This window comes from Lemur catta, chromosome 17, assembly GCF_020740605.2.
Source record: "Lemur catta isolate mLemCat1 chromosome 17, mLemCat1.pri, whole genome shotgun sequence".
Taxonomy (NCBI): Eukaryota; Metazoa; Chordata; class Mammalia; order Primates; family Lemuridae; genus Lemur; species Lemur catta.
In genome coordinates this window covers 45,859,104-45,920,051 of record NC_059144.1, presented here as the reverse complement: position 1 = coordinate 45,920,051, position 60,948 = coordinate 45,859,104, and the positions used below count along the sequence as shown (strand labels likewise).

The window sequence follows — 60,948 nt, the reverse complement described above, 5'->3', positions numbered from 1 at the left end:
TGTGGGTGTAGATGGAGAGGTGGAGGGTCACCCCAGACACGCAGATTGGGAAAAAATGAGGTGGATCCAGCAAAGCAGGGTAAGACAGGACAGCTAGTGAGGTGGGAGATAAACCTGGAAGCTAAGTGAAGAAAGAGCTATAAGAGGTGGTGATCAACCTTGTCAAATTCTGATGAGAATGCAAGTAAGATGAGGGTGGAATTGAGCTTTGAATTTGGCACAGCAGGCGTCTGAGTCTGCTAAAGTGGTGGGGAGAGAAAAGCCCAGTGGGTATGGGCTCAAGGGGCAGGGGAGCAGTAGGGATGACGAGTGTAGACAGTTCTTGGTTTTGCTGTTGGAAGGGGAGGTGAGAGCTGGGGTCATGGCTGTGGCAATTACATAGAGGACTTTTTAAGGTAGCAGTTATGTATTCCAGCAGGCTGCACACGGATGGGAGTGACCCATTAGAGAAGAGGGGATGGAGCAGCAAGATGAGTCCATTGAGGAGTTAAGTCTGAGTGTTTGGAGGGTGGAGGGGTCAGCCTGTAGGAACAGCCCCACACCTGTTGTCCTGTATCAATCAGATGGGAAAGCGCTCCACCCCCATCACCTTCATTTGGACAAAAAGTGTGAAATCCTGTGTTGGTGGAGGCCTTTTCATCAGGGAGCTGTAACTCTGCCTGTCATAGCAACATCATTTTGAAACAGGTGGTTTTGTTTAAATTAAAGGTTCTTTTTCCTTTTCAGGCGTTATGGACAGAGCTAAAGAAAACTGCATTTCGGGGCCTGTTAAGGTAAACTGAATAATCTGTAACCTTACATTTATAAAACTCTCATGGAGATTGGAATTCTTCCCACTTTAATTTGGATTGTATCTTTAGATCCCCTACTACACTTCTGTTGATGAATTAGTCACTTTTCTTGGCATTCAGTAACATTTTGCTGATTCTGCACTGTAACTTTTTTTTGTTCTGCCTTGTCCTATAGTTAGCTATTTAAATATCTATATTCCTCCACTGTATGCAGGATGATAGTAATAGTGTACCCAATAGGAGCCCCAAACTTGTCAGTACTTTCTTGTTTCAGAAATTAACTTTTTTGGCATAGCTTTTTTGGTAATAATTCAGGGAGTGATAAATCCAAAGGGATGAATATCAAGTGGCATTTCAGTGAATGTTTCTGGAGAACCTACTTAGAGGCAGGTTCTGTGTCAGATGCAGGGATTACAATGGTGAAAACACCTGGTCCCTGACTTAGAAGAACTTAGAGCCCTTTGGGGAGATGTGTGAGCCAATACCATGCCTTACAATACAGGTTGAGTATCCATTCTCAGAAATGCTTGGGTCCAGGAGTGTTTTTGGATTTTGGAATATTTGCATTATACTTGTTGAGCGTCCCAAATCTGAAAAGCAGAAAGCCAAAATCCTTCGGTGAGCATTTCAAGGGGCATGTCATAGCTCAAAAAGTTTCAGATTCTGGATTTTTTGATTTGGGATACTCATGTTTAGGACCTGAGTAGTCCTGAGGAGGAGTGTTTAATTCAGATGAGGATAGATTGAAATCCAGGAATGGTTCCCTGGCTCTCAGCACTTAATATTCGTGGAGCACTGGGCCAATGTTCTAATGTAAAGTTAATAGAAGTAACTCCCAGGTTTTTTTTTTTCCTTGTAGGAAATGAGCATAAGAATATATATATTAACTTGGTCTGGGTTTGTTTTTAGAAGTCTCCCTCTTCAAATAAGTGGATACTTTTTTTATTGCCTAGAAGTTTAACATGACCACTTAGAAAAGGATACCTTGAGTCACTATTTGATTCTCAGTTCCTATGATAAAGTTCCTTTAAAAAAATTTTCTACATTTAAAATGGCTTTATGTATTTGTTTCTGCCTTACTCTACTGTGTTGTGGATGCTGTGCTAATTTAATTACAGAAGTAATTGGCTCTGTATTTGGAAGTGTTCCATCCTCTTTTTGTAAGGCACTTACACCAATGAGCTGGTGATGGTCCTCCAGGCTTCAGTTTCCAACACTTGCCCCTCATGATGGGTTGCAGAAGCTGAAGGAATTCTCACTCCCCACCCCATTTTAGTTTGATTCGCTCAGGCTCTTAGAGTTAATAGCTAAGCTTGTAATACATGACTTACAGGCATGTAAATAATACATCTTAGTAATAACTTTAAAAGCCTACATTTGTTTCTTCTCTGTCAAAGTTTTTTTGCTTAAGTCCATTTTGTAAGTACTTGGAAAATGAAACATTGTTTAATAATAGTAAAGTCATAAGCTTATTGTAGAAAATCTAGCATATACCAAAATTTAGACTGCTTTCCAAAACTTCTTCACTTGAAGATAACTACTGTTGAATATTTTGATGTATTTCTTTTAGTCTTTTTTCTAAACATATGTATTATCAAAGAAATTTCAAAGTAATTGGGATTTTGGCATAAAGTTTTGCATCGTAGCTGTTAGGAGTAGGGGGTGGAGGGTAAAACAGAAGAACAACTGGGGTGAGGAGTTGGGGGTGGAGGTATCATTCAGGTATTCCTTTCAGCTATGTACTAGCTATAGCCTCTGGAAATGCTGATTAAAATAGCTTTTCCCCTACCATCTAGTTCATTATTTTGTTATACTAGAAAATAAACTGTAATTCTTAAGATACTCATTTTCTTTTGTGAAGACGATAAAGTTTATTTTCTCTTCCAACCTAGGCCACAATTCCACTTGGTGGTGGTCCAAAACGTGTTCCAGTGACTCAGCAATTTCCCTGTCAGAATCTGTTATCTGCAAGTAGTGGCCAGGCCCAGCGTGTCCTGTGTCCCTCAAATTCCTCCCAGCGCTTTCCTTCACAAGCACAAAAGCTTGTCTCCGGTCACAAACCGGTTCAAAATCAGACGCAGAAGCAATTGCAGGCAAACAGCGTTCCTCATCCTGTCTCCAGGCCACTGAATGACACCCAAAAGAACAAGCAGCCCCAGCCGTCAGCACCTGGTAAACTAGCTTTTTTGAGACTCACTAGATAGTTGTTTTGTGTAGTTGTTGCTAAAAATGCAGACTTGCATTTGTTGTTTGGAGCCCTGGCTTTTATACTATTGAGGATGGGGAGGAAATAGGTTGAAGTAACAATGTCTACCATGGGCCAGGCCTGTGCTAAAAACACAAACCTGATCGTCACCCTCTTGGAAGAGTTGGGCAACCAGGGAGGACACAGTATTGATCCCATGTCCTTCTAATTGCTTATTAGAGGGTCTGGGTGTAGGGTCCTTGTAGCAGGTACATTTGAAGAACAAAACTTAAGAAGTTTTGGCGCGTGGGGGAAATCCTGAGAAGTGGTTGGACTGAGGCAGGCTGAGGGGAGGTCACCGTGGACACAGCTGGCCATGTTAAGGAATGGGGCTTCATTTCTGCAGCATTGGGAAACTGCTGAAGGTTTTTTGAGCAGAGGAGACTGCTTTGCATTTTTTGAAAGCTTACTTTGTATGCATTGATTGAATTGGCGAGTAGCAACGCGGAGTACCAGATGAGCAGGACGTTGAGGTCAGAGATGACAATGACCTGACCTGGGTGGAGCAGGGAGGGTGTTAAGTGCTCATACACAGCAGGCTCTGAGATATAAGGGCTTCCTTCATCCACGTTGTCTCATTCAGTCCTCTCCTCATAACCACTTTATGAAGGTTAATAACTCAGTTATTAACTCAGTTATTAAGAAAGCCAAAACTTGGAAGCAGTCAGTTTATCCAAAGATAGAGAGCTAGGATGGAGAGATGCATACAAATTTGAGAGCTCATTTAAGATGTAAACTCAGTAGAACTGGACAATAGATTATCCTGTGAGTAAAGAGGAGTTAGGGATGGTGGTTATATTGATATTAACTGAGATAGTGAACAGCGAGGGAAGAAAACCAGCTTGGACTTGCATTCAAATATCTGAGTTTGGAGTGCCGGAAATGGACGAACAAAATGTCGTGTATGTTCTTGTGGCTAATAGTTACCTTGGTCCCCTGTTGCACAACCCGTTTATTGTCCATTTTTCTGAATTGGTGTCTTCTATTCCTATGTTTCTCCTTGTCAACTAATATAGTAGAAGGAGGGTGGCTGGCTTATGTTTTCTTACATGTTGATAATTTGTATGTAGCACGTGGATGGGAAGATTGGTAATTCTGCCATTAAAGCCCCTCATTTGGAAACTGAGGCTTCAGGAGAATATGCAGTTTTCAAATTATTGGAGGAGGGCCTAATGATACACAGGTCTGCTGATCTTTACTCTAGAAATTCTGTAAAGAGGTCACATGATGGGAATCAGGTTAGGGTATAGTAGTCCTTTTTCTATAAAGAAAGCTAAAAAAGCCCAGATTTATCATTCTTGATCTACCATTAATATTTTGGTGACCATTCATCTGTATTCACGGCTTTTCAACTTATTCTATAGTAATTCTAAAAATAGGTTTTTAACTTATTCCATATAGGAAATAATTCTGAGGAGGAACTGGCATCAAAACAGAAAAATGAAGAATCAAAAAAGTAAGCTTTTTTGTTTACAAAGTTCTATGCTATTCTACTAGAATACTTCATTTCATTGCAAATTTAGTTATGAGAACTCTAAAAAAAAAAATAGGACTTTATTTTCATTTAGTAGATATAAATGTTTCCAGATTTCTAATTTTTTTAAAAAGGGATTTTTTATAATGATGAATTTTACTAGAGACTTAATTTTTAAAAATTTCTTTTCAAATTTAGAAAAAGTTTATATGAGTCTGTTACAGAAATGTGTAGATGTTCTTCTGTACCCTCAGAAGCAAGCGCTACATACGGTTTATGCTTCTATACTTTTCATTGTTGCACAGAGGTGCAAGTTTTTTAAAAATAATATGTTACAGACTGTATACCTATGACTGAGTATTTTGATAATATTAACATAATTACAGTATTCTTTATTATAGAGGTTGGCTGCAGTATCTTTCCAGACTAAGCCTGCTCTCTCAGTCTCTGAATCGTCTGGACTCTAGAATGTAGGAGGAGGAGCCAGGAATGAACCCACAGACTTTTTTGCTGTTAGCTGTCTAACAGAGGCTTTCTAAGAATCTAAATTGAGTCCACTTGCTCAAGGCTTCTTGGGTGTGGCTCTGGGCCATGGTCCTCAAATTTGGCTCAGAATAAACCTCTTTAAATTATAAAAAGTGTGTGTGTGTGTGTGTGTGTGTGTGTGTGTGTGTGTGTGTGTGTGTGTAAACCCAATGGTTTTCATGCCCCAAATGGCCTGTGGGGTCCATCCTGCTTCCATCAGTAACAGTGCCTCTGTCCACCACCACTGGAGTGGTTCTCTACCCGGAGAGTGTTAGCATCTCTGGGGCTGGAGGGGGCAGCTGTGGTTAGTGTGAAAGAGGCCCCCCAGATGGTCCTGAAGCACTCCTTCCTCTCCAAGTACAGATCCATTTTTATGGTCTTAAGTGTTGGTCATAGGTCTGTAATCCTGAGCATAGGACAGGCTTGAGATATTTCTCACTGGGTGCTTCACCTCCAAAATCCAAGACTGTTCCTGTCACTGACTCGCACACTTAATGGCAGCTGGGCAAGTCAGGGCTTAATGTTTGTGTAAACTCATCAATGGCGGTTATTGGCTTAGTTCTTGCTGAGCATACATATCGAGTACAATTTTGAATATAAAATTATTTATAGAATGTCTAGTACTCATTGATAAATTGTTAGAAAAGATGTGTTTTATCACATTTTAAAAATCTTCAAATTCCTTCCTAGAAGGCAATGGGCTTTGGAAGATTTTGAAATTGGTCGCCCACTGGGTAAAGGAAAGTTTGGTAATGTTTATTTGGCAAGAGAAAAACAGAGCAAGTTTATCCTGGCTCTTAAAGTGTTGTTTAAAGCTCAGCTGGAAAAAGCAGGAGTGGAGCATCAGCTCAGAAGAGAAGTGGAAATACAGTCCCACCTTCGGTGAGTTTTTGGATTAATGTTCAAGAGAACAGTGCCCGGCAGCCCCACCCCTGCCCCTCCCGTGACATCTGCCTCCCACCTTCGGTCCGGTCCATTCATTCTCCCTAATGGCTCACTGCCCCTCGAAAGAATTGTCTACATTCCCCATCTCCCTCCGGCCCTGTGAAAAAGGGTATATAAGCTTCTGTACCTCACTGTTATTAGGTAATAATTCTGTGCTTCCCCCATGCTATGCGTGTAAAAATTTATATGCCTTTTTAAAAAAGTGTACAGCTTAAAGTTCATAAGAATTAAGAGTATAAACTTTTTAGAGGACTAGCTTCATAGGGCCATGAAGAATGATTAAACTTGTCATTTTTCAAAAATTTATCTAGACTTAAGTGCTATGATTCTAAAAAATGACTTGAGGATTTAATGTTAATGGAATAATTTACATGGGCAGATCTTTTTGAGTAATTAAGGGGAATGACACCCGTTTTCTGAGGTAAGCAGGGATTGCAAACGGTGGCCTGCAGGTTGACTTGGGCTGGTGGGTTTTTGTTTTTCCTTTTTTTTTTTTTTTTTTGCCTTTCAGTGTTTTTTAAATTTGAGTCAGATGCTAATACTTAAAAGCTGGCTGCATCAGGCCTGTGTTTCTGTTACACCTGGCAACACGGGCTGGGGCTGGGTGGGGCAGGCAGGTCGGACGGGCTGCGCTCCTTGCAGCTGCACCGCCCCCTCTGCTTGGCACCTGTCGCGCCATCACTGAGCACTTTTATCTGTCTCAGTGTCTGGGTGTCAGACTCCTGTGGGGAAAGCCATATCCTTTTTTTAATGTGCAGAGAATTAATATTCAGCTGAATTTTCCCCCAAAGAATAAAGATGCCTAAAAGAAGGAAATAGTCTTAACTAAACCTCAGGTCTATTAATACTTTGAAATGCATGCAAAATATGTGGATAAATGTAGGTTTCTTGGAGTGGGTCAGTAGTTTCAGATTCTCAAGTGGGGCTTAGGAGGGTGGTTTCATGTGAAACACCACTGGTTTTATATGAGGGGTTTGATATCTAGTACATATTCTTTTATCAGCTCCAAAACCAGGTGTTGAAGTGTTCCCCTTTGTTGCAGGCATCCTAACATTCTCAGACTGTACGGTTATTTCCATGATGCCACCAGAGTTTACCTAATTCTAGAATATGCACCACTTGGAACAGTCTATAGAGAACTTCAGAAACTTTCAAAGTTTGATGAACAGAGAACTGCCACTGTAAGTTTTCATTTATTGTCTGGACTAATTCCATCTCCTGTATACCTGTCCTGCATAGCAATGTGCCTTTCATTATATTAGAGTGGGTTTTGTCTTAGTGGAAGGATAGCTTAGGGTAAAATATTTGAAATGGAAAAACCAAAATAGCTTAGGTGTACCATATGTACCGGTAAAGTTGAGTACCAGGTAGAATATATTGTGGTTGATGTTTTGACTGGTTTGTTTCCATTGCTGTTTTTCAATGGAAACATATATAAGATAGTTGCCTTTTTTTAGTAAGTGTTTTATTTTAGAATAGTTTTTGTTAAGGAGGTGGGATCTTGCTATGTTGCTCAGGCTGGACTCGAACTCCTGGGCTTAAGGGATCCTCTCACCTTAGCCTCCCAAGTAGCTGGGACTACATGTGTGTGCCACTGTGCCTGGCTAGAATAGTTAGAATTACAGAAATTGTGAAGGCAGTACAGAGAGTTCCCATGTAACCTACACCTAATTTCCTGTTAATTCTATTAACATCTTCCATTAGTATGGCATATTTGTCATGACTAATGAGCCAGTGTTGATGTATAACTCCTAAATGAAGTCCACACTTTATTCAGATTTCCTTAGTTTTTCTCATGATTGGATTTATGGGTTTTTGAGAGGAAGATTAGAGGTAAAGTGCATTCTCAGGGAGGTAATCTCTTAACATGACTTTTCACTGTGGGTGTTAAGCTTGGTCCCTTGACTTGAGGTAGCGTTAGGTCTCTCCACGCAGAGGTGCTGTTTTCTTCCCCTTTCCATACTGTATTCTTTCCAGGGAAGCTACCAACCATAGCCCACTTCTGAGGGACAGAGTGGGTGGAGTACCTATATAAATTATCTGGATGCTGTACCAGAGCTTTGTCTGGACCCCTTCATTCAATCACTTATTTAAGAATGTGGACTCATGAGTACTTATTTTATACTTTGAATTATAATCCACTACTACTTTATCGTTACAACTTTGGCCACTGGGAGTTCTCTCTTCTATGTGATTCCTGTGTAAACCTTCACTGTGCTTTGGTTTTGTTTTCTTTCCTTTTAGATTCTTTAGTCACAGTCTGCATTCCATCCTGGGATCCTGTGGATGGGATCTTCTAAATTTGCATATGCTGCGATTCACTTTCTGTGGTGTAAAGGTCTATGGACTTTGACAAATGCGTAATGTCATGTGTCCTCCCTTACACTATCCTACAGAATAGTTAGACTGCTCTAAAAAAAAAAAAAAAAACCACTGTGTCTCAACTACTCAACCCTTCTCACCCCTGATCTCTGGCAACCACTGATCTGTTTACTATCTTCATTGTTTTGCCTTTTTCAGAATGTCACGTAATTGGAATCATAATATGTAGCCTTTTTAGATTAGCTTCTTTTACTTAACAATGTGCATTTAAGATTCATCTGTATCTTTTGGGGAGCTTGGCAGTTTATTTCTCTTTTGCACTGACTCATATTCCATTGTATGGATGTACCTCAGTTTTTATCCATTCATCTATTGAAAGGCATCTTGGTTGATTCTGGTTTTGGTGATTATAAATAAAGCTGTTGTAAACATTTGCATGCAGGTTTTTGTAGAGACATAAATTTTCAGATCAGTTGGGTAAATACCTAAGAGTGCTATTGCTGGCTTGTGTAGTAAGAGCATGGTCAGCTTTGTAAGAAACTGGCAAACTGTCTTCCAAAGTGGATGTGCCACGTTTCACTCCAATGAAGTGAGTGAGAGGTCATATTGCTCCTCATCCTTGCCAGCTTTTGATGCCAGTGTTTTGGTTTTTAGTCATTGTAATACGTGTGTCACAGTATCTCATTGTTTGATTTGCAACTTCCTAGTGACTTAATGTCGAGCATCTTTTCACGTGCTTATTTGCCATCTGTCTATCTTTGAAGTGCCTGATGAGATCTTTTTGTCCTCTTTTATTGGGATTTTTGTTGTTGTTGTTTTTGAGATAGGGTCTCACTGTGTTGCCCAGGCAGTGGCACTTGCAGTGGCGTGATCATAACTCACTGCAACCTCAAACTCCTGGGCTACAGCAGTCCTCCTTCCTGAATCTCTTGAGTAGCTACAGGGGTGCAGCACCACAGCCGGGTAACTTTTTTTTTTTTTTTTTTTTGGTAGAGATGGGGGTCTTGCTATGTTGCCAGTCTGGTCTCAAACTCCTGGCCTCAAGTGATCCTCCTACCTTGGCCTCCCAAAGTGCTAGGATTACAGGAGTGCCCAGCCATGGGCAGTTTTTAATCTTATGAAGTCCAACATGTCACTTTTTTCTTTCATGATCGTGGTTTTTTATGCTTCTCCTTTTTTATCTGCATAAAATTACCTGTTTTAAGAAGTTAGTCTTAATTGGGGCTATTTATTGTTGAATCAGCAGGCTGACGGGCCTGTTGAATTGTGGTTACTTTGACCTGTTTCCTGGTGGAGATCTCTGGGTAGTGTGCACTCTAGTTTTCTTTTTTTGGCATTGATTTAAATGGCATTTAAATTCAAGTGATTTTACTTTTAGCATCTAAAATCACACTATTGGTGAATGACCCTCTGGTGTCTGCAATGATGGCATACTACTTTAAACTTCATCGTAAATGTTTGCCCTTCTGATAAGCAGAAATAGATCTTTTGTTTGCTTTTTAAATATTAGCTGAACAAATCAGTTTACTTAATTGGCAATTAATATTTCTTTATCTATTGGACCAGCTTTCTCTTACAGATTACGAAGGAAATCTGCACTCAGTGATAGTGACGCCTAAGGTGCTAATACTTTACCCTTGGCTTTTTTTTCCTTGTAATTTTGCTTATGGTGGGGAATAGTTTTGTTTCATTTTTAGTCAGTTAATCTTTTTCTTCAGTTTCTGATGTTGATGTTATACCTCATACCAAGATTATGAAATTTTTTATACATTGGCCTACTTTTTTCTTTCCTCATGCTTAAGGCTTCAATCCAGATGGAATTTATTTTGGTGTGAGCAGATAGAAAATGAAAGATCGGTTCTTTCTAGATTGCGTAGTTAAAATGCATATACATGTACCTACTTTTCAGATGAATTCAAACAAAACTAATTGTAGAGAAATGTCAGGGACCTTGACATGCCACAGTCTAACATGTGATTGTGGAAAGAAATGGGTGCCAGAGAGCTCTGATGAAACTAATAGCTCGTCCAGAGAGGATTTGAGAGGGAAAATCCATTGCCCTCTGGAATTCTAATGTGTACAAATCAAGCATCAGCAACTCAGTGTATGTAGTAGAAGAGCAGCTTTCTTTGTTTTCACCTTCAGTTTATTGTGGTCTAAATTTTGATCTCTGGCTTGGGTGAAAAGAATGCAAAATATCCTTTCTGACAATGACATTTGGTTTCTACCTGTTTAGTAAACCTTTGTAGCGTAAAATAATGTTCAATCTTGTCTAGCAATGACTTTGGAAAGCAAACTCTTCTCAAACTTTAGCCAGAGCTAAATATGTTCTTTCAATATACTAACAAACAATTCTTATGTATATGTTAAAACAAATTCTGGACTTGCTTGCTAAATCTTAAGTTGAGATTGGGACTGGAAAATCTTTTCTTGGAAGAGATGGTAGCTGGGTGCAGTGGCTCTATACCTGTAATCCCAGCACTTTGGGAGGTGGAGGCGGGAGGATCAATTTGAGCCCAGGAGTTCAAGGGTACAGTGAGCTATGATTGTGCCACTGTACCCAAGCCTGGAAGACAAAGTGAGACCCTGTCTCTTTAAAAAAAAAAAAAAAAAGTAAGGAAACAAAAACAACAAAAAAACTTTCTTCTGTACTTTTATACTCACTAATGAATTCATATATTCCCAGATTTAACATGCTATTTAATATGCCAGTGTAACTACTTTTACTTTCTATTTATTTTATTGTTCAGGATAACTTTTCCTCCTGATATTCCTGAAGTAAATTTTTAGTTTCAAACAAATCCTTTTGTTGCAGAATGATCTTAGTTTTTAAAATGGGAATTGATTACACTTAGTTTTTTTTTTTTTTTTAAGACAGTCTTGCTCTGTCTCTCTGGGTACAGTGCAGTGGCATTATCATAGCTCACTGCTACTTCAAATTCTTGGGCTCAAGGGGATCCTCCTGCCTCAGCCTCCCAAGTAGCTGGGACTATAGGAGTGCGCCACAACGCCTGGCTAATTTTTCTACGTTTACTAGAGCTGGAGTTTTGCTCTTGCTCAGGCTGGTCTCAAACTCCTGAGCTCAAGCAATCCTCCCACCTCAGCTAGTATTATAGGCGTGAGCCACCAGGCCCAGCCAGCACTTGAAGCTCTTTTCTTCTTAAAAAAAAAAAGTAGGCCGGTCGCGGTGGCTCACGCCTGTAATCCTAGCACTCTGGGAGGCCGAGGCGGGTGGATCGTTTGAGCTCAGGAGTTCGAGACCAGCCTGAGCAAGAGCGAGACCCCCGTCTCTACTAAAAATAGAAAGAAATTATCTGGACAACTAAAATATATATAGAAAAAATTAGCCGGGCATGGTGGCGCATGCCTGTAGTCCCAGCTACTCGGGAGGCTGAGGCAGGAGGATCACTTGAGCCCAGGAGTCTGAGGTTGCTGTGAGCTAGGCTGACACCACGGCACTCACTCTAGCCCGGGCAACAAAGCGAGACTCTGTGTCAAAAAAAAAAAAAAGTAGCGTTTACACATGTGAATCCTTAATTTGTACCAGTTCTTCAGCATTGTCTTAATTCTGTACGATAGTATTTTTCCTTTCAGTCACATCAGCTGTATTAGCAAAGAGAGGACTAAGCACGGAGTAACTTGTACTTCACACTAACCACTATAAATTGGTTCAATTGATTTTTGTAGACGCATCCATCACTTCTATAATGTTTGCCTTAAAACCAGCAAAACATGTTAATCTATGTTGGGTTTCCTTGTAGAAGAGATATCTAATATTAATGTGTATTTTGTAAAGTCTAACACATAGGCTTTCAATACTTCTTTTAATAGTATATCACAGAATTGGCAAATGCCCTGTCTTACTGCCATTCAAAGAGAGTTATTCATAGAGACATTAAGCCAGAGAACCTGCTGCTTGGATCAGCTGGAGAGCTTAAGATCGCAGATTTTGGCTGGTCAGTACATGCTCCATCCTCCAGGTATGTAACTTTAGAGGTCATGGTTGGTGTAGCAAAAGCCCTGGGGGGGCTAATCACGAGCTAAACAGAAAACATTTAAGTCTAGATTTTGCGTTAAGTGGGGCAGGTGACTGACCCAGAAATACTTTGGAGTAATCTGTGCCTGATACTAAACCAGTGTCTTCAAGAAAATTTTATTCTGCGACCATTTTGGCCTATTTATGGAGTTCTAGGCCTGGAGTTCAAGATGCTTAATGTTCTTAGAGGCTTATGAAAGGGACAAATCAACAGATCAGCACTTCCCCTCTGTCACATACTTGTCCTATGTATAGAGGGGGAGGGACTGCTAACTTAATGATGGAGTGGAGACTCCCTGCTTCCCAGACAAGGAGACAAGGAGAAGTTCCAGAGGGCAGCAAGAGAGGGCTACATGGACAAAGATTTAGGGCTCCGAGTGTAGCATGTACTTTGGGAAACTTAAGAAAAACAAATTGGTTTGGATGGAGCTCTGAGGGTGTTGGTTGGAGATTCTCTTTCTTCTTTTTTTGTCAGCAGCAGGGATAGTTCTAGTCCCCTCTTAAAGCTGAAGCCAGGACATCAGTCTCATAAAGCAATTTAAATCTCAGGTGAACTTTCCAAACAAGAGCTTAAAGTATTCCCTGCTGTTTTAAATTTAATTTGGGTTTAAGTAAGCTCTGAAGCTTCATGTGAGGTGGGGCATTTTAAAGCATACATCTACCAATTAGGATTTGTCCGCTTTGGGGAAGGACTCAAAATTATAGCCAGATGACTCTTAAAAATAAAGCCAGTAAGAAAAAAATTGTATAGACTAAAACAGATGACATGTGGGGGGAAAAACCCTTTGCTTTTGTTACAGACCACTTCTAGTTGTTTCCAGCAATGTGTTGAATCTTTTTTTTTAAATTGGCTGTCACTAGTGGGAGCTGTTGTCACCTGATAAGACAAACAGTAAAGAATTGTGGGTTTCTTGGAATTGCAGGGTTAAACTAGACCTAACCTGTCGAAGTGGTGTCATGACAAAGTAGAAAAGATGGCCTACTGCTTTCTGAAAAGATTATTTAGATAATTTTTGATGGTTACTTCACCCTGCATCCCAAATGTTAGTAACTGTAAATAGTTTCCTGGTTATTATGTTTGAGAACCCCTAATTCAGTCCCTCTGCTCATCTCCGTGGTGAAGAGGGGTTAGATGTCTGGAGAGGCAGCTCCTTAATCCCAGGCTGATTCACGTGGTGAATGTCTGTGCTCGCTGGGTGCCAGGCCTGGCTGAGCGGCACTAGCGCCGTGTCAGGGTAAGCATCGGTGTCGAAGAGCACCTGATACAAAGCAACGAAAACCTATACGGGCTGTTCTGGCTTGGTGTCTGCCATCCCCAGCTTTTTTCTAATCTTTGTTATAAAAACCTAAATGGATAGAAACACAGTGAGTTGGTAGCTGATAGCCTACCTGTCTTTCCAACACCTACATTCAACAATTTTTCTGATTTTGCCATATTGGCTGCATATACTTTTTTGGTGAACAGTAAAAATAAGCTGCAAACATCATGTTGTTTCAACCTTAAGCACTATGTGTAATATACATCTTCTAAAAATAAGGATATTCTCCTATATAATCACAATCATTATCACTCCTAAGAAAATGGACAGCATTAATATCTAACATTTAGTCCATATTCAAATTTCCCCCGTTGTCCATGGAATTACGTAGCTGGCTTTTAAAATCAGAACCTAGCCAAGGTCCACGCGTCGTATTTGATTGTATTTCTTTGGTCTTAATCTAGACCAGTTCCCCCACATTTTAAAATGAAGTTTTTGATTGTGTTGTCACTTAACTTGGACCTTAATCCCCTGTATTTGCTGGAAACTGGAATTCAGGTCTCAGGGCCTGAAGAGATTCAGGTTAAGTATTTTTGCCAAGAATATTATTTCATAGGTTACCTTCAGAATTTCAGTGTATCTTGTGTACCAGTGATCTTTCACAGTGGGACAGTATTCTAGTTTCTTATCAATGCTACCTGGTTCCCAAGCTTCTTAGCATATCTGTATTATAGAAAAACAAATGTAGAACTCCAAATTATATTTATGGCAAACTGTGCATGGCAGCTTTTATAAGTAGTGATACATTCAACTTCTTATATTTTAGATTATTCACGGAGGTTCTAGAATTGGACAGATTTGGGGTTAAGCTTGGTTGCTAGGCCATGTGATCTTAAACACCTCCCTCAGTCTTCTTCCTATGGGGACTTACGGTAGTACCTACCTCATAGCACAGGATCTGGCCTAGGGGAAGCATTTAATCAATGTTAGTGTAGTTGTTAGTGTTTTTAGTAGCTGTTGTAATAATGAAACCACAGTATGTCAACCTGAGCCTCCCATTTTTAGGAGAACCACTCTCTGTGGCACCCTGGACTATCTGCCTCCCGAGATGATCGAAGGTCGGATGCATGATGAGAAGGTGGATCTCTGGAGCCTTGGAGTTCTTTGCTATGAATTTTTAGTTGGGAAGCCTCCTTTTGAGACAAACACATACCAAGAGACCTACAGAAGAATATCACGGGTAAGACATAACTGGAAAAGACCCAGCACTTCCGTTAGCTAAGATTTGAATGTTTATGCTATTTGATCTTTCTAACCCACCTTTTGTGGCATTTTATCATTTGTTGTACTCCAGGTTGAATTCACATTTCCTGACTTTGTAACAGAGGGAGCTAGGGACCTCATTTCCAGACTGTTGAAGCATAATCCAAGGCAGAGGCCAGCTCTCAGAGAAGTACTTGAACACCCCTGGATTACAGCAAATTCATCAAAACCAACAAATTGCCAAAACAAAGAATCAACTAGCAAATAGTCTTAGGAATCATGCAGGGGGAGAAATCCTTGAGCCAGGGCTGCTGTGTAGTCTGTCAGGAACATGCTACTGAAATTCATTTTTACTATTGACTGCCTCCTTCAATCTAGAGTGCTACAGGAAACGTTATTTGTCTTACTGAGCAGGCAGTGGCTCTGCCTCCCTATTCAGAAAGCTCCACGTCAATAAACATGACACTCTGAAGTGAAAGTAGCCATGAGAATCCTGCTGCTTTACTGGTTCATAATGTGGAGGCAAGGTTCGACTGCAGCCACCCCACAGCCTGTGCCAGGCATGGTGTCCCTGCAGGAGCAAGTCGAGTCTGGTTGGTGGGGTAAGTGACCACTTTGCCCCGACTTGATCAGTTATGGAGCTGTGCAATAACCTTCCAAGTACCTGAGTGAGTGTGTAATTTATTGGGTGGCCAAGCCTAAGTAAAGCTGTTGGAATTAATGTGATTCTTCTCCCATGGCATTCCCTTGGGAATGGTCTCAGTGTCAGTCCAGCACCCCTGTAGGCCTGGTTGGGTTTCAAGTTCTCCTTAACCATTTATATACCATGAGACTTTATAAAATAGGAACACGTGCTCTACCTCCACTTTGGGACTTGGCTTGGGATACAGAAGAAACCATGTGTCTCAGAGTCATTAAGGCTTGTTTTTTTAATTATATTGGAGTTTATGGCATGTGTGTAAACTTTAAATATGCAAATAAATAAATATATATGTCTACTTGGAGTACACAGATAATTCCTTCTACCAGCTATTCACTGTTGCCCTGAAAGTTAACAGGGGCCGTGAGGGGGCAGGTCTGGCCCTCTCGGGTCCCTTGTGTTGGGTATACTCCTAGTAGGTAAAGTTACATGTGTTTATAGCTGCCAAAGATACGGTGAGCCTGACAGTGATGAAGGGAAGGTGGAAGGGTTGAACTTAGAACTAGTAGAGAAATATGCTTTTGTGCAAGAAACTAGGTATCAGATACGTCAATAAAGTGGCCAGTATAAACTTCCATGTCTAAGTGACAAAGTATAGAAACTTAAACATGACAGTAAAACTGATGTGGTCAATTAGGCCCTTTGGGACAAACGAGCTTTTGATTCCACAGTCTTGTGCTGAATAAACTTTTTACCTTTCCAAAGTAATAATTTCATGTCCTATCCACCCAACCTATACGTAATACAATGTGACTAACTTCTCTAGTGATACTATCTAGACTTGGGACATTTCCCCAGACAGAAACCCACTCGAGCAAAGAAAAAGCTCATTGTAGTAGCACATTAACACACTGGTCACACATAGTACTGCTTCAAAATCGGCAACGATCATGGCTTACCGGAAATAGAATAAAAAGTTCATAAACTTCAAAGAGTTTCATAGAATTTAAGTTGCTCACTTTGTCAGATAAAAAAAATTAGAGGAACGGCTTGCATTTTAAAAATCAGTTTTATTTCCCTAGTTACATAAAAACAATGTAAACAAGCAATCTGTACATCCTGCTGGTGAATTCACACAATGCTTTAGTTCCCTGATCTTTTGACCTCCTCATCCCCTCCAGTTCTTTTCTGTTTTGACCACTGGCCACAGAAATGGAGTGGGCTTGGGGCTTAGAGAGCAGAATGGCTGTTTGGTATATTAGTTTTATTGCTTGCCCTTTTAGCCCACTCCTGTTACTCTTAGCACAAAGTTTTAAGCCCTTGAATCTGCAGGAGGCACTCTGAGCATTTTTGCATAGGCATCACTGGGGGTCTGAGTGGGAGACTGGTACAGAAGGTGGCTGGGGAGCTGAAGCCAACGAATCACTTTAAACAAAAGATGAGATAAAAATGCTCTGTCCAGTCCACACGAGGAATTTCCTAATGCTGGTATGGGGCATCTCAGCTATGGGGAAGTTCTTGGAATTAGGTCCTAGAAAGACAGTTTCAGCTTTAAACCAGTAAAATCTTTTGGCAATGGGCTAACTGCTTTAAAAATAAAAATACGATTCTATGTTAAAGACCTTGCAAGTGGAGAGCCTGTCCCACAAAGATTCTTTGAGATGACTGACGTGGGTAACTGGGCTAACTAGGGAACTGTCAATGGCCAAATGTCACTAAAGCCAGAATGGTCAGTTAGTAGTCACTTTAGTTTTCCAAGTATCACAAATGTAACTTTAAACCAAGGAACTGGGAGCCAGATGGATTTACAGATAAATGCAACTCAACCACCCAGCTGGGCAGACTGGTTGGCTCGGTTCCCAGAGTGCCGAGCGAGGCCTGCATCAGAGCAGGGCTGAGGGAAGTCCTACATCGTGCTGGGCCGACCGGGTGGGACACATAACAAGTGCTACTAATTTTCCTTTTCATGTACATAACTTTAACTTAAAATATAAGCAGAGACGATGTAAACATCATGACAGTTCTGGAATGTCTGACGTTTGAGATACAGAGAGTTAAGCAAAGATTGTCTAAGAGAAGCAAGGATCGTCTTAGCTTTCTATGTATGGTAAATTCCTCTGTGAATATGGGCTTCAGCAGCCAAGTGATGCCACTGCTCCTGGGTGCAAGGTTTCCACATTTTACCTAAACAGAGGAAAATGTCCCTGACCTACTTTAATGAAATTTCAAAAAACCACCTGAGATAGGCCCCATCATGTCCAGACTGGAAAGTGTTTTGGGATCAATGAAACATACCAGAAATACTTGTTTTTCTTTCCCTGAAACAAGTGTAATGAATGTCAAAGCAATGATGCTAATTCTGATTGTGATTACACATTAAGTTTTGCTTCATTAATTGTTGCACTGGCAGCTGTTTTGCAGAATATTGCATATTAAACGGTGAGCAGCTGACAATGGAGGAAGGGGAATTTAAAAGGCCAGCTAAATTAATCATTTTTGAGAATTTGAGCAAAGATTAACCCCCTGGAGCTTTTGCAGACAGATCCTCTCCAAAGTTCTTCCAGAGGGAACATCCTGTAGTCTGTTTTGAGATGTTAACTCATTTGTGATGTCTTGCTGACATTTTAGATTATGTATACAAGCCCTGTGATGAATAGCATTAACAAAATTTATGTAGCAGAAAAATTTATAATTATTGAAATGCCTGATTTTTGCTCGTAAAGGTAAAAATTTATCTATGAAAACACAGCAGTTAGCTCTCTGCTTCCCCTCACTCTCCTGAAGAAACCTTACAACCCTAAAGCCAAAACAGGTAAAAATTGTGTAATTTAAAACAAACTGGTTTCAGGGCCTACAACTGAAGAGTTCATCAAGGTTTTGCAACTGGAGGTTTAAAAAATCCCACTTTTCGAAAATATCTGACAATCAAGGGCACAGAGACTAAGGTAATGCTGATTCTCACGGGTGCAAACAGCTTGTGGATCGCATAGGCCACCACGAAGGTGCTTGTGCCTGCTGCTACTTTTGATGGTACCAGCGACTCTTTAAATCCAAGTTTAAGCAGGACTGCAGACATGTCCACACCGCTAGGGGGGAAAGACACAAAGAAAATAATTATTATAGTAATGAATTAAATGAAGCAATTGATTTGGCCGTAAGGTTTACAGTATTTTAAAAAAAATGTAATAGATGTAGCCGAATGAATAAAAAAGTCTTATAAAACAAGTTCTTAATCCCATCAAAACAAATGCTGTCAAAAATCTCACCTTGAAACAACCATGTAAAATATGCTCAAGGAGATTAATGAGATCCCGATGTGCACTGACACGGCAACAGCACCATATTCTTGAAAGACCTTTTTCAGCTGCTGTGTCTTGCTTTGCTTTTTCTCCTCTGTGCTGCTGACGCTGCTGCCCATGGTCTCAGTGCCTCTGCTGGGGTCCTGTGCACAAACCAGAGAAGGGAGAGACACCCAAGGGCAGAAGCAGGGTGTCAGTGGGCTCACTCTCTTTCCTATCTGAAGAGAGATCAGTGACCTCTTTCTTACTCAGGGAGCTGAGTTTAACGCCAGTTTAGTCACTACGTGTAACGAAAGGCTTGGAACTAGGTATGGCCGGCACAGTGACGGCCCCGAAGATGTCCTGATCCCCAGAACCTGTGGATATGTTACTTTACGTGGCAAAAGGACTTTGCAGATGTGATTAAGGATCCTCAGATGGGGAGAGTCTCTTGGATCATCTGGGTGGGACCACTGTAATCACAAAGTTCCTCGGCGGTGAAAAGAGGGAGGCAGGAGAGTGAGCATCAGAGACGGAGATGGCATCACAGAAGCAGAGTCTGAGATTTGAAGATGCTGTGCTACTGGCTACGGAGGAGTGGCTGAGCCAAGGAATGCAGGTGGCAGGAAGTGGATCCTCCCCAGGAGCCAGCCTCCAGACAGAACCAGCCCCACTGACACCTGGGCTTTATTTAGTGCATTAAGACACGTTTTGGACTTGTCACTCCAGAACTGTAAGATAATGTGTATTGTTTTAAGCCACCTGTTTGTGGGCATCTGTCATGGCAGTACTAGTAACAAACTCTAGGGCTCACATACTTGGGGACAACAATGACACTTTATGGACCACTTTCTGAGCCAGGCTGTCCTCCGATGCTTTCTCTCCATCTGCCATCTCCTTTCATCCTCATGGCAACCTCTGAGGTTGCCCCTGTTGTCTGCCTCGCCTTACGGAGGAGCAACACCGGTTTGGGGAGGTCAAGTAACGGCCCCAAGGTCACCAAGAGCCCATCCACGTCCACAGTCTCAGCACACAGCACCCATGCTCGATGCCACAGAGAAAGGACAGTGGGCACAAAATAGAGCGGGTCAAAAGCTATGGGATATTTATTTCCAGAATCAAGGTTTACACCTGAGATCTGACACTGACAAAGGGAGGACTGACTCTTGGACAATACACTGACCAGATGCACAGAAATAATTCATGCATGTGGCGTCTGCTAACATTCACTGAGCACCTACCATGCCTGGAATGTTTGGGAGAAACAAAAAAAGCCAACAACACTCGGATTAGGGAAAAAATCCTTCTCAGTAAGAGAGCACTTTGAGATTTCTGTAATGACAGTCTTCAGTTTGTCCCGGCAGGTGCACATCTGGCTCTAAGTTACTCTAGTTATTGACTCTGTGGCTGGACCGCTGCTTGCATGTATTTTTAGAGGCAGCATTTTTCGAAAGACTTGAGGAAAACCGTCAGTGTCCTCATGATAGGTCCCTTCTCCTGAGCCAGGAGCTGGGCTTACACTTTAAAGGTGCCATTTCATAAAAGCCCTTAAGACCCTGTGACTTGGGAACCACTGTCGCTCCCATTTTGACAGATGGGAGGCTGAGGTTCAGAGGGGAGTGACATGCTGACTGGCAGTTAGGACTGGTGACAGGGCTAGTCACCACCAGGCCACACTGCCTCTCTGACACTCAGCATGTTCCCCTTCCTGTCCTGCAAGAGTGATTATTCCTCAAGGAAGACCCTCGCCCAGAACTTCCAGACCCTGGGGGGGGGGGGAGGAAGACTCACCAGCCTCCTCCTCTTAGGCACACGAGGCCTCCCCTTTCCTCTGCCGCCCCCGGCCAGAAGGCTGCTGAGTGCGGGTTCTTTCTGATAAACAGGCCCCCGCCCACGTCTCATCTGCAGGGAGGTACTGATAGGACAGCCACCCGCCCACCCTCATAGGGCCAAGCACGGTTCTGAGGCCCCTTTCATGTCCCCCCTTGACACATGGCCCAACTGAACTTAATTAGCCTGACTCTGCATAGCTGTCGCTGCCAAGGGCCCTTTTCTTCACATCCTCCATTTTGGCAAAAGACCTTTTGGCCAAGGAAAAATACAAAGGCGGCCAGACTTCCAGCTACAGAATGAGCAGCATCTACTGCAAGACTGTGGTAGGAAGAAAACACTCAGACACAGCCGGCAATCTCTGTTAGCTGGCACCACAGTTAGTTTCTAACATTCTACAGAACACTTGGTTACTTGGGCACTTTTCTTCCTTTTATTTTGGTAAAAAGAACTATCTTTAACCACCGTGAGCCATGCCTTTGTCTTCCTAACCCTTGAAGAGACTAAGGAAGCGAAAATAAAGGAACTTATGAGGGTGTGACTTGCAAGCAGCGGAAAATTTTCAGACGTGCATTTCTTCATGAAATATTACCTTAAATACCTGCGATGTGCTAGGCACCGCCCTGGACGCATTAGATGTCCCCTGAGTGTCTGTACTCAAAGTGCTTTCGAGAGTGTGTGTGTGTGTGTGTGTGTGTGTGTGTGTGAGAGAGAGAGAGAGAGAGAGAGAGAGAGAGAGAGAGAGAGAGGGAGAGAGAGACGCCCCCTGTGCTCTTCCCTAATACCTAATAAAGTACAAAAAGCTCTAATAGAGGAGGGGCAGGAAGGTTTGAAGAATGAGTCAAAGACCTCGTCCACAATTGATCACATTGTTTGGACTGACACCTGCTTTCATTCAACTGATAAATAATATTAATAACAACACTATATTGTGTTTACTATGTACCAGGCACACTGTTCAGAGTACTGGGAAAATGTTAATTCATATAATTCTCCCAATCTTGTGAGATAGGTACTACATTCACCCCCACTTAATAGAAAAGGATCCTAAAAGCCCAGAGAGGTTGTGTAACTTACCAAGGATCACACAGGGATAACTGTCAGAGCTGGGATCCACACTTGCTGAGCCTGGTTCCAAGGCCTTTGTCTACTATGCTACGTTCCTTGCTCAGCCAGGAGTGTCTACTCTGTGCCAGGCACTGCTCTAAATGTAGGGGACACAGCAATGAACCAAAATTACACAACCCCACCCTCAAGGAGCCTATGGTCTTGTAGGAGAAACAGAAATAAACAGAACAACAAGAATAAAGGTAAAATAAACAGAAAGGTAAAATATAAGGGCTGCTACTTGTGACAAGTGCCATGGAGAAACACCAAGGAGGGGAGGAAGGCAGGTAGGACCAATGGGAAGGATGCTGTAAGTTTATAGAAGGCCAGGAAGGTTCAGGAAGGTCTCCCTGAACAGGTAGCACTGGAGCCAGGACTGATGCAGATGAAAGGACATGGGGCTCAGGAGAGCATGTCATTTGCCTTAAAGTCCCCCCCCCCCCAATATGTGGCACAGGCAGGCGGCTCGGCTGGTTCACAGGACATCGAGTCATGCTAAGTGAAAAAGGCAGGTTTCTTCTGCAGCTTTTCCTCTTCCTCCCGGTTATAGGGAGACCGCCCCCCCCCAAACTCCCCTGCTGAAGGCAGAGGTGGGTGTGTCTCTCTGGCACTTGATTAACTGTCTGGCACATTTGGAGACCCCAGCTGGGTGACACTGCACTCTTGCCTCTTAATGAGGGCAGGCAGGGGAGGTGCTGGCCACTAACCAAAGCCCAGACCCTCCCTCCACCTGCTCCCAGCCCTGCTGGGGAGGTGTGTCCTCCGGGAGATGAGTGTCTTTTGTCCTAACCTCCTGTGAGGTGCTGATCCCACTTGGATTCTGCCCGTCTATCAGAGAACAGGAGAAACAAGGACAGCGCATGGGAGGGGGAAACCCTGTGACTGTATATCTTTACTGCGATTATAGTAATTGCTAACATTAATTTAGGATGCACCAGATGCCAGGTACAAACATTATCTCATTTTACACACACCCTATGAAGTGTCAATTATTAACATCCCATTTTACAGATGAGGAAACCAGACAGAGAGATGAGAGAATTTGATCAAGCCCGCAGAACTAGTAAGTAGAGACTGGAACCTGGGGAGTCTGGGACCACACTCATCACTACTGTACACACCTGCACCCGCCCGTGCCACGGCTGATGTGGCTGAGATAGTTGGTCAAGAGATCGTTCTAGATGATGAGTACAGCGAAGATCCACACCCATGGGATGGAGAGGGGTCCAGTGGAGGCAACCAAGGCCTCACTGGTGGTCAGGGAAGGCTTCCTGGAGGAAGGAACAGTTGGGCTGAGCCCTGAAGGATCACCAGGAGGCAGCCTGGTGTGTGCAGCGGGTGCTAAACTTGTGAGGACCCCAAACAGGGCTCAGGATTTATAGACACGACCTACGTGCCACCTGTCAGACGGAGAGGAGAAGGCAAGGAAGGAAGTTTCTCCATCTGCGCAGGAGGCATGGTGAGGTCTCCCACTTACTGAAAAGCTACAGAATGTTCAGGAATCGCTTGCTGGGCATGTGGCACTGCAATGAGGCCTGCATCAGCTCATGGATTTGTCCCCTAAACTCTTACCGGGAAGGTGCTATTTTTAGCCCTCTCAAAGATCAGCAAACAGGCTCGGAGGCCTTCAGTGTTTGGCCTGAGGTCGCCAGGCCAGTGAACAGAGGGGCCTTTTGGCACCCAGGCAAAGGGACTCCAGACTGCCCACTGGAAGTCCCGGCTTGTCATTCCTGCATTTCCGGACTTCCGAACTTGCTACTTTTCTTTAAAGAGACCCAGTTTACAAAAACTGATAGATTTTTTAAAAGTAAAGCTTGTATCACTGTTCTGAATGGAAACCGGTTTTCACTTGGTATTCATGAGAGAAACCAAAACGGACCCTAACTGACAACACAGCGACGCTGACGCTCCTTGCCAGCCCTCTCCTCGAGTCACATAAACGGGGACAGCAGCCGGCGCGGGGCAAGCCACGGGGCGCCCAGCTCCTCCCCCGCCCTCCAAAGGGAGCAGCACGAAGGCCACGGGAGGAAGTTCATGCGGCCCCCGCTACGGTCCTGCGGGCTACATCAAGGGCCGGCAGACGCTTCGGAAACCGGGCTCTGCCGGGGACTGTGACCTTGGGCACAGCGCCAGACTCCACGAGCCTCAGTTTCTCCACTGTTACCTGGGAGGATCGCTTCCTTGGCTTGCCGAGATGCGGGGCTTCGGGGACTCCGGAAGTGCTTGGTTCCGGCGGCTGCAAGTGCAAAGCTGCCCTTGCGGCGGAGGCGGCGCGCCCTGGCACGCACTCCGCACATCTGGGGGCTCGCGCGCCCGCCCCGGGATCCGGGTGGGGGTGGGGAGCTTACCTGGTGGCCGCGGCAGTCCCCGCGGGCAGTGCGCAGCAGCCGGACGTCTGGCCCCGGCCGAAGTAGGGCCAGGGTCGGGGGCGGCGGGGCGCAGGGGAGGGCGGCGGCGCCCAGGAGCCAGGTGGCGCGGGGCCGGACCCGGGCGCCCACCCTGCCTGCTGGACCCAGTAGCGCCAGCAGCCCGGCCATGGTGCCCTGCGAGGCGCGCGCGGAGGCTACCGCCGCGGACCCGAGAGGGAGCCGGAGGCCAGAGCGGGATGGGCGGGGCCAGAGCCGTGCGCGCCTCCCCGTCCCCGCCCCGCGGGGACCAGAGTCGCGTGCAGGGTGGGCGGGGCGGGACCCGGAGCCCGGCGCGGAGTGGGCGGGGCTGGAGAACGTGTGTTCACCCATTGGCTCACCACGAGCCCCTCCCCTCCGGGGCCGCAGTCTAGCGTGGAGTGGGCGGGACTAGAGACCCCGCCCCTCCGGCCTCGCCCACTAGCCCCGCCCCCTTGAGGTGACTCTGCGGGTCTTTGTAGGGACTGGGTTTCCAGACTATGGAGTAGTGTTAGTTGGTGGGTTGTTTTACTCTTTGAGCACAAAGGTGGGCATAGGGCTACAGCCTATGAGCTTTTCTCCATACAGAAATGGGAAAAACCTGAAAAATGTATAGATATGTTTACATGTTAGCTCAAAAGAAGAACAGAAAATACAGATTGACATTAATACATGTTTAGTTGAAAGTCCTCTAAATGACCCTCATACATTGTTGGTGTGAGTGTGAAACGGTGCAGCCACTTTGGAAAATAGTTTGGCAGTTTCTTAAAAAGTTAAACACCCACTAACCCTATAATCCAGCAACTGCAGCTTCTCTGCAGCTTCTCAAAAGAAGCAAATCCGAGCCTAGAATGTGAAGACACCAATGTTTGTAGCAATTTTATTCATATTAGTAAAAAATTAGGACTGTCCATCAACCAGGGAATGGATAGACAAACTGGGGTGCAACCCTACAATGGAATACCGTTCAGCAATGAAAAGGAATGAACTACTGAAACATGCATAGCATAAATGGATCTCAAAGCTGTTATGCCAAGTGAAAAAATCAAGGCACAAAAGTCACATATTGTATGATTCCACTTACATGAAATGCCCAGAATAGGCAAAACTATAGAGACCTAAAGCAGATTAGTTGTTGCCAGGGGCTGGGAGTGGGAGATGGGATTGACTGCTAAGGAGCAGAGGGAATGTTTTGGGGTGAGGGGAGGATCCTAAACCCAGATTGTGGGGACCGTGGCTCAGCTGTGTAACTAAAACTCATGAGACTGTACACATAAAATGGATGAATATAATGCTATGTAAATTATACCTCAATAAAGATGTTTTACAAAGTCCTCAAGATGTAATATTCTGTTAGTCAACTGCAGTTCAACTCAACCAAGCTCTTACCCAGTCATAGAAATCATATTGAACGCATGTGCATTTTGATATGTTTTTATTATATAAGATGGAGTTACAGCTCCATAAGAGGGTCTATTGGAGGTCCTAAAGGGGCCCTGGGTGGGAGTGATTCTGTTCAAGTGTCTACAAGAAGGTGAGAAAGAGTGGTGAAGAGTGCAGGCTTTCAATCAAACTGACTCTACCAGTCCGGCTGTGTGATCTGGGATTAGTTACTCAACCTCTCTGAGCCACAGTCTTTTGATCTGTAAATGAGGATAATAATAGTTTCCCTTCATGGCATCATTGGCTCAATTCTTTGACAAGGTTCTTGGAAAGGGCTTTGCTCAGTGCCTGGCACACAGAGAGGACACACATGTTAGCTATGATGTTGCAGAGGATCCGAAGCCCTCATCACCCAGAGGCCTAACAGCCATCGCAGCCCCTCGTCACGGCACTCCAGCCACATGGGGCTCCTTGCCGTATCGTACCTCAAAACTTGTGCCAGGTGTGTCATATCTCGGGACTTTGGCATCCCGTGTCCGCTCTGCCCGGAATTCTCCAAACCCACACACTCGCTCCCCTCACTTTGCTGAGGCTTCTGCAGACCCTCTCGACCCCCAGCACTCTCACTGCTCCCTGCTCCCTCATCTGGCTTATCACTGTCTGACAACATGTTGTGTATTTATTAATATTTGTTTACTGCTGGAATGTAAGCCTCACGAGGGCAAAGAATTGGCTACCTTCGTCACCCTGTACAGATTGCCGTACCTAGGACAGTGGCTGGTGCTTAGTGGGTGTCCCAGAAATATTTGTTGAATAAAGAGCTTCCTTTCCTGTTCCTTCTTCCCTACTATGTGCCTGGCACTGTGCCTGGCCTGTGGGGAGAGCACAGTGAGTGGAGGCAGCGTGTCCTTGTCCTCCAGCGAGCTGTGGGGGTTTGCTGCCTCCAGGAGCGGGGTTTGGTGTCAGATCAACGCTGGGGCAGAGGCCAGGGGCTTCCCTCGGAGGCTGGAAGGGCCAGCGAGTCCTGAGCCCCAGAGAGGCTCCAAGGCAGCTCCCAGTCGGAGCAGGCGACTTGGGGCTGGTGTGTCGAGCACACATGATGAAGCCAGTCCTGTTTCCATGCTTGCTTCGGGGGCCACAGCACCTGGAGGCCTCGGTCCATTCTGGTCCCCTCAGCGGCAGGACTCCTGTGTGGATGGATGACATTATTCCCGAGGGCCCTAGCTCCTGTTTCAAAATGACCACAACAGAGGAAAGCGCATTAAGGCAAACCAACCTTGGGCATGGCCTTGAGTCTGACTCGGGAGACAGAATAACGATGCCACCTACAACCTACATGGGACACACTTGCAGACTTTGTGGGGCTCAGCACACCATGAAAATGTGGGGTCTCTTATTCAAAAAGCAGGCAAAGGTACTAAAATATGAACCTTTTTCCTTCTTTTTGTAATCTCTCACTCTTGAGTTGTCATGGTGATTTTTACTATTTAAAAGAAAAATTAAAAAAATTAATGTATTAGGATAAATTTTACTATTCATCTTTATATTGCGCAATGTCAATTTTAAATGTACATATAACAGCATTTAATTGGCATGCTAAGTCTCCAAAATTATGTAACTTGTATTTTTTAGGTGGTGCATATGAATTTCATTCTTAGCTGAACAGTAGAATCACTGCACAACTCTTTTTGTTTAGCTTCTAGATACTTGCACGTTCTACCAACACTGTCTACCTCTGGCTTACTGGTGAGTAAGGAGGGACTGAAAGGAAAAGGAGCTCTGGGTTGTCCTATTTTTCCTTTTCTTTCTATGTCATCAATTTTTAGCATGAGTTCTTGGCTAATGTAGTTAAGAACCAGGAATAAGAAAGGATACTGTTGCCCAGGCTGGAGTGCAGTGTGTGATCACAGTTCACTGCAGCCTCAAACTCCTGGGTTTAGCTGGGACTACAGGTGTGTGCCACCACGCCTAGCTAATGTTTAAATTTCCTGTAAAAACAGAGTCTTGCCTTGTTGCCCAGGCTGGTCTTGAACTCCTGGCCTCAAGCCATCCTCCTGGCTCAACCTCCCCAAGTGCTGAGACTACAAGCGTGAACCACTGCACCCTGCCCACCTGGATTTAGAAAGAGTCTATTACAAATGGCAGAAGCCATCTGAGTGTTTTCCCTACCCAAGGCCACCCCCAAGGCAGATAACCACTGTCTTAACATTTGCACGTATCATTTTTTGTTTTTCTTTAGAGTTTGCAAATATTTGCATTTCCAGACAATATATTGGCTTTGCATTTTCTTGAATTTCACATAAATGAAATTATACTCTGGTTATTCTTTGACTACTGGTTTCCCCTCCCCCCCATTCAGTATGATGTGTGTGAGATTTCTAATTATAGCTGTCATGCATTGGGCACTTGCACTGATTCGAAGCACTTTACGCATATTAACTCGTTTATTCTGCCACAACGCTATTTGGTAGACAAGGTATCCCTATTTTACAGATGAGGAATTGCGTTCTAGAGAAGTGGAATAGCCTGTTCAAGGTCACTTGGCAGGAGAGTCACTGAGTGGGCTTTGAAGTCAGGCACTCTGGCTCTCTTCCCTCACTAGGGAAGTTGTTCTGCTGGGATCCTCTTCCCCAGGCCTTGACCAGTCAGCCCAGGCACTGAGTACCGCCTGCAGTGGCGTGTATCGCTGTTAGTTGGTGAACCTGCCCTCAGCGCATCAAGGATTGGCTGGCAGGGATCCCTGCTGGGTCAGACTGTGTCCCTCCCAGGAGGGCTCCCTGCAGCCGCCTTCTCCCTTCTTTCTCCGGGCCAGTTCCTGTCTGAACCTTTCCTTCAGCGACAAAGGTTTCCTCCTACAATGTGACAGACCTCCAAGCAGGGCCCCCAAACCAGCCCAGAGAGAAATGACAGGGAGGACAGTGGACAGGGCTTTGTGCTTGGCTGGCTGTGCCTGGGCCAGTTTTCTACAGGCAATGGTAAAGTGAGAGCAGCCAACCAGCCTTGACCCCCATAAGACCCCTGCCATTGTAGAGATGGGGGTCTTGCTATGTTGCCCAGGCTGGTCTCAAACTCCCAGCCTCAAGTGATCCTCCCACCTTGGCCTCCCAAAATTCTGGGATTACAGGTATGAGCCACCACTCCCAGTCACAGAAGCATCTTAGGGGTCAGAGGTAAAATAAGTATATGGAAATAGCATCACTAAAGTTTCACGCTTAAGCTCATTTTTACTTGAAATCAAAATTGAAATATGATTTCTAGAATGCTACTCTTTAAAACCCTCTAGTGGTCAAGTAATGAGATGAGAGTTTTTATAAATGAGAACCACACTTGCATGACAGTGGGAGAATAACGTGTCATCAAAGAAAATTAGCTCCGTGTCACAAATATAATTGAGCAAAGGCTGAGACTGAAAATGAACTTTCTTACAGAAGCAACATAAAGACTTATAGAAAATGGTTTTCCCAAGTCAGAGAATCAGGATGAGGAAGGAGGGGAGTCTGGCTTGGCTTGAATTCTGAGCTGAATTCTCAGTGGTGTTCAGAGGGGTTTATGAATTCTCATCCCACTTAAGGCAGACACCAAATCCACTGCCCAACACAGTTCTGGGGCAGGCAGCCTCTGAGATGCCCAATTGATCCCCAGCTCCTGGTGTTCATGCACCTGTGTAATCTCCTTCTCTTGGGTGCCAGCTGTACCTACAGCCTCAAATCTAATTGATAAAATACAGCAAAAGTGATGGAATGTCACTTCTGTCATTGGGTTACAAAAAGATTATGGCTTCGGTCTTGGGCACCTGCTCTGGCTGTCTTGCCTGTGAGTTGCCCTATGGACAGGCCCACGTGGCAGGGAACAGAGGGAAACATGGGACCATGCCAGCAGCTGGGGGTGTGGTGGAAGCAGACCCCCTCTCACTGCCCTCCGTCTGAGCCCACAGTCCTGGGTTGCACCTGAAGTACAACCTTGGGAAAGCCACAGGTACCCAGCTAAGCCAGGCCTGGATTCCTGACTTACAGAAACTGAGATCATTAAGAGTTATTTTAAGCTGCTACATTTTGGAGGTACTTTGCTATGCAGTAATAGATGACTGATAAACACTCAAGTCATTAATTGAATGTATGCTGCATTGGAGACTCTCATAAAATAATCTCATTTTAGTTTCCCATCCACATGCTATCTGTGTGACCTTGGGTAAGTTATTTAACGACGAGGAGCCTCAGTTTTCTCATTCATAAAATGAAGAAAATAGCAGTACTTGATTCACAGCATTGCTGAGAGGATGAAGGGAGCCAATGCTGCAAAGTGCTCAGCACAAGCCTGGCACGGAGCACGTGTTCGTCCCAATCACCTGTTGCTGGGTAACGGCTACTCCAAACCTTAGTGGTGGCAACTAACAACCATTTATTAAAGCTCATGACATCTGTGGGTGAGGAATTTGGACAGGCACGTGGGGAGATGTATTTCTGCTTCCCAATATCTGGGACCTCAGCTGGTACATTAATAATCAATTGCTACATAGCAAGTTACCCCACACTCAGTGGCTTTAAAGAACACACATTTATTATCTCTCAGTTTCTGTAGGTCGGAAGTCAGGGTGCGGTTTCACTAGGTTCTCTGCTTGGGGACTCACCAGACTCAATTCAGATGTCATCGGGGGCTGTGGTCTCATCAGAGGCTCAACTGGGGAAAATCTCCTTCCAAGTCCTACACGTTGGCAGGACTAATCTTGTGGCCATAGGACTGAAGTCCCCATTTTCTTTCTAGCCGTTGTCTGGAGGCCACTTTCAGCTCCCGGAGGTGGCCTGCGGTTTCTTGCCACGTGGCCCTCTTTGTAGGCAGCTCACAGCGTGGCAGCTGCAAAGCCAGCAAGGGGCAGACAGTCTCTCACTCCAGGTTGCTGGAGCGAGACATATGACACAGTGTAATTATGACTGATGTCTTCTCCCCTTTGCCATTTAGTGCAAACTAGTCAAGGAAGTCATATCTCATCAACTTTGCTGGATTTTTAGTTAAAAGGAAGTCACAGGTCCTGCTCCTGCATAAGGGGAGGACGTTACACAAAGATGTGGACATCGGGAGGTAGGAATTATTGGGGGTCAGTGACTTGTGGTCTGTTCACCACAGCTGGGAAGACTCATGGTTGGGGGCGACTTGAACAGCTGAGGGCTGGAATGCTCATGAGAGCTGGCAGCTGGGCTGAGGCGACTCGAGGGCGGGCTCAGCTGGGGATTGTTGGGCATATGGGCTCTCCCCGGGGCTTAGGATTTCCAGATACCGAGCTGCAGAGGAGTCTGGGGAGTTCTGGCCTTTCTTCCGGGACGGTGCACTGTTGCCTCAGCAAATCGCACCTCTCAGGACCGCCACCGCACTCCCACCTTGAGAAGCCCTTTCTGTTCCGTTGGTGAGAACTGCGTCGCACAGCCACTGTCAGCCGCGAGGAGTCTGGAATTTGAGGGTCTGGAGAAGGGAAACGGACTCGGTTTAGATCTGAGCAGGCACATCCTGAACAAAATCTGGGATCTGCTGGCAGGGAGTGGAGGAGAAAGACTGGGTGGGTAACTCACACCTGTGTGGCGACGAGTGTGGACAAGACGGCGAGTGTGTGTGTGCAGGTGGGGTGCGGCGCACGTGTCTCTGCAGGTGAGGGGGTGAGACTGGAGGGGCCAAGTTGCTGAGGAAGAAGGATGGCTTTTTCCCTTGCTGGGGAGGAGCCACTTGTTCCCAGTTTCCAAGGGAACATGTTACTAGTCTGCTCTGGGGTTGAGGGCCTTGCGGTTACTCGCTGCGGCTTGTTTTACAAGAATGTGGGAAGACAGAGTCAGAGGACAAGCAGAGGAACTGTGCTAAAATAAAAAGTGGACAATGTTTGAGACAAATTGCTTTGTGTGTCCTCCCAGTATGTGTTCCCTGACCACATGGGAGCCTTCCTGAGGACAAGGGCATTTTTATTTCAATTTTCCTTCTCTCTTTGTCGAACTCTGCAGTGACCATTCCAGGTGTGCTTTTCCCTTCGGGAGTCTTTGCTCCAGCCCTGTGCCCTCCCTGTCAGCGTGTGTCCTCATCCCTCCTGCGGGGAAGCCCGGTTCAGCTCCAGTTAACCTTTCCCAAGACAAACCCAACCACCTGCCCCACACGTCCCTTCTTGCCTCCTCTCTGTTCATTTCCAATCTGCACCTGCATTCTGCGCGCGTGCTGTGTGCCAGCGCTCTCCTGGCAGCGGTGATACCGTGAAAGCAAGGCCTTGTAGTATCAAGGTCTGATGGTTAATATCGTGGCCTTGGTGTGGGACATGCTTGGCTTAGAACCTGGCTCTGCTCTGAACTGCGGCTAAGTGACTCAAACTAAGTCTCCCCTTCCTCACTTGTAAGAGGTGGAAATAATAATACCTAGCTCAGAGGTTGCTGGGGAGGTTAAATGAGATAACATGGCCAAGTGCTTATAGCACCGGGCCGGGCCTGGCACAGGGCGTGGACTTAAGCCTTGGAAATGTGGCTAACGCTGGTTGTGTTTTTGTTTTTTTTTTCAGTCTGGCCAGCACCCTATTTCGTTAGAGAATGCTCATCCTTCCCTAGTATAGTTTGGGTGAGGCTGTCAAATCTCAGTGGCCCACCTGCCCTCTGGTCAGGGGATGGGCACATGACCCAGATCTTGCCAAAGTACTCCACGTCCCTGGTACGGATAAAAACGGGGTCATGCTGTATACGTGCATTCTAATATGACTCTTTCACTTAATAGAGCACTAATGTCCCTCCTGTCGAAACTGTAATTGTGGAACATTATTTTAAAAGCTTCAGAGCATTCTGGAGTATGGATGCACCCTGATTAATCCAATCTCCTGGTGGTGGGTATATAGGAGATTCCCTCTTTTTATTTTTTGCCATTATGACGAACTTAATTATCAAATCCACCAGACTTTTTCCAGTTTCCATTATCTGTGACATCTTGTAACAACAAATCCTGTTAGCAATCCTCTCCTGGAAACATTCTCCTCCGTGCGTTTATTCGTTCATTCAACACATGCTTACTGGGTGCTGACCGTGTGTGTGGTCATGGCCGTCGGGCGGAGGCTGCTGAGTCTTCCTTCTCCCTCTGTGGCTAAAAGGCAGGGTCTTTGGAGGCCCACAGGTCGGAACTGAGTTCCGGAGCTCATATCTACTAGCTGTGTGGCCGCAGGGAAATTATGTAACCTCCTGGAAGCTCAGCTTTCTTTTTCTGTAATATGGAAATAAAGGTGTGTGCCTCAGTGGCTTCCCGAGAGGATTAAAAGCAGCGCGATGTGTGCAGACGGGAGTGATATCGGTGCTCGAAAGGCTTTGGCCCCGTCCCCCTTCATTCTTCTCGACACGAATGGCCTCGTGGGGCACACTGAAGCGAGGGGCAGAGGAGAGAACATTGCAGACCACTTCTGAAGCGGGAGGCATGGAAGCAGCAGATATAGGTCTCTTACAGAGGGGACACGTGTGTTCCTTCATCACAGCAGCTATTAACTGGGGATCTGCGATGTACTTGGCGTTGTGTTAGGTACAAAAGGGCACAGAGAAGAAATGCGGGCCAGGGCTCTATGCCTTGACACGGCCCGCAGAAAAAACCCTGAGCTCTTCCCTTCCTGGGACACGGGACTCACCCCACCTCTTTTATTTTTTGGGGGGACAGAGCCTCACTCTGTCACCCCCAGTAGAGTGCGTTGGTGTCATCGTAGCTCCCTGCAACCTCAAACTCCTGGGCTCAAGCGAGCCTCCTGCCTCAGCCTCCTGAGTAGCTGGGACTGTAGGTGAGTGCCATGACGCCTGGCTAATTTTTCTATTTTTAGTAGAGACAGGGTCTTGCTCTTGCTCAGGCTTGTCTTGAACTCCTGACCTCAAGCGATCCTCCTGCCTGGGCCTCCCAGAGTGCTGGGATTACACGCCTGAGCCACCGCCCCCGACTGCACCCCACCTCTTAAGCTGGTGTGGAGAATATCACCATTGGCAACTGCCACCTCCCACTTCAGAGTGACCCCTTTCTCCTGGCCTGCCTTGTGGGAGTGCTGTCTCTGTTTGGGCTTCGGCTGACTTTGAATTGGCCTCTATGTCTTTCTCTGTTGCTTTGGGGAAGAGCTGTGGTCAAGAACATCGGCTGTGGAGGCAGGCACGTCTGGGTTTGATTCTGACTCAGCCACTTACTAACTGTGGCACCTCGGCAAGTCTCTTGACCTCTCTCAGCTTCATAATCCTCCTCTCTGCAACGAGAATGGTAATACGGCACACCTCTCAGCGCTGATGTGAAGCTCCAGTTGGTGACACCTTTAGCACACGTGGCCTTGTGCCTGGCACGTGGCAGGAGCTCAGAAAATGTGAGTTATTAAGAAGAATTCTGATTCCTTCTGCCCAGGTTCCTGCCTGGTTGGGTTTTCTTTTCTTGTTTCCACAAATCAGGTGAAATATTGGTCCAATGCTTTGGGGCTAAGGGCATTTTATAGCTTGGGGTTAAGAGCTGGGGCTTTGGGCTCAAACAGTCTAGGAGTGCATCCCGCCTTAACGAGCACTGACTGTGTGACTGGGCAAGTCACCCAACATCTCTGAGCCTGAGTTATTCGTCTGTAAACTGGGGATAATAACAGCACCCACCTCATGGGGTTGCTGTGCAAATTAGAGAGAGAATGTGCATAGGTGCTCGGTACAGGGCCTGGCATGACCACCGCCTTCCGAAAGGCACTACGACCATTCTTGTTCTCCTTCATTCCCTCATTCCAAGAAAAGGGTGGACAGTGTGGGCTGGACTTACATAAAGGCTTTGGGGTGAGAAGTGCTGGACATGGGACTTGAGCTGTTTAGTTCGAGGAGACCACTCAGGGAGAGATGCTACTTATAAAAGCAGCACTGAGAAAAGAGGTGGCTCACTGGAGCTGGAGGTGCTGGCAAGGAATTCTGAGAATCTTCTCTCCACTGTCTTTGAGATAGAAACGATCACTTCTCAGTACTTAGTACTTAGGCAGGATCTGGATGAACTGGGACTATGAGTTCTAAACCTTTTTTTTTTTTTTGGTATGATGTCTGGAAAGGTCGCTAATGACAATGTCTGAAGTGGTTACTAATACCGATTTAAAGAATATTGACTCATGTCTGAGAAGCACAGGGATTAGCAGGAAATAAAATCAATATCTGTAAAGCAAACCAGCGTCTGTTCTATTGGCAATTGTGGAGTTTTTAAAAGCTCAATTGATTTTTTTTGTTATAATAAGTAAGACTTGCTCACTGTAAAAAAATAAAATTCAAACAACACTGGTAGTAAGTTTATTTATTTATTCAATAAACAAGTTTTGAGCACCCACTAAGGCACGATGCTGGGGATATGGCCGTGAATGAGGAAGACAAAAAGTCCACGGCTCTTAGGCACTACTGGGGAAGAGGCGTTGGGGAAATATAATTAGACAGCCTTCTCTCTGCAATGTAAGCATCAAGGAAGATGGTCCTTCTAACTCCTAGTCTAGATGAGAATTAAATGTAGGTGACTAGCTCCGAGTTATAACTGCATGTGTGTCATAGAGATATGAGAAGTATATTATTCCTTTGAATGGAGACAGTTGCCAAAACAAATGCCCACCCAAATTACCAGGTGATTTAAGATAAACTCTGTAACAAACCGTGTTGTCGAGTCCTCTTCCCGGAGGGCTACTTGTTGTTGATCTTGAGAACAGGGATGCAATGGCTCAGACCTGCTTGGCTGTATAAAGGGTGAGATCTCTTTCTGTCTCTGCAGTTTCTCAGTGACTGCCAGTGACATGCATCACATTATGGCTTAAAAAAAAACTGTTTTCTTTCTCTTCTTCTTTATGGAAAGGTTTTCTGGGTCGGCAGGAGAGGAACACTAATCTTCAAATGTCCAAAAAGACATTTGATTAGTTTGGTTTCTCCTTTCCAACAGATTGCCAAGAAGAAATGCGGGAGGTGGGGAGAGATGTGATCTGCCAATATCTGTCCAGGAAGAAAATCTTACTTCTAGATGCAGGTTTGGCATTTGAATTCTGATCCTGCTACTGGCTCGATAGTTGGCCTTGGACAGTTGCTTAATCTCTCCAAGTTTATTTCCTCACCAGTGAAATGGGGATAATAATGGTGCTGACTTTATGGGAATACTTGAGATTTAACAGCGTTCCGTACACGAATGCTCTTAGAGCCTGGCAGACAAATGCATACACCATGGTACCTGCTATCATATTACTATCACGACAATGAGGACTGCTAATTATTATTATATTACCAGTATTCAGAGGAGATTCAGGCCTAATATTAATAGCTGCTATTCATTGCACACTTCTATGTCAGGCTCTGAGTGCTGCATGTGGATGGTCACAACCCCATAGGGTTATCATCATTGCCATTCTGCAAACGAAGGAACTGAGGCTTGGGGAGGTTAAGGGGGGATGGGGCGGGCTCCAGGCGACACGACGTCGGAGGTTTCCTGAGCGGTGGCTGGCTCGCCAGCTACGCCGGCTGAGTTTCTTTCCGCACCACGCCCGCTCGGCTTCTCCCGCAGGCTCGGCTGAGGTTTGCGCGCTGGTGCAGGAAGGCGATCTGGGTCTGAAGGTTGCAGGGCCCGCAGGGCTGGGCCTGGGAAGCGGGCACTAGGGGCCCCGGGCTCCGCCGGCTTCCAGCTGGGTGGTGCGAGCAGGTGGCGCTGGGCAGAGGCGGCCTCCCGGGCGCCGACAACTTGCACTAGGCAATCCTGCCCAGCAGGTGGCGCTGCAGGCTCTCCCAAGGCTCCGACCGTGGACGGGAGGCGCAGCCGGAGGACTTCGCGGAGCCTTAGCAGTTTGCAGACCCAACCGCGTAGGACGGTCCCCTGGGCATTGGGTCGCTGGCTCCTTCGGCAACGAGGGTCCCCTGGGCATTGAGTCTGGCCCCTCCGGCAAACTGCTCCCGCGGGAGCCACGCACTGACTTTTGCAGGAAGTCTACCGTAAGTTCGTCTGGCTTGGGCGCTGCAGAGCTAAACAGGGAAACAACATCAATCTCTCTTCTGTTTTCTTTTTTTCTTAAATTTTTCGTTACACCAACATGGGCCTGCATTTATGGACAACGCATGACTCAAATAGCACAGTATCTTCAAAGAGAAACGTGCTAACATGGCAGGTCGAGTTAGTTTTACAGATGAGGAAACTGAGGCTTAGACTACAAGCCGGGTTGTGGAACCCAGACAGAATCCAAGGCTATCTGGCTTCAAACCTCTTTTTCTAAATCCCCAGATTACGGAATAATCCCTCCCCACTCCTGCTGCAGATTCTTCCACCACGTATTTACTAGGGAAGCAGACAGGGTAAGTAGAAGAGGAGGTTTTCTGAGAAGTGAAAAGTGATTCCAGGGTGCGGCACAGCAGTTGTGTTCATGGGGGGTGCACAGACCCTTGGTGGATGTTTTGAGGCAGAAGGTCATTCTGGGATCGGGAATGGGAAATCCTCCCCTGCCCACAGGCTGGATGGTTGTGTAAATGGGGAAAGCTCCAAGCCTTGTGCAGGAGGGCCATCCCTGTCTAAGGCTGGAGCTGCTTCTGGGCCCTAACACCCTGATACCACGTGGCTTTGTGGACCTGAGGTGGACACACCTACCGATTTCTTAAGATAAACTGTGGTAGATTGCAAAAATGGCCACAAATTCTTTCCCTCCCTTCCAGAGAGGAGTCTGTTTCTCTACCCCTTGAATCTGGGCTGGCCTAAGACTTGCTTTGGCCAACAGAGTGCAGCAGAAGTGTAGATGTGTGCGTTCTGAGCCCAGGCCTCAAGAGGCTTTGTACAACTTTGCTTTTGTTTTAGAAGCTGTGACCACCACGTGAACAGGCCCAGGCTAGCCTGCTGGAGGATAAGAACGGTTGGAGTAGAGGGAGTGAGTGATCCAGTAGAGGACGTCCTAGACCAGCCATCCCGCACCTGATCTGGCAGCTGACTGCAAATGCATGAACAAGCCCAGCTGAGATCAGCTGAGCCAGCTCAGCCAGCCCAGGCTAGCAGAACCACCTGGCCGAGCCCAGCCCAAATTGCCGAACCACGGAATCACGAGACGGTAAATATTTCTGAGTTCCACATGGGGCCCCAGAAATCACCAGTTTGCAAACAATGCTATAAAGCCTGTGAAATAGAAACGAATCTTGGTTTGCTGCTTGCAGCAATCTTGGCACATGTAAATCTTAGTCATTTTATAAATACCAGTTGAATGGTAGTATAGAGAATGATTTATTGCGACTCTTGTCTAAGGGCATCAGTTTATTTTGGGCTTTTCTCTTGGGATATGGAGTTTCAACTTTGTCCCTGTGGGTTTCTTTGTTCAGGAGGATCTCTGATCCTGTTTAAAAATAGGATCTTTATGCTTCAGTAACTACACATCTCGCTCTTGTCACCCGCTGCAGTGGGCCTGGGCACAGCAGAGCTGTAGCTTCTGCACATTGACGTGCTTTAACAGCTTCAGCTGGTACATAATCAATGAGCATTGACGAGGGATAGGAAATGATTATTTTGAATCAGCGTCCCTGAGAAGTGCTAAGCAAGGTAGCAAAAGAAACTAGACTCTTCTTCCACACCAGTTTTTCAATGTTTCTGAATTGTTTTTTTTTTTTCCTACATTTAAAGTCTGTGAGACTTTAAAAAGTGGTTAAAAACAATCTTGGTCCTAAATACCCAACATAATGGAAATGGGCGTAATGCTCTCAGATTTGCAAAATTAGGAAAGGGAGAAAAAAGCCTGAGGAAGGTAGGAATGGCTGCTGGTTGTTTCAGGTGAGTTTTTCTCTGAGCTATTCACTGGTGGGTCTTTTATGGAGACAGAGAAAGGATGGTAATTGTGCATACTTCACATAATGGAGCTCAGCTTGCTATTCTCTGACTTTGGACTTGGAGGAGGCCTGGCTCGTTTGTGCTCATAAATGCTTTCAATGTCATTCCCATCTCACAAGCTGTGATCACTTAGCTAATGGACTGGGGGAGAGGACACCCCAGTCTTTAGAGCATCTTTTTTCTGGGTGTGTGCTGGGGACTACCGACATCAGAATCACTTGGCGGGGCAGGGAAAGGCTTCTTTAAAAAGCAGATTTCTGGGTCCAGACTAAAGTCACTGATCCAGAATCCCTGGGATCTGTAGTTTTAACAAGCTCCTCGGGTGATAGTCTGCAGTAAATTGGACCAGGGGAGGGAGTAGGCAGTCTGGTCTAAGGGGAGCTCTGGATGGGATTATCCTCTGTCAAATGTCCAAGTTAAAGGTTTCAGTGAGATGCTGACCTGTGGCCTAGAATGTGCGGAGAGTTGGCTTTGATTTTTGCCACTAGGATCAGGAGAGAATTTTTTAGATAATTAAAACCTGGTCTTTTTTTTTTTTCTTCCTTAGTTCTTTGCCTAAAAACCATGTCTTAGCACAGGCCAAGCATGAAAGATTTAGCTTATGAGTTCAGAAGAAATTGTAAATAAGAGCTGTTTAGAGACATAAAAGGAAGTTTTTTTTTAAGAGATAGGATCTCTGTTGTCCAGGCTGAAGTGCAGTAGTGTGATCATAGCTCACTGTAACTTTGAATTCCTGGGCTCAAGAGTTTCTCCCATCTCAGCCTCCCGAGTAGCTAGGACTACAGGCATGTGCCACCACACCAGCTAATTAAAACAATTTTTTTTTTTTTAGGGTTGGGGTCTCCCTATGTTGCCTAGGCTGGTCTTGAACTCTTGGCCTTGAGCAATCCTCCCACCTTGGCCTCCCAAAGTGCTGGGATTACAAAGGCATGAGCCACTGTGCCTGGCTGCTAAGGGGTTTTTTTTTTGACAGAAGTTGTGAAGAGTATGGGAAGGAAGAGAAGTGGAGAGAAGGGAATGGGGGATAACACGCATCTTAAAAGGGTGGGTGGTCAAGGGATCCTGTGGAGAGTTGATGGAACAAGAAGCAGAGGGTAGAGTGTGTCGTCTGAAGTTCTAAAGTCATCACAGAGTGACTAAAAACAGAGCTACACATGTCAGAAATTGAGATGGAGGGAGAAGTTATGAGCCGACTCCTCTGGTGGGAAGGCAATCCAGGAATGATGGTATAAAAAAATTATTTGTAGCTATGTAGAGGGGAACACTGGGGTTTGTCACTCGATGCCTCGATGGAATGATTCTGCTGAGGTGGGAGACGTGGCAGCCAAACTAGAGCTTATGCACGGGGCCGAGTCACCTGTTGGGCGTGTCAGTGCACAGACCGCCGCCCAGCCCCTGGGTGGGGCTTAGAATTTATATTTCTAGCATGTTCCCAGGTGTTGCTCATGCTGTGGGTCCACATTTTGAGAGCCACCAGGCGAAAGAGTGTGTAGAAGGACCACAGGTGACACTGCTGTCCAGACTCCCAGGAGTAGCCAGCGGCCAGGTCCCTCCTCTCCTCATCCTCAACTTCTCTAAAGATGGGGTAATTCTCGATCACTAAGTCACAGGACAGCAGGAGCTTAGAAATGTCCTGGTCCAATCCCTGTGGTTTATAGTGGGACAAAGTGGAACCCGGAAGTGCCACTGGGGCTTACCCAGAGAACCTTTGCAGACAGGGATCTCCTCGCTCCCCACCCCAGGGCTCTGTCCACTGTCCCCACCTAGCCCAGCACTGCCACACTGTGGCTTTCCATCTCTGCTCTTCTGAGCTATGCCCCCCTCCCCCCCCCGGGTCCCAAGGCACTCAGGAAATAGCTCCTTGGGACCCAAGCCCCAATGTCCCCCCGCCAAGAAGCTCAGGAGGGGAGCGATGCATAGTTTTGGGGTAGATGGATCAAGTGATATCCACCTGCTCCCCACTTAGCCCTGGCTTAAAGCCCCTGCTGCCCGACCCCTGCCCTTGCGGAGCTCTCAGCCCGACAAAGAAGGTGATGAGAGAAGCACAGGGGAGATGGGACTTTTCAAAACTTAGAAAGGGTGCTGACAGTAGGACTAATATCTTTCAATCCCTTTTCTTTTCACAATTATTATATGGAAGCATGAACACCTTTGAATTAAGCGATTAATTTTCTCCTGTAATTTAATATCAGAACAATGATTCCTTAGAGGTCTCCATGATACCTGGGGAAATAATATAGATGAATCCCAAAGCCACCAAATGTGTGGTAGTACCTGCCGTTTGTGCACAGTTTGTCTAGAATACCTGTTGAAAACTGGCTTCTATGGTATTTGTTCATGCATTCATTCATTCCTTCATCCAACAAATATGTATTGAGCATATACTATGTGCCAGGGACTGTTCTGGGTGCTGGGGATACCGCCATGGGTAAGAAAGAAAAACTGCCCCAGTGGAGCTGACATTCAAATGGAGAGAAACACCCTAAATAAGTAAATACCAAAATATTTAGGGTGGCAGACCATGATGTAAGCTATGGAGAAAAGAAAACGCAGACAGGAGGGACAGCCAGTGTCAGGAACAAGAGGACAATTTAGTGTCGGGTAGTCAGTGAACACCAGGAATGGCAGGAGGTGGTGACATTTGATCAGAGACCCAAGTGCGGCGTGGAACTGAGCCATGTGGCCACCTGTGGGAAAGCATCCTAGGTAGAGGGAAGAGCAAGTACAGTGGCCTGAGGCCAAAATGTGCCTGAAATTTGTCATTAAGGGAAAAGAATGTGAATGAGAAGAAAATAATTAGTTTTTAGAACCATCTATGCTTCCTTGATGTCTGGCTTACTGACCCCGTTTTCCCTTCTCCACCCTTTCCTCTGAATTCTTTTTTTTTCTCCACACAGGATGATTTTTAAAAAGTTTTTATTTTATTTACCTAGATTTAGGAGGTACAAGTGGTTTTTTGTTACATGCCTGAATTGCATATTGAAGAAGTCTAGGGTTTTAATTTACCCATCACCTGAATAGTATACATTGTACCCAATAAGTAATTTTTCATGCACCCCTCTCACATCCTCCCCCCTCTGAGTCTCCAGTGTCCATTAAGTCACTCTGTGTGACCACGCATACCCATTGCTTAGCTCCCATGTGGTATTTATTTCTTTGTTCCTGGGTTATTTCACTTAGAATAATGGCCTTCAGATCCATGTAAGTTGCTGCAAAAGACATTATTTCATTCTTTTTGATGGCTGAGTAGTATTCCATGGTATATGTATACCACATTTTCTTTATGTAGTCATCAGTTGGTGGGAACTTAGGTTGGGTCCATATCTTTGCAATTGTGAATTGTACTGTAGTATACATATGGGTGCTGGTGTCTTTTTTGTTGTTGTTGCTATAAATGACTTCTTTTCTTTGGGTAGATCCCCAGAAATGGGACTGCTGGGTTGAATGCTAGATCTACTTTTAGTTCTTTGAGAAATATCCATACTGTTTTCCATAGAGGTTGTACTAATTTGCATTCCCACCTGCAGTGAATAAGCATTCCCTTTTCACTGCATCCACACCAGCATCTATGGTTTTTGACTTTTAAATAACAAGAGGCCATTCTGACAGGGATAAGGTGATATCTCACCGTGGTTTTAGTTTGCATTTCTGTAATCATTAGTGATGTTGAGCATATTTTTGTATGTTTGTTGGGCATTTGTTTCTCTTCTTTTGAAGAATGTCTGTTCATGTCTTTTGCCCACTTTTTAATGGAGTTATTTTTCTTATATCCTCTGAATTCTTTCAATTAAAAAAAACACATATTGTCTGTACTACAATAACTTGTGTAAGAAAAAGGAAAACATACACCTTAGTTGCCTTTTAACTAGAGTGAGATCTTGTTAAATGGAAAGTGTTTTGATTCTTGGTTTGGATACAAAAAATATGTCTGGTACTGAATTGCAGCAAAGGGCCTCAGAGGAGTGGGTATTTCTTTATGTCACAAAAGGAGGAAAATTTGGGAAAATTTGTATGGGAACCTCCAGAGAGGGAGAGGGTAGGAGAAAACATGGGAAAGGGCTGGGGGAAGAGGATGCAGTCTCTGCAGGAGTAAAGCTAACTCTGAAAAATCGTCCGTGGTGGGGTAGCTGTAGGATTTGAAGAATAACAGCTTTAAAATCTAAACTAATTTGTTGTTTTTGCAATTGATTTTATTTAACAAATAATTCCTTAGCGCTTAGCCAGGTGTGGTTCTAAGTGCTCTTCAAAATATATATATATTTTTAAGATGTAATTCTTATCCCACAAAATTCACCAGTTTGAAGTACACAGTTCAGTGGCTTTAGTGTACTAGAAAGTTGTACTAATACAACCATCACCGCTATCTGATTTCAGAACATTTTTATCACCTTAAAATGAAATCCCATACCCACTAGCCATCATTCCCCAGATGGAAAAGATATTTACTCATTTAATATTCATTACAACTCTTTAAGGTAGAGACTGTAATTGTCTGTTTGTTCCCAAGGCAGAACTGGCCTCAGAGTTCATAGAAGGGGAATTTGGATCTGAACTCTGGTTGTCTGGCCTCAGAGCCCATGACTTTAACCACTATGGTTTTCTTCCACAATAAGAATTAATTTATTGATAACAAAGGCATTTTTACATTCAACAGGAGGGGAAGATTCAATATGGTTAAAGGCAACAATAGTCAGCAAATAAGAAGACAAATAAGCTTGTAAAATCCAATCGCTGTGTTTTGCCACCTCTCCTCTCTCTCTTCTCTCCTCCTTGATCTTTAGTGAAGACCTTTGGATTTCCATTCCAGTTTTAAACTCTTCTTCCACTACTTTTCTTCATCTCTGTAAATTCCACCTTCATTTACCTGGTTTCTCAAGTTAAAGACTTAGGAGTTCTTCTGATTCTTCCCCTTTCTTATCCCTAATCTCCAATCAACTGCAAGTCTTGTTGACTGCACCTCCAAGCATCTTCACTCTGTGCACATCTTCCCACGAGTACTGCTACTACCTTAATCCAAGCCGTCATGGCCTCTCACCGGGCTTCCGCAATGGCTTCCCACCTGGGCTCTCTGCTTCCATTCTTGCCCCTCTCCCCTACAGCCTCTAGTCTGCTCTCTGACAGCAGCCAGAGCAAATCTCGACAAGGCGAAAGTCACCCATTCTGCCTAAAACTTTGATGTAAGATATGGGAGGAGAGAAAATTTAGGATCAGAGCTCTTAGATGGAGTCCACAGAATTCACTCTGGTCTGTATAGATAGGAAAGGTATTTAGTAAAGGGTTTTAGGAAGCACACGGAGCCTTTGGGAGAGGGGGGGATCTGGAGAAATGGGTTTAGGGCTAGGCTTCCAGGAGCTCCAGAGAGCTCACCTGATAGGGAAAACGGCTGCTGCCGCTGCCGCCACCCACATACAGGTTACCAGGAACTTCCCGTTTCTGTAGGGCTCCTGCTGCCCCGAAAGCCAGGCACACCTCTACCACATCTGCGTTAGCAAAGTGGTGCGGCCATATACCGCCTATTTCCTCGCATTGCTGACTTCTGAATCAGAATCTCACATGTGTTAGCCTGCCCCTGGCTGCAACAAAAGCAGGGTAGGTGGGGCTTCGGGGTGCAGCCTTGAGAAGGCTTTCAACGTGGCCTGAAACCACCAAAGTGTAATGCGAAAGGAAAACTAAAGTTTTGTCTTGCACCGTTATAAATAGGTGTATGTATCATATTCCATAGGCAACAAACAAACATTTTGCACCAGAAAATAAACCAAAACACCAGGTCACCCTGTCTAGTTTTAGCACCCAAAATAAATGGAAATTTGAAGATTTCTTATAAGTTACTGACTACCTAACAAAACAGTTTTATCACTGACTATTGTAATGCTGATATGCAAAGATATGTGACAACCTTTATGGTTATAATAATCATCTGAGAAAGGTGCCATTTTCAACTATGAAGGAACTAATTGTAAACTTGGAAATCTTGATTATCTTGTGGGTTTTTTATTTTAAATATCTGTTGTGTTTTTACTTGATGAGCTGATCCTCCAAAATCTTAGGCTCTCTTGCAACTTATTTGCAAGTAAACTTTTCTTTCCTGTTTTTGCTCTGAGTCTTCCTTTCACAGTGAGGGAAGTAGTCTTAAGATATGTGCAGCTATAATAGGCAAAATTCATTACATCTCTACACCTGAGGCTCCCTCGTGCCTTACTTCCTCCTGATTGCTCTTTTGTTTTCAGTTTGCAGGTTCTTTAATAGGCTGACACTCCTTGAAGAATGGTAGGGATGTGATTCAGGCAGGAAATTAAAGAGTGAATACAAAAGAATATGGACTATCCAAGCCTTGACTTTTACTGTTTCTTCAATTATAACAAAAAGTTAATTCTGGCTTGGTTAGAATAGTAAGAGCTGAAATCTTGCCTTTTGTATATAACACAGAAGGAAGGCTCTTGGTTACTGTTGTCCAGTTGAATTGTATTTTCCCACTGAAAACAATCAGCATTTCACTGAATATTCCTCCAGCCTCCCCCAGCCTGGAGATACAACCGAGATCACGTTAGTACCAATATCCAGATAACAAAGCTTCTAGGCCCTACTAGACTGCAGGACATCAACCTGTAGCAGGTTAGAAACAATTCCTAGAAAAGACCCTACGTTTTGTCTTGTTCTCCTGAACATCTGCCCCAGTTTCCTAATCATCCTTCTATCTCTGTCCACATTACTGCTCACACAGAGAATTCTTTTTCTAAACTCTTTGTCTTGTCATTTATTTCACTGATTAAAACTCTCCAGTAGTTCTCCTTTGCCTGTAGTGTAAATAAAAGCCCCAATATTTTAGTATAACATACAAGGCACTCTGTGATCTGACCTCAGCATACTTCTCCAACCTCCTCACTTACTGCTCTCCTTTTGTGTATTCTACACTCCGGCCTTCGGCACTAACTGTAACTCCCCAAATGTGCGATACTGTGTTCTCTGCCTTTGTATTTTTGCATATGCTGTTTGCACTTTCCCTAAATGCTCTTGTCCATTTGGTAAATTTTTTCTTTACTTTCAAGACTCCTCTGACATCTTCTGGACACACTTGAAGGCAGAGGCTGTGATGCCTCACAACACATCTTAGTGCAGCTGATTTCAGCACTGCAGTGACGGACAGTTCCCTGCACGGAGAGGCATACACTGTGAAGCTTCTGAGGAGTGCAAATCAAGACCACAATGAGTTACCACTTCACATCTGCTGGGATGTCCATAATAAAAAAGACGAGCAATTTCAAGTGTTGGTGAGGATGTGGAAAGATTGGAACCCTCATGCATTACTTGTGGGAATATAAAATGGTGCAGTTATGTTGGAAAAACAGTTTGGCAGTTCCTCAAAGAGTTAAACATAGAGCTATCATATGATCCAGAGATTCCTGCCTAGATATATACCCAGGAGAATTGAAAAAATACATCCACACAACAACTTGTACACAAATGTTCCTAACATCATTCTTCATAATAGTACAAAAAATGGAAACAACTGAGATGTACATCGATTGGTGAATGGATAAAAAATGTGCTATATTCACATAATTATTCAGCCAAAATAAACAAAGCACTGACATACATTACAGGATGGATGGACCTTGAATATATTATGGCAAGTGAAAATGGCCAGACACAAAAGGCCAAATATTGCATGATTCCATTTATATGAAATATAGTAGACAACCCCATAAAGACAGAAAGTAGATTAGTGGTTGCCAGGAGTTGGGGGATGGGGAAAATGGGAAGTGAGTGCTAATGAGCATGAGGTTTCTTTTTGGGGGTGATGAGAATGTTCTAGAATTAGGTAGTACTGATGGGTGCACAGTGTGGTGAATATTCAAAAACCAATGAATTGTACATTTTAAAAGTGCTAATTTCATGGTATGTGAACTATTTTCAATTGAAAAAAGAAGTGCCATTTCTTGCCTTTTTTACTTTGACCATTGTTAGCTCAGCATGTTTCATTTCCCTGAATTGTGGCGGTTCCTATTCACACAAGTTTCCCCAAGAAGCTGGTATTGAAGTGGGCACACCCACAACAACAATTCCCCTGACTTCTTCGCTTCTTTCTGCAGAGAACAGCTTTTGTCCCAGTGGAGATAAGATCTAAGACATGGAGGTGTGTTTACCTAGATAGAGGAGAGGTGGCTGGCATTCAAAGGAAGGACCCATCCGGTTTTGTTCCCATCATCCTAAACAATACCTTGGGCTCCTGTGCTAAACATTGACATTTTTCTTTGTAGACCCAGGGAGGGAGACAAGAAGCTTGCAGATAGTCCACTATGACTCTGGGCTATCAGGGGCAGAAAAATGATGCCAACCTCAAAATATGGACATTGCCAAATTGAAACCTCAGACAACTTGAAGGCACAATGTTGGAGGTTGCATGCTGTCATGGAGAATTTAGGCTTTGAGACCATGGAGACTTAGGCTCAAGTTCTAGCTCTCCTATGTGACTTCACTTGATTTCTGAGCCTCCGTTTCATTGTTGGGAGCAATGCTACTTACCTTGGGGGATTTGGGAGGATTAGAGACAATGAATAGGGCATGCCTATCACAAAGCTGGTGCTCAATTAGTAGTGGTCAGGCTTCATATAAAATACAAAGTCACGGTGACCTCGTGGGTCAGATCTGTTAAGCCTTGGGCTGGAATTAATTTGGAATTTGGTAGAAAGCACAGCAAGAAATTGATACAAATGAAATTTTCATTTTCTAAAGAACATTCTAATGAAAGGGAACTCCCTAATCTGTGAGACTGTGAGGCATGGGAAACTCAATTCAGGGTAAATAGGCTTTTTGCAGAAAAACATCGAAACCCTCTTAACATTTAAATGGTACAAAGCAATGCATTTTGTCTCTCAGGCAACCAACAAGCTAGATTCCACTTTCAGGTAAAAAAAAAAAAAGCGAATGTTCTTCTGTGAAGGCTTGAACTTAGTGCACATAGATGTCAGGGACCACATCTCTCAACCCCATGTCCAAGCCAGGCGTTCTGAAATACAGATAGATCCAAAAAATCTGGGTTAAATAGCCACTGAATGTGTATCTTATGCTGGACCTTGATCTAAGGCTGGACAGAAGGCCAGTACGTAGCCAGAGCGCCCTTCTGTGCATGGCTCATGCATGCCAGCGATCAACCTTGACTTTGTTCTGACTGCACTTAATTTCTAGTTTAAGACTCATTCCCACCAATGTGGCAGAACATTGATCTCTTTCCCTGGTGTTGTGCCTGGATTTCTGGGGACTTTCACAGTGCTGAGAGATTAGGCTTTGTAGCTGTCTTGTTCTAGATGCTCTCGTCCATTTGGGGACCCTTTGAGAGGCTCCCATCATCCCCTGTTCTGTTCCCCAGGTGCTGATGCACACATGTCACTGTTGTGCAGTCCCTCGTGTCTGGCTGCCAAACCCATTTAAATCTCTTCTTGCTTCAGTGCCACCCTTGAAGGTTTGGGGCTCATTGTGCTGTTTATGTCACTGGGGGCACAAAAATTGCCATGTTGCTAGATACCCCATGTGCCTAGATGGCCCAGAAACCCTGCTCCCTGAGATTGTGTCCAGATATGGGGGCTGGGCCACTTGCCCCTGGCATTTGTGTGTACATGTAAGATGTTCTATCTAGAGTACAAATGGAGGTCCACATACTAAACATCTAAATATTTAAAAGTTATACATCAAGCTAACAAAGTCAAGCTAACTAGCACATGTCTGAACCTGCTACTTTGCCAAATACACCTCATAATGACCTAGACAGTCAGGTTTGAATTTAGAGTTCGTGGACTCTTCATGGACCATGGCAGCATGGAGAGAGCTGGCCCTGGCCCTTGGCTCACCTCGTATACCTTCCTCCTCTAGGCTCTCTTCCACATCTTGAACATTCTTGGACATACATATGTGCATACCTCGACCATGTGGTGGCAGGCACACCCAAGCTTCATCCAGACCCTGTACAAATAGCCACCCCTTTGTCACCCTACACATTGTAATGCTGGGCTGTCAAACCCAGGAAGAAGACTCATGCAGTGTTTGGAAGTGAAATGGGTGTGGGTCATTTAGCAGGGAATTCAGGGCCCAAGTAACTAGAAAGAGGTCCAAAAGAGTGCTCTGGGCTCTGGGAGGGCATGTCCTCTTGGTTGCACAGATTCTTCCAGTGGGAAGGGGAACATGGGGTGCGTGAATGGGGATGAGAGCCTGGTTTTCCAAAGCACTGAGCTTGTGGCAGAGGTTCCTCTTGCCCACGTCTTACCCAAATGGAGGCCACTTAGCCGCCAGCCTTAATTTTTGGTTGTTACATCTGGGGAGCGGATGCTGCTGGCACCTAGTGAACAGAGGCCAAGCATGCTGCTAAAGATCCTAAGATACACAAGACAGAAAACTATCCAGCCCAAAATGTCCATTATGCAGTATTCCCAAGGTTGAAAAACCCTGTCTTAGGCAGATTACATAAATGAAAGTATCTTACATATGCACCTTATTGCAAACATCTTTGTGCTCTGTAATTTTCACACCACAGCCATGTACAAGTCTGAACGATATTTTTGCAGCACTCTTGAATTGGCAATGAAGTCATCACCCAGTGATGTGAGAATAAAGGGGCCTTCAATGAGTTCAGAATGATCTTTCAAATCCCTCCACTATCCACAAAACCCTACCGCATGGAAGCCCACGGAGCAACCAAACACTACAGGAGAAACCTACTCCCCAGAGCAGAGAGCCCACATTGTTTCGGCAGAATGTGGTGATGTTTTTGGGCAGCGGCAAGTCTGGGTGTCAGCTGCAGTGGGTTTCCATAACTTGTTTCTCTGAAAAAGGATTTTTTTATTGTTTCTTTTTTGTGGGTTTCTCTTGAACATCTTGCCAGAAGAAAATGTCCCATGCATTAGAAATGTGTTTAAAAAATGACTCCGCAGAGCACACTCTAACCCCTGCGTGTTCCCTGCCTGTACGTAATGGGTCACGTTCCAGCAAAATGCTCCGTGAACACCAACCTGAAGTTTCCTTTCACTACCTGGAATAGAAACTTCTCTTGCGGCTGGCCTTTCCTGTGATATTCTGCCAAGGAGCAGAATGAGGAACCCCACAGAGCCGGCCTGACATTTAAGATCAAAACACCCTTTTTTCTCTGTATGTTTGAAAAAGGAGAGAAAGGGCGGGTGTGAGATGCTGTTTTGAACTCAGTGCCCTCACCGAATTCTGTGCTGTTCCTTGCCGTTTGTTAGGCAGGTGGACTCAGTTCTGCTAAACAAATGTATTTAAAGAGAGAATTCGGAGAAGCAGCTCTCTTGGAGGAATGAGATTCTAAGTGCAAAGAGGCTTCACGGTGCCATTTAGAAAATTCTTTGATGCCTGTGGGTTCTCTGCACTGCTTGTTCCTAGTTAATATCACACACAAAGTAAGGGAGACCTTGATCTTCATTTTTCTTTAATTCAGCAGTATTTCTGGTGAAAGAAGTATCTTTCCCCCACCACCTTTTTGTGGTTTGCGGTATGGTTTACTCCTTTTGTTCCAGAAGTTTTAGGTGTTAGAGAACTTGATTTAGGCTGAAATTATTTTTGCATCCCAAGGTGGGAGAAGACAGTGAGGCCTCATTTCAGGTCAAATCCAGATGTTCCCACAGCCGTACTCTGGGAAGACTGCACTTGGCAAGTTCTTCAGGAATCCTTGTGGCTTGAGCTCCAAGGCCTCCCTCCAGCCCCCGCAGCGTCTGGAGCCAGAATCACCTTGTGGTGACCTGTAGAGGCCTCCTGACTCCTTCCCCTTGTTCCTACTGAAACCGAATTGATCAATTTTATACAGGAAAGGAAGGTGAGCAGAGCATCCTGTTTGAATATTTCTTTGTTCCAGTGAAAATCTCTGCGTGTCTAAGACCATGTTTTAGTAAGGTTTAGGCTCCGCTGTGTGTGACTCAGTGGTTCTCACTGTGTGAGGGGAGAGAGGAAGAGAAGATGATTTTGGAAATATCTGGAGACATCTGTGGTTGGTGCAACTTGGTGGGGGTGGGGCGGATGTACTGGCATCTAGAGATAGAGGCCCCAGGGATGCTGTTAACAACCTATGATGCACAGGACGGCCCCAAATGTCAACAGTGTCCAGGTTAAGAAACGCTAAAATAAACCAATTTGGCAAGCATCTCATACTAATTGGAATTCCACTCAAGGTGAGACCCTTGTTATGCACATACCAATGATCCCCTAACATTTTTAGATTAAATATTTAATTCTTTCAACAAATATTTATTGAATGTCCATCATGTACTGGGCACTATTCTCAGCGCTAAAGATACACCCGTGAACATGGCAAGGCAGACTCCACATGGAGTCTGCAGGGGAGCGCAGTGGGGACTCATTCTCTGCCTAGTGCTTTGTAGCCTGTGCCCCAGATTCCTTTCGGCTGGATTTCTCTGACCCTCTTCTGCTCCACGTAGGCTGGGCATGGACTGGATACTGTGAGGACTTAGAATATTTGATTTCTCAAGAAGCCTTCTCTTATTTATTATTTTTTTGTAATTGTGTAATTTGATGTTTCAATATGTATATATGTTATATAATGAGCAAATCAGGATGTTTAGTGTGACTGCCACCTTATGCACTTATTATTTCTTTGTGGTGAGGGCATTCAAAAGCCTCTCTTCTAGCTGTTTTATAATATATCATACCTATTGTTAACCGTTGTCACCCTACTGTGCAACAGAACATCAGAACTCACTCCTTCTGATGTAACTTTGCACCTGTCGGCCAACCTTTCCCCATTCTTTCCTCCTCCAAGTCCTCCCCAGCCTCTGGTAACCGCTGTTCTACCCCTCTCGGCTTCTATGATGTCAACTCGTTTTTTTAAGGTTCCACATTTGAGTGCGATCATGTGGATTTGTCTTTCTGTGTCTGGCTTATTGCACTTAACATGATGTCGTCCATGTCCACTCATGTTGTCACAAATGACAGGATTTCTTCTTTTCTATGGCTGAATGGTATTTCTTTGTGTGTATAGACCATGTTTTCTTTATCCATTCATCTGTTGCTGGACACTCGGGTTGATTCCGTACTTGGCTTTTGTATATAGTGCTGCAATAAACATGGGGGCGCAGACATCTCTTCGACATACTGATTTCCTTTCCTTTGGATAAATGCCCAGTAGGGGTGTTGCTGGATCACATGGTAATTCTATTTTTAAATTTTGGAGGAGCCTCGGTGTAGTGTGCCGTAGTGGCTGTACTAATTTACACTCCAACCAATGGTGTGCAAGTGTTCCCTTTTCTCCACGTCCTCACCAGTGCTTGTTTTCCTTTGTCTTTTTGTTTATATGCATTCTAACTGGAGTGAGGTGGTATCACATTACAGTTTTGATTTTGTGTTTCCTGGAGGATTAGTGACGTTGAGCATTTTTTTCATATATCTGTTGGCCATTTGAATGTCTTCTTCCGAAGAATGTCTATTTAGGTCTTTTGCTCATTTCTAAATAGGGTTATTTGGTTTTTTGCTGTTCTGTTGTTTAAGTTCCCTGTATGTTCTTTTTTTTTTTTTTGAGATAAACTCTCACTCTGTCACCCAGGCTAGAGTGCAGTGCCATCATCGTAGCTCACTGCAGCCTCAAACTTCTGGGTTCAAGCGATCCTCCTGCCTCAGGCTCCTGAGTAGCTTGGACTACAGGTGTGCACCACCATGCCCGGCTAATTTTTCTATTTTTTTGTAGAGACGGGGTCTCGCCCTTACTCAGGCTGGTCTCAAACTCCTGACCCCCAGTGATCCTTCCACCTCGGCTTCCCAGAGTGCTAGGATTATAGGTGTGAGCTATCACACCTAGCCCACTATACGTTCTTGATATTAACCTGTTGTCAGATGTATAATTTGCAACTATTTTTTCCCAGTCCATCACTCTGTTAATTGCTTCCTTTGTTGTGGAAAGGCTTTTTAGTTTGATGTAGTCTCATTTATCTGTTTTTGTTTTCTGTGAAGAAAGACTAAAGGTATCGAGTCTAGTGGAAGAAACACGGGTTTTGGAGCCCAATGAAAATGGGTTCCAATCTTGGCTGTGCTCTTTAAGAAGCTGTGTGGTTTATCAATCTCTCTGACTTGCACTTTCCTCATCTGTAAAATGGGGCTAATAAGTCTTTTTTACATTGATGACTGATCACCAATACACGGGTTGAGCGAATCTGGGATTTGGAGAGCATAACCCTGTAGTCTCCTTGTCTTGCTGGCCTTTATTCAGAAGCTGTCGTCCATTCATTCTTATTTATTGAGAGCCTGATGGGGAAGCAGAGATTGGATAAGGCAGACATGATCCTGGCCACCACTGGAGTTTACATCTAGTGATGGAGACAGAGGATGTATAAGAAAACAAGAAAACACACAATCTGAGTGCAAATTATTATGAGACCTATGATGGAAAAAAGCAAGGTGCAGAGATAGCATATGAGAAGGAGGGACTGACTTTAGGTTGAGCATTGAAGGAAGGCTTCTTGGAAGCCTTTTAATAAAAGACGAAATGTCAGATGTATAGAAATGTCAGCTGGACCTGAAGACGGAGCCAGCCAAGGGAACAGCACCTGCAAAGACCCAGAGGTGGGAAAGCGATTGGCATGTTCCAGGTACTGGGAAAGAGCTGATGAGATAAGAATGTGTTGATGAGGTGGAGAATGGAGAGGGATCAGCTTGGGAAGATCACCAGGAATAAGGACTTACAGGGGCTGTGGGCTTGGTAAGGAATTTTGCCTTAGGAGAAACTGAAGGCAAAAGAAAGGCAGTGGAAGATGTGGATTTTCTAGCTCCTGTAGTACATCTGAGTTTGTAATTTTCCTTCTGCCATCTGCCCAGCTGTGTGGCTCCATGGTTTCGATTTTCATCCTGTTTGTGGTGGCTGCCTTCCAGCTTATGCCTCATTATTGTTGAGCTCAGTAATTTGAGAGAGGCTGTCTTCCTCCCAGGCTCATTCTGATCAATAGGCAGCATCTCCTCCCCTGCAAACTGGGAACTCATAGGTTCACAGAACCATCTGGAAATCCCTCCTGCTGCTCAAAGGCACATGTGTTAGTTTTCTATTGCTGTGTAACAAATTACCGCAAGCTTAGTGATTTACAACAACATCCATTTATTAGTTCACAGTTCTGTAGTTCAGAAGTCTGGCACAGTGTGATGGGGTCTGAATTCACAAGCTGAATTCAAGATGTTAGCCAGAGGCTCTGGGTCATAGTCCTCTTATAAGCTCATTATTTTATGTTTTTGTTTTTATCAGCTTCATTGGGATATAATTCACGTACCATACCATTCACCCATTTAAAGTGTACAATTTTTACCATGTTCACAGAGTTGTGCGACCATCACCTCAGACAGTTTTAGAACATTTTTATTCTTAAAAAAGAAACCCTACACCAATTAACTGTCATGCCCAAGGCCTTGCATCTTCCCCTAGTCCTAGGTGACCATTCCTCTACTTTCTATCTCTATAGATTTGCCCACCATGGGCATGATGTAGTGTGTGCTACTACGTGATACTTTATGGCTTCTTTAGCATGATGTTGTCAAGGGACATCCGTATTTTAGCATGTGTTACCACCTCATTTTTTCTTTTAAAAATAACTTTTAAAAAATGGAGATAAAATCAGCATAACATAAAATTAACTATTAAGCATTCTAAAGTGTCCAATTCTGTGGCGTTTCGTACACTCAGAAATTTTGTGGCCATCGCGTTGCCTCTCCACGGCATTTTCATCTCTGCGAAAGGAAACCCCATACTCAAGAAGCAGTCACTGCCTGTTTTTCCCTGCCCTCAGTCCTTGGCTACCATTAGTCTGCTTTCCCTTTCTATGGAGTTATCTATTTTGGATGTTTGATTTTTTTTAATTTCAGAATATTATGGGGATACAAACATTTTGGTTACATACAGCGCCTTTGCCTCGCCCAAGCCAGGGCTACAAGGGTGCCCTTCCGCCATACAGTGTGCTCCGCATTCATAGTTGTGAGTTTACCCACCCCCATCACCCTCCTCCCACCTGACCAGCACCCAGTGAGTATTAGTACCATGTGAGCACCTTAGTGTTGAACAGTTAGTACCAATTTGATGGTGAGTCCATATGGTGCTTGTTTTTCCATTCTTGTGACACCTCATTTCGAAGGGTGGCCTCAAGCTCTATCCAGGATAATATAAGAGGTGCTAGTTCACCATTGTTTTTTGTAATTGAGCAGTATTCCATGGTGTATATATAGCCATATATATATATATATATATATATATATATATATATATATACCACATTTTATTAATCCACTCATGTATTGATGGGCACTTGGGTTGTTTCCACATCTCTGCAATTGTGAGTTGTGCTGCCATAAACATTTGAGTGCAGATGTCTTTATTATAGAATGTCTTTTTTTCCTTTGAGTAAATGCCTAATAGTGGGATTGCTGGATCAAATGGTATTTCTATTTTTAGCTCTTTGAGATATCTCTAAATTGCTTTCCACAGGGGTTGTACTAATTTGCAGTCCCACCAGCAGTGGGAGAGTGTTCCAGTCTCTCCACATTCACACCACCGTTTGTTGTTTTGGGACTTTTTGATAAAGGCCATTCTCACTGGAGTTTTCTCTTTTTGTTTTGTCTTTTCTTGGCTTTGATATCAAAGTGATACTTTGATAGAATGAGTTAGGGAGGATACCCTCCTTCTTGATATTATAGAGTAATTTCTGTAGGATAGGTACAAGTTCTTCTTTGTAGGTCTAATAGAATTTGGCTGTGAATCTGTCTGGTCTGGGGCTTTTTTTTGTTGGGAGATTTTTTTTATTACTGCTTCAATCTCACTTCTCATTATTGCTCTGTTCAGGATTTCTATTATAATACTTCCTAATTCAAGCTTGGGAGGTTGTGTGTTTCCAGGAATTTATCTATTTCCTCTAGGTTTTCTAGTTTATTTGCCAAGAGGTTTTTGAGGTATTCATGAATGATATCTTGTATTTCTGTGGTATCGGTGGCAATGTCTCTTTTTTCATTTCTGATTGAGCTTACTTGAATCCTTCCTCTTCTACTTCTGGTTAATCTGGCTAGTGGTCTATCATTTTTTTTTTATCTTTGCAAAAAACTAACTGTTTGTTTAATTGATCATTTGTATTTTTTTTTATTCCATTTCATTTAGTTCTGCTCTGAGCTTTGTTATTTCTTTTCTTCTGCTGGCTTTGGGTTTGACTTCTTTTTCTCATTCCTTGGGATGTGACATTAGGTTGTTAATTTGTGATCTCTCTGTCTTTTTGACAAAGGCATTTAAGGCTATGAATTTTCCCTTTAGAACTGCTTTTTCTGTATCCTATGGATTTTTAAACTTGTGTCCACTTTGTCATTCAGTTCAAGGAATCCTTTGATTTTCATCTGAATTTGATCATTGACTCAAGGATCATTCAGCAGCAGGTTGTTTAATTTCCATGACTTTGTGAAGAATTGAGTGTTTCTCTTGGAATTGATTTGTAGTTTTATTCCACTGTGGTCTGAGAACATACATGGTATTATTTTTGTTTTTTTGAATTGACTTGAGACTTGTTTTGTGGCCTAAGATATGATCAATCTTGGAAAATGTCCTATGTACTGAGAAGAATGTATATTCAGGAGTTTTTGGGTAGAATGTTCTGGAACTGTCTGCTAGGTCCATCTGTTCTAGAGTCTGATTTAAGTCCAGTGTTTCTTTATTCATTTTCTGCTTTGATGGTCTGTCCAGTTCTGTCCGTAGGGCATTGAAGTCCCTCACAATTAAAATGCAACTGTTTATTTCTTTGCTTAGATCTTGTAGAATTTGCTTTATGAATCTGGGATCTCTTGTGTTAGATATTAATACATATATGTTTAGAATTGTTATGTCTTCTTGTTGAATTGCTCCCTTTACCATTATATAATGACCGTCTCGTGTTTTATTACCATTGTTGATTTGAAGTACCTTCTAATAAAAAGCTGGCCTTTTCCTTTCTAACCTTCCCTTCCCTCATCCCTGGAGGATGTTCCTGAAGCACTGAAAGCAGAAGAGAAAGACAGTGACAGAAGGAGAGTGGAAACAAGCTCTGTCTTCCTCCTTCTCCTAAGACACAGGATTGGTGCAAGACTAGGCATGGTTGAAGGTCATTGTTCAGGGTCCAGCAGTTTTGTCCCATGTGTTTAGAGGAGAAGATGCTGTCTCTCCCACCATGAGATTCAGGTCTGTAGTTTCTGGGAACCGTCTCTTTTGAGAATGCCAGTGTGGAGGAGAGCAGAGCCATGAGACGGGGAGAGACCATTCTGGGATGGTATTCATTGGACTCCTGAATCAAAATGTGCCTTATGGATGATCTGTCTCTGAACTTTTTTTTCTGAAGCCAGTTTGAGTTTAATATGCAGTCCCTGGCAACTCATGGACAGAGTCTTGGCTGACACATCCAGGTTCAAATTTATTTTTCTCCCCAATACCCTTAATTTAATAACAATTTCTTGTTCATTCTTAAATGTGCTTAGTACGATGTGTCCAATTCGGAAAGCATGGGATGTTCTATTCAGAATGAAGGGAAAATAGCAGGGTTAAGCCTTGTCTCAATTTGCCTTAATGAGCACTTGCTTTGGCAACATTGGGAATTATAATTCAATAGGTCTTCACTGGAAGTAATTGAAATGAGAATGGATTCTGGCCTTGATATTTTTCATTTCCCTGGGGATTTTGATCTTTTAAACTTTTATCTCTGTTCTGGGTTGTTCATATGAGGTTCCTTTGGAATTGAAACAAACTTCAATTCTGATAAGACATTATATGGGGTGTCTATATGTTAATAATGGGGTGAAGGAGTTGTTATTAAGAAAGAGTCCCTCATTAACAGATGGGCATTCTGAGTGCCTGCCTTTGCTTTTTGGTCTGAGCTAAGTGTGAATTTATGAGTTAGATTGTTTGTTTTTACTTGTGAGAATAATTTTTGGAATAAACTTGGACTTATTCAAGAGAAGCCAGGAAGCATTTCATTGTAACGGGTTTCTTTTTTTAAATAAAAAAAAAATAATAGTTTCAGTTCTGGGAAATATGTGGTAATGTTATTAAAATACTTGATAATTTTGTTGGTGGAAGTATAAACTGGTAGAACTCCTTTGGAGGGCAATTTGGAAAATCTATTAAGTGTAAATGCACGTGTCCTTGGTACCCACAATCCCACTTCTGGAAGATTTTGCTACAGACATATTCCCAAATGAGCACGAACAGCAATGTTCAAGGTTATTAACTGTAGTATTTTCTTTAATGGCAAAAGATTAAGAGATCCCTAAGTATTCATCAATAAGAGCCAGCTATACAAGGGCGAGAGCATTAGGGCACCATTGGAGAGTACCAGGCACCTCTAGACTCTATTAAGGAATGACCTTCAGGATAGGTGGCATGTTAAGTGAGAAAAACCAAGAAGCAGAATAATATGTGTAGTATGCTACCTTCTGTGTGAAAAGACACATGCACGCACACACACACACACACACACACACACACACACACACACACACACCCCTTATCTCTGGATGTCTATGGAAGGATCTGTTAGGAATGGATGCATCTGGTCAAGGGAGCAGAGATGCTAAAAGATAGTAGTGGACCACCTAGTATCCTTTGTACTCTTTTATTTTAGTATTTTTTTTTACCATGTATATCTATCATCTATTCAAAATAATGACAAATATATCTAGCTAATAATTTAGTTATTTTCAACTTTGCTTCTAGGCAAAGGTTTGTAGCCTGGGGTTCCTGAGCAGGTTTACAGATGAGCTTTAAGCGGGAGAGTCCATGAACCTCCAGAAATCATCTGCAGAGATATGTGTGCCCAGGTGCATTTTCAGGGGATGGGATCCACAATTTCCATTAGGAAAGTTTCCATTAGAGTGGTCCGGGATCCCCAGAGGCTTTTGAACTGCTGCTTTAAAGGAGAGACCTCATTCATGCCCAGCAGGATGAGTTTTCACAAGCTGAAAACCCCAGTTCTGACTTTGACGAGACCCTTGGCAAATCTCTTCAATGTCTCTAATCTGAGCCAATTTAGCCCAGAAATTAATGTTGAGTGAAGTGTCCTTAACACGTGCTGTTGACTGATTAGTTCAGGCACTGTGTCCGAGCTGTCCCAGAGGGACTGAGGTTTAATTGGCAAACAATGAATGGGAATATGACGTAGAGCTGTGGTCCCCAAACTTTTTGGCACCAGGGACTGGTTTTGTGGAAGACAATTTTTCCATGGATGGGGGCTGGGTGGCTGGGTGTTGTGGGTGGGGTGTGGTGTGGTGCGGAGCTCAGGTGCTGAGAGGTGGCCTGGTTCCTGACAGGCCACGGATTGGTAATGGGCTGTGGTCCAGGGATTGGGGACCACAGGAAGAGGACTAGCACACCAGCTTTGGCATTAGATGAGAGTCCAGATCAAGTCCTGGAAGTTTCATTATAAAGTAATAAAAAGAGTAGGCTGGCTGACTCAGTGACCCAGGACAGGGCAATGCCATCCTTTTACTTGCCCAAGACAAAAACCTTGGAATCACCCCTCCCTCCTCTTTCTCTCACATCCCAGATCATCAAGTCCTGCTGCTTCTACCTCCAAAATATATTGATGTTGACCACGTCTGACCCCCTGGCAGCTCCTTGAATATGTCAGGGATTCTCCTACCTCAGGACCTTTGCACTGGCTATGTCCTGCTGCCTGGAATTCTTCTCCAGATATCCCCGTAGCTCACACCCACATTATCTCAGCAGCTTGCTATGATAAAATGTCACCTCACTGAGGTCTTCCCTCCCATCTTATTAAACTGGCAACCCCCTTTGCTTACTGGCAGCCTGGGTTCTTCTTATCTTGCTTTATTTTTTCTGTGGGATTTATTACCTTCTAACATGCTGTATAATTTGCCAATTTATTATTTTTATAGTCTGTCTTCCCCAAGTAGAATGGTAAGATCAATGAAGGCAGGGTTTTTTTTTTTAAATCTGTATTGCCAGTTCCTAAAATGGCACTTAGCACATGGTAGGTGTTCAATAAATATTTGTTCCACGAATGAATGCCAGGTACTGTGCTAAGTGCTTTGCGTCCATTTATTCATTTAGTCTTCACAACAGCCCTTTGAAGCACGTGCTATTATTATTCTACTTTTGCAGATCAAGAAACTGAGGCCTTGAGAGAATAAGTAGTTTTCCGTGGTCATTTAGTTACTGAGTGGGAGAGCTGCAGTTTGAAGGAGGCCCTGGCTCCCGTTGCGGATGGAGGTACAGAGAGTCCGGTGGCTTGCCCAAGGGCAGGTAGAAAGTTAGTGACGCTCTGTAACTAGGGATTTATCACTATACGATGCTCAAACTATAAACTAGGGTTGCCACAGGCTGAACAAATCTCTGGATATACTTGGTACAAAATTGTTGACCACAAGAAATGAAAATCCTCCAATATAAATGGTATTGATAGCAATCTTACATACTGCATTTTAGTGTTGAACTTTTGATCAGTAATTTGGTTTTCAAAAACTTCTCCTTTCAAGAAGGGAAGATCTAGTAAAACTTTCTTCAGGAACCGTTTATGCTGAAATACCTCTCAGACCACTGTATTTCTCAGGCCACAGATAAACCTAAAACTTCTCTTCATACCAGATTTTGACACAGGAATTGGGACAAATATAAAAAAAAAATATTGAGTCAATTTCAACAAATTTGGAAGCAGCAGAAAAGTCACCTCCATTTTGTGAGAGCTGTTCTTTTTCCTGATGGGCAGTGGATATTACATTCAAGCCACAGAATCCCTCATAAAAAAGGAAGATTTTCTTTTTGAGTATGTGTGGTGAAGACATCCATCTTTGAAACGACTTCTTTGGCAAATTTCTCACTACAGACAAACAAACAAATAGATAAATAAATGGATGCAAATCCCCCAAGCCATGATTAGATGGATTTTTTAGAAGGAATTCACTTGCATGGTTATTAAAAAATATCAGTGTGCATACCCAGTACTTCAGAGGTAAACTGATTATAGGGACTAATAATCCTGCAATAAGCTAACATTTCTTGAGCATTTGTATGTGCTAGAGACTGTGCTTTACATAGTTTTTCATGTAATCATCAAAATAGTTCTATGACAAAGGTATCATTATTATTATCCTAATTTTACCATTGAGATGTGCTAGGTTTTCTCTGTGTGCCTCTTAATATCCTGACAAGCTCTGTACCCTGTCAGGATGACTTGTGTGGGCTGCATCAGTCACCCTTTGTCCTCTGGTTTTCAATTGGGTTTGTCCAGTGGGACCATCAGGAGCTTGAAGACCATCATGTCACAGGCTGGCGAAGACTGGGCTCCTCACCTAAGGTAGCAGCCCCGCCGAGCGGTCCTCTCCTCCAGCTTGGGGTCTTTCCAGGTCCCGGACCCCACTATTTCCACTTGTGCCTTTGGGTCCAAGCAATGACTTCCTGCTATTGCCAGCTCTGGGGTATTTCCCCATTCCCTGTTGGTTTCCCTTAATCATGCCCGCACCTTTGTGAGTTAATCCTTTATTAAATTTTCTTCAATCATCTCTTTTAAGCATGCCATTTATTTCATGCCTGGACCCTGGGTGATACACAAGACACAACAATAGAGTTTTCCCCAATAGCTGCTTCTCCTAAGTGCCAGTCTGTATTTTGATATTCATCATATGATTTGATATTAATAGTGACCTGAGAATTTCCGGAAG

General features: G+C 44.1%; 2 protein-coding genes across 4 annotated transcripts; one reads left to right on the top strand and one right to left on the bottom strand.

Moving 5' to 3' along the window:
• The first annotated feature begins 724 nt into the window (after positions 1 to 724).
• On the top strand, positions 725 to 15,858 carry AURKA (aurora kinase A). The gene is made up of 8 exons (XM_045528868.1): positions 725 to 773; positions 2,684 to 2,963; positions 4,438 to 4,492; positions 5,726 to 5,917; positions 7,023 to 7,161; positions 12,134 to 12,282; positions 14,663 to 14,837; positions 14,952 to 15,858. The coding sequence occupies exons 1-8, from the start codon at positions 732 to 734 to the stop codon at positions 15,126 to 15,128; spliced, it is 1,209 nt and encodes a 402-aa protein (XP_045384824.1). The 5' UTR covers positions 725 to 731; the 3' UTR covers positions 15,129 to 15,858.
• A 692-nt stretch (positions 15,859 to 16,550) lies between these two features.
• FAM210B (family with sequence similarity 210 member B) lies at positions 16,551 to 24,314 on the bottom strand. Of its 3 annotated transcripts, XM_045528865.1 has the most exons (4): positions 24,064 to 24,262; positions 23,880 to 23,951; positions 18,767 to 18,942; positions 16,551 to 18,586 (listed from the first exon to the last, which is right to left on the bottom strand). In XM_045528865.1, exons 1-4 carry the CDS (start codon positions 24,250 to 24,252, stop codon positions 18,370 to 18,372), a joined length of 654 nt encoding a protein of 217 aa, XP_045384821.1. In that variant the 5' UTR covers positions 24,253 to 24,262; the 3' UTR covers positions 16,551 to 18,369. The 3 variants fall into 3 exon arrangements, with proteins under 3 accessions (XP_045384821.1, XP_045384822.1, XP_045384823.1); XM_045528866.1 differs by lacking the exon at positions 23,880 to 23,951 and having other exon boundaries at positions 24,064 to 24,314; XM_045528867.1 differs by lacking the exons at positions 23,880 to 23,951; positions 24,064 to 24,262 and adding an exon at positions 22,837 to 23,870.
• Between the last annotated feature and the right edge of the window lie 36,634 nt (positions 24,315 to 60,948).

Excerpts from the sequence above, each read along its gene's own strand:
- AURKA (XM_045528868.1), top strand. The coding sequence starts at position 732 with ATGGACAGAGCTAAAGAAAACTGCATTTCGGGGCCTGTTAAG. Across the intron at positions 2,964-4,437 it reads GCCCCAGCCGTCAGCACCTG|GAAATAATTCTGAGGAGGAA; the intron begins GTAAACTAGCTT and ends TATTCCATATAG. Across the intron at positions 5,918-7,022 it reads GAAATACAGTCCCACCTTCG|GCATCCTAACATTCTCAGAC; the intron begins GTGAGTTTTTGG and ends CCTTTGTTGCAG.
- FAM210B (XM_045528865.1), bottom strand. The coding sequence starts at position 24,252 with ATGGCCGGGCTGCTGGCGCTACTGGGTCCAGCAGGCAGGGTGGGCGCC. Across the intron at positions 23,952-24,063 it reads GGGACTGCCGCGGCCACCAG|CCGCCGGAACCAAGCACTTC; the intron begins GTAAGCTCCCCA and ends TTGCACTTGCAG. Across the intron at positions 18,587-18,766 it reads TTTTACATGGTTGTTTCAAG|CGGTGTGGACATGTCTGCAG; the intron begins GTGAGATTTTTG and ends TTTCCCCCCTAG.